The 72,089-nt window shown below is 37.6% G+C and overlaps 3 protein-coding genes across 3 annotated transcripts; 2 read left to right on the top strand and 1 right to left on the bottom strand.

The window, feature by feature from the left end:
• The first annotated feature begins 28,444 nt into the window (after positions 1 to 28,444).
• LOC107777972 (uncharacterized) lies at positions 28,445 to 30,445 on the top strand. Its single transcript, XM_016598151.2, has 3 exons — positions 28,445 to 28,530; positions 28,677 to 29,160; positions 29,252 to 30,445. The coding sequence occupies exons 1-3, from the start codon at positions 28,445 to 28,447 to the stop codon at positions 30,443 to 30,445; spliced, it is 1,764 nt and encodes a 587-aa protein (XP_016453637.2).
• A 15,515-nt stretch (positions 30,446 to 45,960) lies between these two features.
• Positions 45,961 to 52,422, top strand: LOC107777999 (non-structural maintenance of chromosomes element 4 homolog A-like). Its single transcript, XM_016598176.2, has 7 exons — positions 45,961 to 46,386; positions 49,385 to 49,465; positions 50,099 to 50,348; positions 50,430 to 50,520; positions 50,913 to 51,129; positions 51,221 to 51,312; positions 51,804 to 52,422. The coding sequence occupies exons 1-7, from the start codon at positions 46,218 to 46,220 to the stop codon at positions 52,053 to 52,055; spliced, it is 1,152 nt and encodes a 383-aa protein (XP_016453662.1). The 5' UTR covers positions 45,961 to 46,217; the 3' UTR covers positions 52,056 to 52,422.
• A 37-nt stretch (positions 52,423 to 52,459) lies between these two features.
• LOC107777990 (enoyl-[acyl-carrier-protein] reductase [NADH] 2, chloroplastic) lies at positions 52,460 to 56,806 on the bottom strand. Its single transcript, XM_016598169.2, has 13 exons — positions 56,656 to 56,806; positions 55,520 to 55,832; positions 55,309 to 55,418; positions 55,164 to 55,219; positions 54,996 to 55,080; positions 54,874 to 54,921; positions 54,188 to 54,262; positions 54,000 to 54,111; positions 53,826 to 53,877; positions 53,691 to 53,742; positions 53,536 to 53,593; positions 53,133 to 53,231; positions 52,460 to 52,910 (listed from the first exon to the last, which is right to left on the bottom strand). The coding sequence occupies exons 2-13, from the start codon at positions 55,791 to 55,793 to the stop codon at positions 52,762 to 52,764; spliced, it is 1,170 nt and encodes a 389-aa protein (XP_016453655.1). The 5' UTR covers positions 55,794 to 55,832; positions 56,656 to 56,806; the 3' UTR covers positions 52,460 to 52,761.
• Between the last annotated feature and the right edge of the window lie 15,283 nt (positions 56,807 to 72,089).

The following is a 72,089-nucleotide window of genomic DNA, read 5'->3' as shown; positions in this document are numbered from 1 at the left end:
TGCTTTATATTATGTTCCTAGCAGGGTTGCATTTCTAAAGGCTCGGCGGATGGTTGAGAAGGGGTGTGATGCGTATCTGGTAAATGTGAGAGATGTTAGTGTTGATACTCCTACCATCGAGTCAGTTCCGATAGTGAGGGATTATCCAGATGTGTTCCCGACAGATCTTCCGGGCATGCCGCCTGACAGGGATATCGACTTTGGTATTGATCTGTTACCGGGCACTCATCCCATTTCTATTTCACCCTATCGTATGGCCCTAGAAGAGTTGAAAGAGTTAAAGGAACAGTTGCAAGAATTGCTTGATAAGGGCTTTATTAGGCCCAGTGTGTCACCTTAGGGTGCTCTTGTCTTGTTTGTAAAGAAGAAGGATGGTTTTATGCGAATGTGTATTAATTATCGCCAGTTGAACAAGATTACAGTGAAGAACATGTATCCATTGCCACGTATTGATGACCTATTTGATCAGCTTCAGGGTGCCAGAGCATTCTCTAAGATCGACTTGCGTTCAGGCTATCATCAGGTGAGGATTCAAGAGCCATATATCCTGAAGACTACTTTCAGGATTCGGTATGGTCATTACGAGTTCCTTATGATGTCTTTTGGGCTGACCAATGCCCTAGCAGCATTCATGCACTTGATGAACAGTGTATTTCAGCCCTATCTTAACTCCTTCATCATTGTATTTATTGACGACATTCTGGTGTACTCCCGGAGTCGGGAGGATCATGAGCAGCACATAAGGACTGTGCTTCAGACCTTGAGAGAAAAGAAGTTATATGCGAAATTTTTGAAGTGTGAGTTCTGGCTAGATTCACTGGCATTTTTAGGTTATGCAGTATCGAGTGAGGGGATCAAGGTAGATTCGAAGAATATTGAAGCAGTGCAAAGTTGGCCCAGACCGTCCTCAGCTGCGGAGATCAGGAGCTTTCTTTGCTTAGAGGGGTATTACCGTCGATTTGTAGAGGGTTTCTCGTCTATTGCAGCACCTATGACCAGATTGACCCAGAAGGGTGCTCCATTCAGGTGGACCGAGGAGTATGAGGAGAGCTTTCAAAAGCTCAAGACTACTTTGACTAGAACCCCAGTGTTGGTATCGCCTACTGGTTCGGGGTCCTATACGGTGTATTATGATGTGTCACGTATTGGTCTCGGCACGGTATTGAAGCAGGACGGTAGGGTGATTGCCTACGCGTCTAGACAACTGAAGGTGCATAAGAAGAACTATCCTGTCCATGATCTCGAGTTAGCAACTATTACTCATGCCTTGAAAATCTGGCGACACTATTTGTATGATGTCCCTTGTGAGGTCTACATCGATCACTGGAGTCTACATCATTTGTTTAAAGAGAAGGATCTTAACTTGTGGCAACGCAAATAGTTGGAGTTGCTTAAGGATTATGATATCACCATTCTATATCATCCCGGGAAGGCAATTGTGGCGGCCGATGCCTTGAGTCGCAAGATGGAGAGTTTGTGCAGTTTAGCGTATCTACCAATAGCAGAGAGGCCTTTAGACTTGGATGTTTAGGCCTTGGCCAACTAGTTTGTCAGACTGGATGTTTCTAAGCCGAGCCGGGTTTTGGCTTATGTGGTTTCTCAGTCTTCTCTTTATGATTGTATCATAGAGCGTCAGTATGATGACCCCCATCTTCTTGTTCTCAAGGACACGGTTCAGCACAGTGATGCCAAGAAAGTTACTATTGGAGATGACGTTGTGTTACGGATGCATGGCAGGCTATGTGTGCCCAATGTAGATGGCTTGCATGAGTTGATTCTCCAGGAGGCTCACAGTTCGCGGTACTCCATTCATTCAGGTGCTGCGAAGATGTATCAGGACTTGGGGCAGCAATATTGTTAGAGGAGAATGAAGAAGGAGATAGTGGAGTACGTATTCTGTGCCTAAATTGTCAGCAGGTGAAGTATGAGCATCAACGGCCGAGTGGATTGTTTCAGAAGTTAGAGATTCCAGAGTGGAAATTGGAGCAAATCACTATGGATTTTGTTGTTGGGTTTCCACGGACTCAGAGGAAGTTCGATGCAATTTGGGCGATTATGGATAGATTAACCAAGTTAGCTCATTTCATTCATATGCTTTACTACTTATTCTTCAAAGCAGCTGGCTCAGGTTTACATTCGCGAGATTATCAGGCTTCATGGCATGCCAGTATCTATCATCTCTGACCAGGGTACACATTTTACATCGCGATTCTGGAGAGCCGTACAACATGAGTTGGGTACTCGGGTGGAGTTGATTACAATATTTCACCCTCAGACGGACGGACAGTCCGAGCGCACTATTAAGATATTGGAGGATATTTTTCGTGCATGTGTGATGGATTTTGGGGGTGCTTGGGATTGGTTCTTTCCATTTGCGAAGTTTTCCTACAACAACAGTTATGCGGATCAGAAAGTTCGTGATGTTGGATTCATGGTTGGGGAGTGGGTCTTGCTAAGGGTTTCGCCCATGAAGGGCATTATGAGGTTCGGGAGGAAGGACAAGTTGAGCCCTAGGTATATCGGGCCTTTTGAGATCCTTGAGAGGGTTGGAGAGGTGGCCTACAGACTTGCACTACCACCTAGTATCTCTTTAGTTCATCCAGTGTTCCATGTGTCCATGCTCCGGAAGTATCACGTCGGTCCATCTCATGTGTTAGACTTCAGCTCAGTCCAGTTGGACAAGGATCTATCTTATGTTGAGGAGCCGATGGCCATTTTGGACAGGCAGGTTCGGAAGTTGAGGTCGAAGAGCATCGCTTCAGTGAAGGTTCAATGGAGGGGTCATCCAATTTAAGAGGCAACTTGGGAGACCGAGCATGATATGTATAGTCGTTATCCTCATCTTCTCACCACTTTAGGTATGTCTCTATACTCGTTCGAGGACGAACGTTTATTTTAATAGGGGGAGGATGTAACGACCTAGTCGTTTGTTTTGAGTGTATTAGCCTCGATCCCCTATTTGTTGCCTTCTTGGTGTTGTACTGTGGTTACGTGACTTGCCGGGAGGTTTGTTTTTTGGTTTCGGAGAGAAATGGGACACATAGTCCCTAAATTGGAAGTTTGAGTCATAGGGGTCGACCATAGTTTGAACTATCTGAAGATCACTCCGGAATGGAGTTTTGACGGTTCTAATAGCTCTGTAAGGTGATTTTGGTCTTAGGAGCGCGTCCGGATATTGATTTGGAGATCTGTAGGTCATTTTAGCGTTAATTGGCGAAAGTTGAAAAGTTGGAAGATTTTGGAAGGTTTGTCCAGGAGTGGACCTTTTGATATCGGGGTCAGATTTCGATTCCGGAAGTTGGAACATGTTCGTAATGTCAATTATGAATTGTATACAAAATTTGAGGTCAATCGGACTTGATTTGATAGGTTTCGACGTCGAATGTAGAAGTTAGAAGTTCTAAAGTTTATTAGACTTGAATCGATGCGCAATTCATATTTTTAGCATTGTTTGATGTAATTTGAAGGCTTGACTAAGTTCGTATGATATTTTAGAACTTGTTGGTATTTTCGTACGGGGTCCCGGAAGCCCCGGGTGTGATTCAAATTGAAACTCGAACAAATTGAGACTTGTGGCATTGCTGATGTTGGGCTGGTTCTGGTGTGTCGCACCTGCTCATTTTGGAGCGCAGGTGCAGAACCACTTCTACGAAGGTATAGTTGCTTCTGCGATGTTGGGCTTGGGTTAGAGTTCTGCTCCTGCGGATTTAAGAACGCAGGTGCGTGACCGCATCTGCGGTGGGCCTATCGCAGGTGCGAGTTTAAGGCTACAGAGGAAGTTCGCTTCTGCGGTCCATGTGGCGCTTCTGCGGCATCGCAGATGTGATGGGAAACTTGCAGGTGCGAAGGTTGGGCTACTAAGCGAGGGCCGCAGATGCGATATTTTACTCGCAAAAGCGAGATCGTAGGTGCGAGTTATTTCTCCGCAAATGCAGAAAGTGTTAGAGAGAGAGGTTATATTCGAGGGTTTGCCATTTTTTCATATTTTGAGATATAGAGCTCAGATTAAGACAATTTTTTGAGGTATTTTCAGATAAATTATTTGGGTAAGAATTCCTAATTCATTTTTGATTAAATTCCACTAATTTATCTCCAATTGCTTCATTTAATTAAGAATTTTGGTTGAAAAATTGGGGGGGGGTGGGGGGAGTGTAAAAGTTCTTAGACCGAATTCTTGAGTTTTGAAAAGCTAAAAGATCGGATTTGAATAATTCTTATATGGTTAGACTCGATATCGAATGGGTGTTTGATTTTTGTAATTTTGGTCGGGTTCCAAGACGTGGGCTCGGGTCGACTTTTTGGAGCGATTTTTTAATTCTTTGCTAAAGTCGTAGTTTCATTATTTAAATTAGTTTCTTATAGTTATATTTATAGCATGTAATTATTTTGTCTAGATTCGAGTTGATCGGAGTTGGAAAATCGAGGAAAAGGTCTTCTTATTGATTGATTGAGCAAGATTTGAGGTAAGTGACTTGTCTAACCTTGTGTGGAGGGAAATTTCCCTTAGGATTTGGTACTGTTATGGTAAATTGCATTACGTAAAGGACGTGTACGCGAGGTGACGAGAGCGTACTCGGGCTAAATGTTAAAAAACCCCGATTTTTGCTAAGCAGTTCCTTTTATTTCCTTAATTGAGTTACTCTAGCACGTGTAGTCATCATGTTTAGCCTAATATCACATGTCTACGTGTCTTATCTCTTACTTAAAATTTGTGCAACATGCTTAGTTGAATTACCTACTTTCTTTGATTCCGTATTTATTCATTAACTGTAGGATTCTTTGCTTGTAATCTCATTGTTTCATTTGTTATGTGTTGTTTTCGTGATTTTTGTTGAGATAATTGTTTGGTTGTGGCAAAAGGTTTCTGCCGTGCGGAGTGTTGCTGTGGAACGAAGTTTCTGTCGTGCAGAGTGTTATTGTAGCACGAGATTTCTGTCGTGCGGAGCGTTATTATGGCACGATGTTTCTGTCGTGCGGAGTGTTATTATGGCACGAGGTTTCTGTCGTGTTATTGTGAGATATTTACTTTGGGACTACGAGGCGGTATCTCGGGAGTGCCCTTTTTGTTTTCCTCTATTTGTTACATTGTTGTTATTGTTGTTGTTCCTTAACTTGTAAGATTCGTGTTTCTTTATGTGTTGTAATTGTCTTCTTGATTCCTTGTTGTTATCTTCTGTGAATTTCTATTGTTACACTTCTATGTCATTTTATTACGTCATTATATTTTCGGCCTTGTTTTTCCTATTATTTCCAGTAGGGTTCTGACCTCATCACTACACTATCGAGGTTAGGCTTGGCACTTACTGAGTACCGTTGTGTGTACTCATACTATACTTCTGCACATGTTTTTGTGCAGATCTAGGGTGCATCCAATTAACCTCGATATTAGTGCGTTGTGTTGTTGTTTTGGAGACTTCAAGGTACACATGCCCGCGTCCGCAGGCCTCAGAGTCTCCTTTTATCCCGTTCTTTCCTTATTTCTTTATATTTTGATAGACGGTGATGTATAGGATTATTCGGTACTATATCTAGAGTTTGTGACTTATATCTAACCGGGTGTTGGGTCTTACGTATTGAGTTTTGGTAGATTCTTTTTATGAAATTGTTGGGATGTTCAAGTTTTAAATCTCTTATTTAATAATTTCGCATCTTGATTAGGCTTACCTAGTCTTAGAGACTAGGTACCGTCACGATATCCTACGGAGGGAATTTGGGATCGTGACAAAGAGATGAGAGATTTTTATTTCTTCCATATATTCAAGTGTGTAGAATATTACTTCTAATCCTCTATTTATAATATTACATTGACGTATACAAAAGAATATCATAAACATGACATTAAACATTTGAGATCATGGAGGAATATCATGGGGAGATTATGGAAGTATGGGAGTTACAACCATAACTCCATAAGTATTGGAGTAGTGTGAGATATGGTGATAATGGAGAAGAGTAATGAGTATTACTCCTTTATGAGTTATGGATTATCCACCATTAGATAATTATTTATAATATATTCTTGAAATTTTGTCGTCGTTTGGAAAAGAAATTCATTTTTTGAAATGTTGAAACATAGAGAGAGCTGAAACAATAAATTTATTTTTCATTGCCATTTGAACACAGATTGAGTAAATAATTTACCTCAATGAGAGTCAAATCCACTACTTCAGAGTTCAGAATTAGAAACGATTACAAATTTATTTTTATCAGTCACGTAATTAAGATTATAGAGCCTCTAATTTTAGGAGAACAAAAACTCAAGGTTATGAAGTCTCTCAACTTTATCACTATAATCAAATGACTTTTGGATAAGAATGTTGAATGCAATATCATAATATCACTTCGAATCATCTCTATTTCATAGCTGTCTTATAAGGATATTTGATGTTTTATATGAATCTTATCATCTTCAATTTACATTGCCGAGCTTGCCGAAAAAAGGAAGAAGAAAAGGAACTTGAAAAATTTGTAAGCAGTTACTTGTTATATCACAAAAGCCCCTCATCTATTTGTTTTTTTAAAATAACAAAAATAGAATGGTGAACATATATTTAACCTTAATAACCAAAAATGGAAAATGTGGTGTTTAATACACATGGAATCTTCTTCTTCTTCTCAACCGTTATATTAATAAAGATTGTAATGATAAGTGGAGATTAGATAGTCAATAATTATATAATCCGGACTAGGGACAACAACAACAACAACCCAGTATAATCCCACTAGTGGAGTTTTGGGAGGGTAGTGTGTACGCAGACCTTACCCCTACCTAGGGTAGAGAGGCTATTTCCGATAGACCCTCGGCTCCCTCCCTCCAAGAATTCCTCACCTTGCTCTTGGGGTGACTCGAACTAGAAAGAAAGGGGGAAATGTCCGCTTTATTTTAAAATTCAGATTCCATCAAGCTGCATTTTTCTGTTTTCCCTAGTTAATTACAAAATAATGATGCCCGAACGTATACTTTTATATTTATAAAGAGAGGGGGAAAAAAAATGATAGAGACGAATATGTACAATGTAATCTATGGGTTCATGTGAACCCTAAAAATCTATAAATGTCTTAAGAAATTTATTAAATATGTAAAATAAAATTACCGTGAATCGAATTATTATTATATATTAACTTGAAATCAATATATAAACTCATATGCTTCAAATCTTGAATCCGCTTTAAAAGAGTTTTTTGAAAAATAAATTCAGGAAAATGGTCTTTTCATTTTTTATTCAGATTCCTTCAAGCTGAAATTTTTCTGTTCTCACATGTTACAAAATAACTAGTGAATTCATCGCGCGGTAACAGAAGAACTAATTATCTTTTTCTAACATACGAATTAAAAAATTAGTTTCTAAATTCAAATATGTAGTTTAGCTTCAAGTTTTAGTGTATTTTATTATTACTATTATCATTTATTTTTCATCACTTGACCATTGTTAGTCTTTTAAAGTTTAAAGGAAATTGATCTCTTTATTTGAACATTTTGTTGTATATTTGGTATTTTAATATATGTATATAAATATTTATCTCTTTTCCTTTTATTATTGAGTTCAATTTTAATACTTTCATAATTGTTCAGGTGTTTACATCAAATAAACTAATTTAACTTTAGCAGTTAAAAAACTAAAGAGCCGATACACATTATTTAGCTATAGTTAAGTGGTAAATGTGTATAGAAAAAACATGTTTTGTTTATTATTTGATATAAACACTGATTCTGTGTATGTTTCTACCAAAATTACATACCCCTCAACTTGTATTATATATTGTCAAGAAATGATTAAAAATGATTCATATATAGCTTTTAATTAGGACAACAAAAAACTTTTAAACTACTCGTATTGAGAAACAGAAGCCATAAGTTGGTAGATAGGTAGCAACGTACAAGGAAAAAAAATACTATTTGAAAAAACAATCAATAAAAGTCGAAAAAGAATGCTGAAAATAGTAACCTATATACTATTAAAGCCTGGATAGTGAAACTCAATGTCCGCGAAAAGCCATGTCTCTAACCATAAGCCTGGATGTTGAAACTCTTCGTCCGTGAAAGCCATATATGATATATGATACAACAAATTACAAACAGAACAAACCATAACAAAAATGAAATAGTACAATATTCCAAATCATACTTCTTTTTAAAGTTAGAAGCTAAATCACTCACCCACACCTTTTACACTTGCCAACAGAAATTAGCTAAACACTATATAAAATATTCATGAAATTCAATCTAAAGCTGAATGTATTAGTAAGTGTTTTTGTACGGGAAAACTGAAGAATCCATAGTCTTTTAGGGAGCAAAGTCTAACTTCTCTGAGTTTTTCGTTTGTAGGAAATTGTATTGACTTAGAACCCTTCCAAACTCTACCTAAAATGATATCCAAAGGACTACTCCATGTTATATACTTTCATATCATTCTTCTTCACGGAGGGATTATGAAAGGTTGGGTAGTAAATATTTTTAGAATTCAAATTTTTTACAATAAAGAATAAGAATGAGTGGAGTAGTTGAGATTGTAACGTTTTTTTTACAATAAAGAATAGGGATGACTGGGGTAGTAAATGTTGAGATTGTAACGTTTTTTTACAATAAAGAATAGGAATGAGCGGAGTAGTAAATATTACCACATTTACTCTTACAATATGATAAGTAGAAAATTAGGAGGAAAAGTCAAAAATTTGAGAAAAAGGATAAATAGGATCCTTGGCCAAAGAGACTATCAAGTCAGCTTGTCTATGCTGGAAAGAAATAAGAAATTAAATTTTAAAATAAATATATAATGTAAGACATTCACAGGAAAAAAACAAAAAAAAAACAAAAACAAATGTATAAGGAAAAAAATACATGTTAATAGATAACAGAAAATAAATCCAAGATTTAAAAAAAATCATATACCTTTTTGTCGAATTACAACAATAAAGTTCTTGAGGTAAAGTCCTCTCAATTGAGAAAGATAAGCCAACGCTTAATTTGGAGAGAAAACAAATATCTTACATAAGTACTCTAACGTTTTGGTTGTTCATAATAAAACATTGTAAATAATTATTTATTAGTGATTTTATTTAGATGTAAATAATATTTATAATTAAAGAGTTATGATCTTCTCTCTTATATAATTATTATACATATATGTACACGTAATTTATAATTATTATACATACATAATTTTGTATGTGGTATTTATTTGTAACTATATTTGAAACATTTGGAAAATATTTCTTAAAGAAAAAGTAAATGAAAAATGAAAAGAGAGAGAGAGAGAGAGAGAGAGAGAGAGAGAGAGAGAGAGAGAGAGAGAGAGAGAGAGAGAGAGAGAGAGAGAGAGAGAGAGAAATCAAGTTCAGCTATTGTCTTCGAGGGATTTCAGAATTAAAATGTGGGTAGAGTGCAATGAGTCATTTAAAAAATAAAAACCTAAGCATGTCAACATAAAATAAAAATATAGAAGATAAATATATAATTTTGTAAGTGGTATTTATTTGTAACTATATTTTGAGACATTTGGAAAATATTTCTTAAAGAAAAGCAAATGAGAAATGAAAAACAAAGGAGAGAAATTAGTTAGATTAAAATTGTAGAGGGATTTCAAGAATTAAGATGTTGGTAGAGTGCAATGAGTCATGTCAAAAACAAAAAAAAAAACCTAAACATGTCAACATAAAATAAAAATATAGAAGATAAATACTATTGATGATCAAAGAGATAGGTGTACTTCTAATTGATTTTTTTTTTTTTTGTAATTACTCTACTTTTAGAACTGCCCAAATGAATAAATATTGTCCTCAATTTAAATAATATGTTTATCAATAGGAGTTATAGACATATTACATCAAAAAATAGAAAAAAGAGATGTAAATATTCTGATAACTTTTAACTAATGATGAAGAAATTAGCTATTGCTAAATCTTAATTATATCGATTATTTTGGCAATCCATTATATATGTATATCGTGTTAAACGTGATTTCAGAACAAATATTGTATTAACACTACAATATGGAATTTATGCCTTATGGGAAGGATGGTTTCAGAATAAATATTGTATTAACACTACAATATGGAATTTATGCCTTATGGGAAGAAAACCATGACAAAATGATCAACTGCTTGTGTCCAACGAAAGAACCAGACAAACATACCCGGTAAAATAAATCAAGCCGCCATCTTATTCTCTTCTCCGCCGCTCCTTTCCACCACATGAATCCACCTAATTTCACCTCCATCTATCAACTAAGGGTGGATTGTCACTAACCATTTTCACATAGAAGGTTATATATAGAGTGATAATAGAGTTCCTAAGTTAAAAACATATTGTAACTCATATGTTACAACCTCTTGGTGTGGCAAAAACAATGAGGAAAGAAATTAATGAAACACATTTAAGGAAGACATAAGTAGGGTATTTTTATTTTTCTGGCATTTTTTTAAGGGAAAACTAAGAGAAAAAGGCCAAAAAAAATGAGAAAATAGATGAATAGGAATCCTAGCATTAGAGAGTGCCACATCACTTTTTCTATTCCCAACTTTATATATATATATATATATAGAGAGAGAGAGAGTGTGAGATGATGCCTGAAAGTATACTTTTATATTTACACACAAAATCAAATTAATATACAGATTCTATCTCCACGTTACCCAAAAGCTCAAGCGTTTCCATTGTAATTCGCAGAAAGAAGAAGGTATCCAAAGACACCGTCAAATTCTTGAAAGAATGAATAAAATCTGACACACACAATATCCCTTAAAATAGATCCAACCGAAAAAGAAAAAAAAAACATTCATCTTCTTTGATTTCTTTATAAAGTTTGGCATCAAAACATAAACAATATGACAACAAGAAAACTACAGTAGCGTTAGATTCTGTCTTTGAATTCTCAAAACTCTCTAAACATTAGTTTAGTTCTTAAGCAAAAAATAATTCTTCTACTATGAAGCATAAAAACTAATTTAATGGCACAAGAAATTTGAACACGGGTCACTGATCACTATCATAAAATTCATTTAACACTTATTAGTGTAAGCCACGTCTATTGACTAATCTTAATCTCCCTTCACTAGGACCATACTTGTCGTCATTGAAAAGAACATCAATTGGTGCCCACTATTTTTAATTATTCTCGTCATGTTCTAAGATCAAATCATAACTTGCCTAACCCAATAAGAGATACTTGTGTACGGTCAAAACCGATTCTCAGACATAAAGACCAATCGAGACAATGACGTTTCAATCGAAGGGTATCCACATGACAAGTTCGGACGAATTCCGAAGTAGGAACGTCGAGCTTCGAGCTATAAACGGCAAAACTCGATATCATTATCGAGCCCGTGTCCGAATCGGACTACGGGGCAACACCGATCGATACAGGCCCCGAATATCGATGCCCCAAGGCAGAACCGAACTCGAACCAAGATTGGGGGTTCGATCTAACACCGAGCTCGAGCCAGTACCAAGCTTGCAGACAAGAGTCGTTACAACCGCACCGAGGGAGAGAATCTTGGCGAGAATCAAGGAAAAGACAAACCATCATGGGTCCTCCACTATATGTATTATTTTATTATGTTGTTATAGATAAAGCAGTGATCCTTTACTATAAAAAGGGGGATAGACTGCAATAGAGGCAGGTCCTCCAAGATACATTAAGATTTTATTGTGCTTGTTTTTCTAACTCATTTCAGTCTTCCCGTCCATCATTCCCATTTTATAGCAAAAATACATGTATTGTAATTTTGTATCAAAGGAATTCACATACCCTTAGAACCATATCTAAATTAAACGTTATCCGATTTTTTCGGATAAACAGTTTGGCATCCACCGTGGGGCTAAGGGTAACGGTGATTGTTTGATATAAATCTACAGTACACTCCAGCTTACAACTTCAAAATGGCTCTACCTATCGACCTCGAAGCCGGCCTTTAAGATGAAACCAACAACTTGGCGCCCGGGGCCGGAAGGCTACCTGACGACGGCAACGAGGCTCGAATCGAAGAACCCGAAATTCGAGCCGAAGTACCGTTGGATATCAATTCACAAATAGCTCTAGAAGCGAATCAGCATTCTGAACCGGAAAGAAGCGTTCAGGGCGGTGCTCGACCCATAGCCCGAGACACCTATAGCACGGGGGAAATCGGGGTCAGCTTGCGTATGATTTTTGAAATGTTACAACCCAACAAACAGCGATAGCTCAGTTGCAGAGCCGAACTCATATGCAAAGCGGGCCGAACTCCAATCCGCTTCTTCGAGAAGTCACCCCCAGAACGGAGCCCGCCGTAGTGAAATCAAACGAGCAGGAATCGGGGACCGCTCTTGAAATTGCTAAATTGCTCGAGGAACTCACAAAACGAGTCGAAGCCAACGACAAAAAAGTGGAAACGTATAACGCTAGGGTCGATCAAATCCCGGGGGCTCCGCCAATGATAAAAGGGCTCGATTCGAAAAAATTCATACAAAAGCCTTTTCCCTCGAGCGCGGTCCCAAAACCAATCCCCAAAAAATTCCGTATGCCCGAAATTTCCAAATATAACGGTACGACCAATCCTAACGAACATGTTACCTCCTACACATGTGCCATCAAAGGCAACGATTTGGAGGATGATGAGATCGAATCCGTGTTGTTGAAAAAGTTTGGAGAGACCCTCGCAAAGGGAGCAATGATCTGGTATCACACTTACGACCAAACTCCATTGATTCTTTTGCCATGTTAGCAGATTCGTTCGTAAAAGCACATGCTGGTGCCATAAAGGTTGCAACAAGGAAATCAGATCTCTGCAAAGTAAAACAAAGGGGTAACGAAATGCTGAGGGAATTCGTATCCCGATTTCAAATGGAACGTATGGACTTGCCACCGATCACAGACGATTGGACCGTACAAGCTTTCACCCAAGGACTAAACGAGCTAAGTTGGATAGCATCACGTCGGCTGAAACAAAATTTGATCGAGTACCCAGCAATAACTTGGGCAGATGTACACAACCGGTACCAATCAAAAATCAGGGTTGAAGATGATCAATTGGGAGCTCTGTATGGGTCCGTACGTCAGAACCACACAGCCACTAAAAATCAGAGGGAAATCAACAGAGAACAAAGGTCGAACAGAGACCGATACCAACCGTACGACACAGATCGAATGAACAACGGTTCAGCACGTGATGCGGTTCGAAACAACCGAAGGACTGATTGGGGACAAAATTCTCGGTGACTTATGAGCAAGAGCGGCTTTTATAAATATGCCGATCCTATAGAAGTCCCTCGATTATCGGAGTATAACTTCAACATTGGTACATCCGCCATCGTATCGGCCATCGGACGCATCAAAGACACCAGATGGCCTCGACCCATGCAGACCAATCCTGCCCAAAGGAATCCTAATCAAATGTGCGAATATCATGGCACTCATGGCCACAGAACGGAAGATTGCAGGCAACTAAGAGAGGAAGTGGCCCGCTTATTTAACAAAGGACACCTTCGGGAATTTCTGAGTGATAGGGCGAAGAACCATTTTAGGAACAAGGAATTCGGCAAGCAAAATGAGCCAGAAGAACCGCAACACGTCATTCACATGATCATCGACAGCGTCGATGCCCCTCAGGGACCGATGCTTAAACGCACTAAAACATCGATTGTGAGAGAAAAGCGATCTCGAACTCAAGATTATACACCCATAGGGACTTTGTCCTTCAGTGATGAAGATACAGAGGGAATCATCCAACCTTATAACGATGCACTGGTAATATCCGTACTCATGAATAAAACTAAGATTAAGCGTGTGTTAATTGATCCAGGTATCTCGGCCAATATCATCAGATCGAGGGTCGTAGAACAGCTCGGCCTACAAGATCAGGTCGTACCCGCAACTCTGGTTCTAAACGGATTCAATATGGCATGTGAAACCACCAAAGGCTAGATTACCCTACCAATAAACGTGGCCGGAACCATCCAGGAAATAAAGTTTCACGTGATCGAAGGTGATATGAGATATAATACCCTTTTCGGAAGGCCGTGGATCCACAGCATGAGAGCCGTACCCTCGACCCTACACTAGGTCCTCAAATTCCCAACATCGGGAGGTGTTAAAATAGTGTACGGAGAACAACCGACCACAAAGGAAATGTTCTCCGTCGAAGAAGAAAAATCAATATCCTCGTCTTCGCCGATAAAAGGATCAGGTTCAGAAGGAGACACAATCGGAGAGCAGAGTGCCAAATAGCAATCACAGACATCGGCTTCGACCCAGCCAGGTAAGCAGAACATTGAAGAAGATGATGATGACCGATGGATCCCTCGATCCTTCGTAACCCCCGATGATTTCGATGCCACCAAATCAACAATTGAGGAACTGGAACAAATCATACTGATCGAACACTGGCCCGAACGAAAGGTATACCTGGGAACGGGTTTGAGCCCCGAACTCAGGAAGAAACTCATTCAATTTTTTATCAATAACATCGATTGTTTTGCCTGGTCCCATTTAGATATAACAGGGATCCCGCTGGACATAACGGCGCACCAGCTAAGCTTGAACCCTAGGTTCAGACCGGTGAAGCAAAAAAGAAGGCCCCAGTCCGAGGGAAAGCACGCATTCATAAAGGACGAGGTAACCAAACTTCTCAAGATAGGGTCCATTCGGGAGGTAAAATACCCCGAATGGTTAGCCAATGTGGTTGTAGTACCTAAAAAAGGAAACAAACTTAGAATGTGTGTGGACTATAAGGATTTGAACAAAGCATGCCCCAAAGATTCCTTTCCACTTCCCAACATCGATCGCATGATCGATGCCACTGCCGGCCACGAGATCCTCACCTTTCTCGACGCCTATTCCGGGTATAATCAAATTTAGATTAACTCGGACGACCGGGAAAAGACTTCATTTGTGACCCGACATGGAACATATTGTTATAACGTAATGCCCTTCGGGCTAAAAAATGCAGGAGCTACTTATCAACGCCTAGTAAACAGAATGTTCGAAGAACAAATAGGTAAAACAATGAAAGTCTATATTGATGACATGCTAGTTAAGTCCCTGCGTGCAGAGGACCATTTGGCCCATTTGCAGGAAACGTTCGAGATTCTGAGGAAATACAACATGAAGCTCAACCCCGAAAAATGTGCTTTCGGGGTCGGTTTGGGCAAGTTTCTCGGCTTCATGGTGTCAAATCGGGGAATTGAGATCAACCCCGACAAAATCAAGGCCATCGAAGACATCACCATCGTGGACAGCGTGAAAGCTGTACAAAGGTTAACGGGAAGAATTGCAGCCTTAGGCCGGTTCATTTCAAGATCATCAGATCGAAGTCACAAATTTTTCTCCCTACTCAAAAAGAAGAACGACTTTGCCTGGACACCAGAATGCCAACAAGCATTACAGGATTTGAAACGATATCTATCGAGCCCACCACTGCTTCACACTCCAAAAACCGACGAAAAACTATACTTGTACTTGGCGGTATCGAAAGTCGCCGTAAGCGGTGTCCTAGTTCGAGAAGATCAAAGTACGCAATTTCCCGTTCATTACGTAAGTCGGACCTTAGGAGAAGCGGAAACTAGGTATCCGCACTTAGAAAAATTGGCACTTGCGCTGGTAAGCACATCTAGAAAGTTAAGGCCGTACTTTCAATTTCACCCCATAAGCGTATTAACCACCTGCCCACTCCGTAATATTTTACATAGGCCCGAACTATCAGGCCGATTGGCCAAATGGGCCATCGAACTCAGTGGGTACGATATCGAATATCAACCCCGTACGGCCATCAAGTCTCAAATTTTGGCAGACTCCGTGGCCGACTTCACGCCAACCCTCATACCCGAAGTCGAAAAGGAACTCCTTTTGAAATCGGGTATATCGTCCGGGGTATGGATCCTTTTTATGGACGGTGCTTCGATAAAGGGGTTCAGGTTAGGCATAGTTTTAAAACCACCTACGGGTAATATTATTAGGCAAGCTATTAAAACTATCAGATTAACTAACAACGAGGCCGAGTATGAAGCCATGATTGCAGGTCTCGAACTAGCTAGAAACTTGGGAGCAGAAGTCATTGAGGCACATTATGACTCTTTGCTGGTAGTGAGTCAAGTAAACAAAACCTTTGAAGTCCGAGAAGGTAGGATGCAAAGGTATTTGGACAAACTGCTTATCACTTTACACCATTTCAAACAATGGACCCTACAGCATGTTTCACGAGAACAGAATAATGAGGCCGATGCTCTTGCAAATTTGGGATTGTCGGTCGAGGTAGATGATTTGAGCTTGGGGACTTTCGTTCAACTTTCAAGATCGATAATCGAAGATGGGCACGCCGAAATAAACTCTACTAGCTTAACCTGGGATTGGAGAAACAAGTATATTGAATACTTAAGAAACAAAAAGCTCACTTCAGACCCTAAAGATTCCAGGGCCCTACGGACTAAACCTGCTCGATTCACGTTGGCTGCGGACGGAACACTATATCGAAGAACATTCGATGGACCGATGGCGGTATGCGTGGGTCCGGGAGATACCAATTACATCCTCCGGGAAGTACACGAGGGCACTTGTGGCAATCACTCCGGTGCCGACACATTAGTTCGAAAAGTGATCAGAGCGGGGTATTATTGGATCGATATGGGCAAGGATGCGAAAGAATTTGTTCGTAAATATGACAAATGTCAAAGGTTTGCGCCAATGATCCATCAACCCAGATAGCAACTTCACTCGGTCCTATTCCCATGGCCATTCATGAAATGGGGAATGGACATCATCGGCCCTCTGCCATCGACCCCAGGTAAAGCCAAATTTATTTTATTTATGACTGACTATTTTTCTAAATGGGTTGAAGCGCAGGCGTTCGAGAAAATAAGAGAGAAAGAAGTTATAGACTTTATTTGGGATCATATCATATGCCGGTTCGGGATACCCGCCGAAATAGTGTGCGATAATGGGAAGCAATTTGTTGGCAGCAAAATCACAAAATTCTTCGAAGATCACAAAATAAGGAGGATATTATCAACACCATGCCACCCCAGTGGGAACGGTCAGGCCGAATCAACGAACAAGACTATTCTTCAAAACCTGAAGAAGAGATAGTACGACGCGAAGGGAAAATGGAGAGAAATCCTGCCTGAAGTCCTTTGGGCATACCGAACAACGTCAAAATCCAGTACGGGTTCGACCCCATTCTCCTTAGTATATGGTTCTGAATCATTAATATCAGTCGAAGTCGGTGAACCTAGTCCCAGATTTCGATTCATGACGGAAGAATCAAATAACGAGACTATGAACACCAGCCTTGAATTATCGGACGAAGGACGAGAAGCTGCCCTCATCCGAATGGCCGCCCAAAAGCAACGAAACGAAAGGTATTATAATCGAAGAACTAAAATTCGCCATTTCAAGCCCGGGGACTTAGTGTTAAGAAAAGTCACCATCAATACTCGGAATCCAAACAAAGGAAAATTAGGACCAAATTGGGAAGGACCATACCGGGTGCTCGAGAATGTTGGAAAAGGATCATACAGGCTCGACATCATAAACGGCAAACAGCTATCAAGCAGTTTGAATGTATCACATCTAAAACGGTACTACTGATAAGGTACGACCTTTCCATATTCATCTAACTGACCCATGCAGAAGTCCGAACAAGAGCTGAAGAAGATCTTTCGCTTAAAAGCACGCGTTGCACTCTTTTTCCCTTAGACCGGTTTTCTCCCAAATGGGTTTTTCGGCAAGGTTTTTAATAAGGAACCATCAATCGTGTTGCACTTTTGACAATATCCGAGGCCTCTTTCCAACCAACCTCGAATACCGGGGGGCATCAGGGCCCTCAAATACATCGAGTTCAGATGCAAGAAAGTCATCTCACAACAATAGGGTTCCAACAGGAAAAATTGTAAGAGCCAAATGGTCAAAATGAACCATGCTCATATAGATTGGCCCAAACATAAACACATGTGCAATGACTTGAGATTTATTGTGCAACCAGAATTAAGCCTACGGGCTACTTTCATTAAAAGTTCGAAATAATCACTCGAAAATTAAGCCTACGGGCTACTTACATTACTTCGAGTTCGAATCATTCACTCGACTAAGCCTACGGGCTTCCTTTATTTCGAGTTCGATCAAATATTCACTCGATCATTGCGCCTACGGGCCACATTATCTCGAGTTCGAAATATTCACTCGACTATTAAGCCTACAGGCTACTGTTATTTTGAGTTCGAGCAAACACTCACTCGACCATTGAGCCTACGGGCCACATTATCTCGAGTTCGAAATATTCACTCGACCATTACACCTACGGGCTACGACATTCCGAGTTCGAAACATTCACTCGACTATTAAGCCTACGGGCTACTGTTATTCCGAGTTCGAGCAAGCGCTCACTCGACCATTAAGCCTACGGGCTACTGTTATTCCTAGTTCGAGCAAGCACTCACTCGACCATTAAGCCTACGGGCTACATTATCTCGAGTTCTTTATTCGACTATTAAGCCTACGGGCTTCCTTTATTTCGAGTTTGAGCAAACATTCACTCGACCATTGCGCCTATGGGCCACATTATCTCGAGTTCAAAACATTCACTCGACTATTAAGCCTACGGGCTACTGTTATTCCGAGTTCGAACAAGCACTCACTCGACCATTACGCCTACGAGCTACAATATTTCAAGTTCAAAACATTCACTCAACGGCTAATAAGCTACTTTTACTCTGAGTTTACATTAAATCAACCAGTACATTACACCTACGGATTATGTTCCTTCAAAGTTTGAATCATCGACTCAACAAGCAAACCCAGGGGCTACAAATCTGATCGATCAGAGAGACTACAAGGTCAATATTCGATCAAAAGTCTTCACAAAACAAAAACAAGTCGACCTCGTTATACATATATATACAAAAATTGCTTACGTGATTAAATTGCAAACATGAAGAATTAGAAATTAAGCTTCCTGGTCGAGCTCTTCCCCGTCCTCGGATCCGCTTTTGCTACCATTATCATCATCATCATCAGAAGCCAAGGCTTCAGCTTCCGCTTCGAGCTCTTTTGCCTTTTTTACATCTTCGGTAAGGTCGAAACCTCGAGCGTGTATCTCCTCGAGGGTCTCCCTCCGAGACCTACACTGGGCAAGTTCGGCAACCCAATGAGCTTGAGCAGCCTCAGCATCAGCCCGATATACAGCAATGGACTTATCCGCCAAGACTTTCGATGACTCAACCTCCGCATTAGCCTCAGAAAGTCATATTTCAAGCTCCTCGATCTTCTTAGCTTGAACCGACCCTTTTTGCTTGGCACTTCGAAGTTGAACATCGGCCGATAATAATTTTGTTAAGATGGTTTCTTTTTCCGCTGCCAGGCGGTCGAGGGTCTCCTTCCACCGATTGCATTCAACTCGGATTTGATCGACTTCTTCTCGAAGTAACCCGATCTTTTCGATCTTTTGCTGCAACTGAGACAATGAAGGGTTAACTTCCACGGTTGAGTCAAACCCATACTTTAACAGAACGAGGCTCACCTACTTATCGAGCTCGACCCCTTCTTCACGGACCTTAGCCAAATCTGCTTGGAGGTCCTTTATAGCCTCGTCCTTTTGGCTGAAAAGAAGCCGCAGGGCATCTCTCTCACCTGAGACCTTCCGAAGCTCAGCCTCACACTGGCTAAGATCGACTCGAAACCTACTAATGGCCTGCACAGTAAGAAACACGAGTCAAGTATGGAAAAGAACAAAGAAACCAAATATGGAAGAATCATTACCCGAGTAATGAAACGCTGAGCCTCTTCTAATAAAAGAGAAGCGTCACCAATATCGGAACCATCGTCGACTCCAGTAAAACAATCCCTAAAAGGATCCCCTGCACCAGAGCCTTCGCCGATATCGGGAGCCTTCAACTCTCGAGCTTCCTTCAACGCATCCTCAGAAAAAGATAGAAGAGAAGGCGAATGACCCATTGTCATAGCCCCGAGCAAATCACTCGGAGTACTCCGGTCGAGACTCAGGTCTTTGAAAACAACCCCTGCAGTCACAGCTGCCATCGGCTCGGGAGCTCTGGCAACCTCGATAGCCTCCGTAGATCGGACTACCAAAGCCGAGGAGCTATTTTCTTCTTCTTCTTCTCTCAGTCGTTGGACCGAGTCAATCGAATGGGCAATCACTTTTCTCCTCACCCTTCGAGTTTTGGGCTTTGGGTCCTCTAACCGAGAGGAAGCTCTTCGCCTCTTATCTTCCCCCTGTTTAGGAATTGGGACTTGTTTCCTTCTTCACCGCTCGAAGGCCTCAAAGCGGCATCCCTGGTTACGCCTGCACAAAAGGAAATCGGTAACGAATAGAACGCAAAGAATACTTCGAAGGAAACAAGAAGCAAACCTCACCATGGTTCTTGGCCTCCCATCTGCCTTTTGCCAAATCACGCCAAGCGCGCTCGGTGTAAGAGGAGGTCGAGGCTAACTTCCGAACCCAGTCCTCGAGGTCAGGCACCGCTTGTGGCATCCAAGGGGCAGCAGAACATCAGGGAAGGACATCAGAAAAAATCGGAAAAGGACATGAGAAGTGAACAAAAATCACTTACGGTCAAAATTCCATTCTTCAGGAAACGACATCTTCTCCTCCGGAATGAGATCACGGGTTCTCACTCGAATATAACGACCCATCCAACCCCGATCCTTGTCTTCATCGATGCTCGACATTAAAGCCTTCGATGCCCGACGATGGAGACTGATTAGTCCTTGAAAGATCTGAGGCCAATACAGTCATATGAGGTAGTTCAGAGAAAAATCCAACCCCCCGGCTTTGATAGAGAAGAAACGTAACAAGATCACTATACGCCATAGAGAGGGATGAATTTGGCCAAGGGTGACTTGATACCTTTTGCATAAATCAATAATCACCGGGTCGACGGGTCCCAGTGTGAAGGGATAAGTATAAACACTTAAAAACCCCTCCACGTAAGTGGTAACACTCTCATCGGAAGATGGAATTTGCAACACGACCTCGGAACCCAGTTGCAGTCTTTTCGGACGGCCTCGAGGTGATCCTCCGTTATAGAGCACATATACATCGATACGTGTTCACATCGACCCGGAACGGAGGAAGGATTCTCCACCTTAAAATCGGTCTTCAAAGTGCACGGACCAGGAACATAGTCATGAACTGACGGCTCTACCGGTGCCATATCATCAGACGGCCGTGAGGAAGAAGCTTTCTCCTTCTGAGGTACGGTTTTGGAAGTTTTCGCCATTGTTATGAAAGGAAAGCGTGCAAAGGAAGGTGAAGAAATAGACAGCACCAAAATTCTGGTATGGGCGGCCCCGTAGCAGCGAAATAGAGAGGATAAATAAGAAAGTTTGGAAGAAGAGAAGGCGCAAAAGTGGTAAAGGTTATATGGAAAGACTATTTATAGACTATGGTATGACGGTTCGGTATCAGCGGTGGCCGACCACCGTCTGACACACATTAAATGCTTCGGTAAAACCGAGTCGATGGGACAGCTATCACAAACGTCAAGATCGGGTTTGATAGAAACGTCAACATAAATTTGATCGAGCCGTAGGGAAATCATATCGTTTCTCGCCATATCCTTTCCGAGAAACGAGGGGACTATCTATGTACGGTCAAAACCGATTCTCAATCATAAAGATCGGTCGAGACAATGACGTTTCAATCGAAGGGTATCCACATGACAAGCTCGGACGAATTCCGAAGTAGGGACGTCGAGCTTCGAGCTATAAACGACAAAACTCAATATCATTATCGAGCCCGTGTCCGAATCGGACTACGGGGTAGCACCGATCGATACAGGCCCCAAATATCGATGCCCCAAGGTAGAACCAAACTCGAACCAAGACTGGGGGTTCGATCTAATACCGAGCTCGAGCCAGTACCAAGCTCGCAGACAAGAGTCGTTACAACCGCACCGAGGGAGAGAATCTTGGCGAGAATCAAGGAAGAGACAAACCATCATGGGTCCTCCACTATATGTATTATTTTATTATATTATTATAGATAAAGCAATGATCCTCTACTATAAAAAGGGGGATAGACTGCAATAGAGGCAGGTCCTCCAAGATACATTAAGATTTCATTGTGCTTGTTTTTCTAACTCATTTCAATCTTCCCGTCCATCATTCCCATTTTATAGCAAAAATATCTGTATTGTCATTTTGTATCAAAGGAATTCGCATACCCTTAGAACCATATCTAAATTTAACGTTATCTGATTTTTTCGGGTAAAAAATAATACTACTTAATAAACTGGGCAAAAAAAGTGAGCAAAAAGTTAGAAACATATTCTTTTAGGGTGTTCTTTTAGAATAGGATTTCCACAGTTTACGAATGATAGAAATCTCTTGAAAATGGTCTGTGTCACACGCGTCAACAATCTGTATGCACCCCTGATCAGTTTATAGTATTTACTTTATACGTCACTATTGTAAGTGTTGATGTGACTTAAAATTTTGAATATTCTTTGCTGGGACAGTGGGTATGATTTAGGCTATGAGATAGTGATATAATCACTATCTTTTAGGTATTAATTGCCCCACTAGTTCTGCTGGTTTATGACAATATACCCTCACAACAAAGCCTAGAGATTCAATTTCTGAAAATCTTTCTTTAGGAGTTTCAAGAGAACTTTGAGAGAAAATAGGAGTTAGAAAAATTCTGCAGTGAATGAATCACTTATGAAGTAATTTATAGGCAATGCAATTGCAGTTACAACATGTACACCTCTTCAAATAATAGACACGCCTAATCATATTGAACCTGCATTATTCATCAACGGTAGTATTAACTGCAACGTTAATATTGTAACTGCAATTAAGGTTCAAAAATGTAACTGAAACTTGAGGTTTACCTTCTCTTCTCTATAATCAACTAAGCTCTCTTCTCCATCTAACTTTTCAAGCTACTTCAACAATTCTTTACGGGCTCGAGTTATGACTTCATCCCTGTAAAGCTAACGGTGAAACTTGAGCTCATAAGCACGAGCCCATCTCTCCTTAATTAGTTCGATCAGATTTCTAGCACTCCCACACAAGTCTAAATTCCTACTTTTTGATACATAAAGATTCTTTTAATTTGTTTAGGTTAGAAACCTAGATTGATAGTGGAATTGCATGTGTCCATTTTCCCTCTTATTTCACTTTACAATTCATCTTATAAGATTACCGTGACAAGTTCACCAGCATGCATGTAATTAGGAGTCACGATCTAAGTATTGTTTTTTTTAGAAGGGAAAGTAGCACTTAATTCGTTGATTGGCGTAGAATTAATAAGAGAATCCAGTGCAATGGAATATTAATATAGCCAGTGATGGCATGGTTTCAGTTGTTATTCTCTACTATGCTTTCTCTATTCTATTTTGCGTTCTCTCCATGATTTAGATTTTAGACCATTATATTATATGATCCTCCTACCTTTATGTTTATGATCCTTAATCTCCTCTCATCTTTTTAAATTGGTAATTTCAATTAATGGAAATAACTATCAAGTGCTATTTCGACTACTATAATTTGATACTATTCCATTAATTCATGTCCTGATTTGATTATAATACCATCTTTGTTTCTACTTAATCAAGACTTGAATCTAAATAATTCAAATATGATCAATACATTAAGTGTGTTTGTTTTTCTTCTTTTACAATAATTTTACTTATTGTTTTGAATATGTCTGATTCCTTAATTAAGATTTTGTATATAGTTTTAAAATTGTTAAGACTTTCACACACTGAATAAAATTACAATCCATCTCATGTTATATGTTTCACTACTACAACCACCTCTAATCCTCCACCATACAAGACTACAAGAAAATGAAGGTACGACGACATTTATTAAATGTCATATTAAGGTTCTTAAATGTCGCATATTCATTTATCGATATTTATTTTACATATGCATCAAATGTTAGGTAAATGTCGGTAAGAATTTTACGACATGTATTTTAAGACATTTAAGTAAATGTCGATAAGAAATTTACGACATTTATTTTACGATGTTTAGGTTAAATGTCAATAAGAAATTTACGATATTTACTTTTAATGTTAGTAAGAAAATTTATGACATATACGAAAATGTCGTATTTACATTTACATGAGTGTCAAATACGATTAGTGACTTTTTCACAACTTTTAAAAATGTCGTATTAAGAATTCCAACATTCAAATTAATGTCGGTACCAAAATTTTTAAAATATTAATAATAATCCTCCATTTAGTTTTATCATAACACTTTACATTCAATTAGTACATCCACAAATGTCAGCCTTCAACTAACATGAAATATACGTAAAACAAATGCCTTTTAATACTATAACTAAATAACAAAGTAGCAATCTAAAAAGTACTCTATACAAATAGATGATGCCAAATCAAATGATTTGTTCTCAAGTAAAACTCAAATCCGACTAAATCATAAAAGATCAACATGTAACTATAGTATTATTACTTTCAAATGAATTCCCTATAACTTCTAGACTAAATCCTGCAACAAAGCTTTTTGAAATCTGCTCTACAAGAGTCAAGCTTTTCATTGCCAGTAATTCGCCTTCAAAAATGCTGCACAAGAAGTCATACAGAAAAAAAATATAACTATATAATAAAAGGAATCCTTTCCTCTTCGATTATAACAAATTGGGATACCAAAACAACATATTGGGATTCTAAAAAACAAACATATTGTATAATGAGTATAATAGCAGCAACTGAAAAGAGGAAAGAAAGAAAATAAGGCAAAGAAAAGAGAGGAAAAAGTATCACGGCCTAATTGAGAAATCCCTGTATCTTAGGGTCTTGAGGTGCTTCTAACAAAGGAGCCCTAGGAGTATCACGGCTAATCTTTGGGCCTTTAGTTGGCAATTGTGGTCAATTATAAATTTAGGTGCCTTGCTCCTACTATAATTTAATTTTGTATTTTTATCTTTTAAATTCAACATCTAGTAAGTAATAGCAAAAATATTTTTTTATGGAACATTGAAATTTTAGTCAAAATTTTTTAAATCGGCAACATTTTTTAGAAAGGATTAACGTATCACTTAATACGGGAATCTTTAAACTTTTTTAATAAATTATAAAAATAACATAATAAAACAATATCGAAAGTACATTAAAAATTTAATAAAATTAAAAAAGATTAAAGAAACTCATAGAAAAATAAAATATCTGGAATTCTTTTATTAGTATAAATAACACAATAGTGTTAAGTTTATTATTATAAATCAGCTATAACGTTTGAACTTTCAAATAATTAAAATATTAGCAAACTACAAATTTAATTACCTCTCAAAAAGTAAATAATCAATAAACTTTATAAGTACTATAATTTAAAATATTACTCCTTCATAAATAAGTACAATTGTAGTAAAAGAATAGGTCTCATAATTTTGGAAGACATAAAGCTAGGAAATAAAGAGCAATAGCAAGTGAAGATATAAATTTCTGCTATTCATTTTCAAAAGAAATATTCAAATGATATTCACCTTCACGATGTTCTCACTCAAATAGTAAATATGCAATATTATGACTCGATATCTTAGTTAATCTCAATCTTCATATTTATATATATGAATTGAACTTTTATCATTCATTTGTTAAATTATTTTGAGGGTCAATATTACAAATTAGAAAATTTAACATATGATTTATGTAGTAACTCCCGAACACTGAGGATATGCGTGTTCAGGATGCACAATTAGACATTTGGGGCGTAAACCTCACACATGAGCCATCGCAACATGTGCCTCGCCCAGGAGTGAGTCATAGACGAGTCCCAGAAAAACTTTTAAGACATTAATCGACATCTTATATCAATTGTTACTTTTTTGCAACATTTAGTATCAATCGATGTAGCTTTCACGACATTTCTTCATAAATGTTATTGTTTTTACGATATTTCTTCATAAATATTGTTGTTTTTACGATATTTAGTATCAAATGTCATTTTTTTAACAACATTTAGTATCAAAAGTCATTGTTTTTATAACATTTTGTATCAAATGTCGTAATTTTGACGACATTTCTTCATTAATGTCGTTGTTATTATGACATTTTGTATCAAATATCATATTTTGATGACACTTAGTGTCAAATGTCGTTGCAACCATCACCTCCACGGGCGGATCCACCCTATTATACGTGGGTTCCCGTGAACCCAGTAGCTTTTGCATATACCCTGTATATGTATTAAAAAGTTAACTAAATATTCATAAATATTTGATTGTGAACCCAATTACTTATTGTATATTTACTTAAGATCGATATATGAACTCATAAATTTTAAATCCTGGATCCGCCTCTGAATTCACCTCTGGTCACTACCACATTCAACTTTAATGTTAAATATCGTTTTCAGCTCAAACCAAATATTGTCCAAGCGCCTACTAGATCTACTATTACTAGATTTCAAATTTTTGTGATCACTCGCATAATATAGCTCCTCGCTTATAAACGCAATAAAGTTATTGGAAAAACTAATTTTAAGAAGACCTAAAAAGAAAGTTGTTGATATGAATGCGGAGAATGAAAGGAAATTTTTTTAAAGCAAGTTGCAATTTTATATGCAACCTACTATTCAAAAAATTCTGGGATTTTTAAATAAAAAAGAAAAGACATAAAGAAGATCGGACCAAAACCCACTCTGTTTTTACTTTTTAGTAAAGTCCTACAGAAATGATCCCACGCTTCACCTGGGAAGGATAGGATAGGGGTTATTCCTTTCTCTTTATCTTATTTTGTTTTATTTTGTTTAAGACTTTGATTGATTTATTTGAAACTCACACATGACGTCTGCTGGATTCAGATGAGGCGGACCTACCATAGGGTTAGGGGGTCACCGGAACCCGTTAGCCTCGGAAAAAATACTATAAATATATTTTATATATATTTATATATACACTGGGGACCCCTTAAATAATTTATCAGACCCCCTAAATAAATAAAAGCAAGTTAGACTCGTTAATTTTGTAGCATACTTATTGTATATTTACTTCTGCACTTCTTCTGTCTTTACTTTTTTTTTAATTCTTTAATACTTGTACTATTGCACACAAATACACAATAGTCACCTTAAAGTCTTAACTTTTATCTTTTTTCAAACTAAAGAACAAAACCCACCTTTCTTCTCCAAACAGACGGCTCCACCTAAAAAACAAAACCCTATTTTCAATTAATCCTATTACCTAAAGTCTTAACCTTTATGCTTTTTCAAACTAAAGAACAAAACCCACCTCTCTTCTCCAAACAAAACGCTACACCCTTCTGCTAAAAACCAAAACCCTTTTTTTAATTAACCCTATTTAGCTTCTGCTCGAGCAGTCGAGCTCGAATCCGGTGACCGGCAGTCCGAATCGACGACGACTAATGGGTTTGAGGCTCTTCTTCAACTGAAATAATAAGTTTATTTGAGTAAAATCTTGAATTTATTTAAGTAAAATCTTGATTTTATTGAGTAAGTTTTGTTTTCTTTAGAAAATATTAACTTAGCAAAATAATTTGGTATCAAAAATTTGCTTTCTACAAAGAGTCTTAGAGCCAAAAAGTAAATGCCAAATTAATTTTGTAGGCATTTGAATATTGTGTGCTACTGTTATTTTGAAATATTCTTTGAGTGAAGTGTTTCTTTTCAAACAAAAACTTTGAATTAGGGCATTTTTTTATAGACTAGAGTGAAATTTCGAACTTGTTTAATTTAATTAATACTTGTTGTCATAGTAGCTATACTAAGCAGTAAGCCTTTATTATAACTTGAATATGGAAAATTTTTTATTCACAAAGTGTCGTAGTATAACTTTAATATTTTTGCAGGGTTTGCCGTTTGCATATTACAAGACAAGATCAATTATATTATGTTTTGCTGAACTAAAAGCCTCTTCACTTCAAGGATAAAAAATTTCACAAATTGGTAAGTGTTCCTATTTTAAAGGGTGTAATTTATCTATTTTAAATGTTATGTTTTCTTTTTTCTTGATAGAAGGGGTGTGATTGAGTGATTCCCCTGTTATATTTTCTTAGTGTTGTTCTTGATAGAAGGGGTGTGATTTCACTATTAAAAGTTTACTTTTATTCTTGATGGACATTTAAATTGAATTGAATCATTGTTTTGTAGGAAGTTCTTATTCTTGTAACTTGAGATGGACGTATTTTTGACGAGGTTTAATTCTTTTCAACCAAGTTCTAGTTTTAGAGAGAATTCCTCCCGTCTAGTCAATGAATTTGATGTGGAATCACTAAATCCCGACCCCGGAGAGAGAATACCCATTGATAAATATAGCCTTAGAATACGAGATGAAGTGAGAAAATACTACATTAAACAAGGGCCTTGCCAACCGGTTGATTACACATTCCCTAAAACTTTATTCGGAAAAAAAATACGTCAATTTAGTCCGGATTGGTTTAAAGATTCAAACTCTAGATAGTTGGAGTATAGTGTGAAGAAAGATGCGGCATTTTATTTATGTTGCTATTTATTCAAGAATGATTATGTCCATGGAAGCACGGGTGACTCTTTCACAAAAACTGGCTTTAGGGCTTAGAATAAAGCTTCGGAAAGACTTGCTTTACATGTTGGTGAAGTAAATAATCTCTACCATAAGTGTTTCAATAAGATGCTAGACTTGTCTAAGCAATCTCAGTCAATTCAAGTTGATTTTAACAAGCAATCCGAGAAATAAAGAAGTGATCACCGAATTCGTTTAAATACCTCAATTGATGTTGCAAGGTTCCTCTTGGAATTTGGATTGTCTTTTCGAGGTCACGATGAAAGTGAATCTTTCAAAAATAAAGGCCTTTTTCTAGGGCTATTGGAATGGCTTGCAAAGAGGCTTCCGGATGTGGATAGAGTTATATTAAAACATGCTCCAAAAAATGATATGATGACTTCACCAAAAATTCAAAAGGATATTGTTAGTGCTTGTGCACAAGAAACTGTGAAAGCTATAATTGATGACTTGGGAGGGGATTATTTTGGGATATTAGTTGATGAGTCCAAGAATATTTCACACCATGAACAAATAGCCCTTGCTTTGCGGTATGTTGACAAAAAAGACCAAGTGAATGAGCCATTTATTGGTCTTATTCGTGTTGGTGATACATCTACAAAGTCATTGAATGAAGCAATATATTCTTTACTATTGAAACACTCATTAAGTCCATCCAAAATACGTGGACAAGGATATGATGGAGCTAGTAACATGCAAGGAAAGGTGAATGGTCTTAAAGCTTTAATTTTAGAACAAACTCCATCAGCATATTGCATTTATTATTTTGCGCATCAATTACAATTGACACTTGTAGTTGTGGCTAAAAAAATATAAGGAGGTGAAAACTTTCTTTGCTATAATTGCTAACGTGTTGAATATAGTTGGAGCATCTTTTAAGCGTAGAGATCAACTTCGTGATCATCAAGCAAAATTGTTGGAGAAATTGCTAGAGAGTGGTGAACTTCAAAGTGGGAAAGGATTAAATCAAGAGCGAGGGCTTCAAAGGCTAGGTGACACTCGTTGGGGATCACATTGTAGAACGTCGGATAACTTTGTTATTTTATTTTCATCTATTGTTCATGTGCTTGAGGTGGTTGAATGTGAAGGTTCTGAGGCTGATGATAGATTACAAGCAGAAGCGTTTTTGAGTAAAATCAATGCATTTAACTTTGTTTTCTTGCTTCACTTGATATTGAAAGTGTTGATGATGTCGAATGTGTTGAGTAAAGCTTTGCAGAAAAAAGAGCAAGATATTGTTAATGCCATGGTATTTCTTGACCTCACAAAGGAAAGGTTGCAAGTAATGAGAGAAGATGGATGGGTGTCATTGATGGATGAAGTCTCTTCATTTTGTGCTAAACATGATATTGTGGTACCCAATATGGAAGAATTCTATATTCCTGGAAAGTCAAAGCGTAGACCTTCTACTGTTACGTATTCACATCACTTACGTGTTGATCTTTTTTATTCTGTGATTGATTTGCAGCTTCAAGAGCTTAACAGTCATTTTGATGTTGTGAGTGGTAACTTGCTTCTTGGTATGGCTAGCTTGAATCCGGTTAATTCATTTACTAATTTTGATAAGGAAAAAATAATGACATTGGCCAAGTATTATCCAGATGAGTTTGGCGAATTGAAGCTTCGAGATCTTAGTCACCAACTTGACACTTTCATATTGCACATGCGACGTGGTGACCTTAGGTTTTCTGATTTGAAAGGAATTGGTGATTTGGCAAAAGCCTTGGTTGAGGTAAATCCTGCAGAGAGTTATTCACTTATTTATTTACTTGTAAAGTTAACTCTAATTTTACCTGTCGCGACTGCAACGGTGGAAAGAGCATTTTCATCCATGAAGTACATCAAAGATGAATTACGTAGTAGTATTAGTGATACATTTTTAAATAATTATTTAGTTTGTTACTTTGAGAAGGAAGTATTTACAAATGTAAGTAATGATGCTATTATTGACCGTTTTCAAAATATAAAAGCGCGTCGAGTTCAAGTATGAACAAATGATGTACTTTTGTTATATTAGTATCACATTGATGATATTCGATAATATTAAAGTTTGTATTTTGCTGATAAGTTATCATATATGTTTTCATAGAGTTGCGCCGAACTTTATCACTAGTAATTGACATGTTTAAGACAATGGTGCCCCTATCCTGCTCAAATCCTGGGTCCGCCTCTGGACACACGTATGCTAATAACAACAACAAATATAGTTGTTTACCCGAAAAATAGATAGAGTTAAATTTGTACGTAGTTCTAAGGATATGTGGTATAACTCAACACAAATCATATGGATAAATAAGAATATCTAATATTTGACTGTGAGGATGAAAGATATGAAGCTAGAAAAGATAGTTCTTCAATATGAAATGTGTGATATCTCAGTTACCAAGTATGCCAAAAAACTTGTCCTTACAGACATAATAACTATACCCTTTTATAGTGGAGGGATTCCACTTTAGATATAATTAAATATACATAGTGGATACCCATAATAAATCAAATTTTTCATAATTCCTGCCAGGATTCTCTCCTCTAGTAGGATTGCAACGACTCTTGTCTATAAACTCGATCTTGACTCGAGCTCTCGATCTTGACCTGAGCTCTCGATCTTGACTTCGAGCTCGATTCTGGCTCGGGTCCTTGTATTGATTCGGGGTCAGTGTTGGTCGGTCTCTGCCTCGTAAGCTCGATAACTTCACTTTGCATCATAGTTCAATTTGGACTTGAGCTCGATAATGATATCGAGCTCGACATTGATCGGTCCTTAGGGCTCGAAACTTGGTGACCTGACTCCGGATCTCAACCTGATTATGAAGATGCTTCTCCGATCCAATGCATTACCATCTCGACCAGTTCGTACGAAAGACTAATCAGTTTTTACCGTATACAGATAGTCCCCTCGTTTCTCGGGAACGATATAGCGAGAAACGACATGATTTAACGATGGCTCGATCAAAGATATATTAACGTGTGCATCGAATCTGATTGTGATGTACACGATATCTGTCCCATCGGTTCAGTTTTTCGAGATATTTAATGCATGTCAGACGTGGTCGGTCATTACCGTTATTGGACCGCCACTTCTCAGCCTATAAATATCCCCTTCTTTCACCATTAATCACTTTTACATCTTCTAATCTCAAATTTTCCTAAGCATTTTCTCATACCTTCTGAATTAAGTGCGAAATTTACCTTCTGTGATTTTTACCGCAAAATATTTCTCTGAAACACCACATCTTCTTTATTTCTTTCTTCTAAATTCAAAAATATGGTGAAAACATCAAAAGTCGTCCCTCAAAAAGAAGAGACTTCTTCTTCACATCCTGCCGCCGATAAAACATCGGTGGAGCCACGGCCTGAGGAGTTTGCTCCTGGAGCATGCCTTCTCACCTCCGATTTTAAGGTCGATAAGGGCTCGTTGGTTCCCGGTTGGGGTGAGCCGGTATCGAGGTATTTGTGCTCGATAACTAAAAAGCAACTTGCTCAGTTAAAGACAGATTACAATTGGGATAATAAAGAATTGGTAATTCCGGCTTCCGATGAAGATATTACCACCCACGTGAAAGGGTTCCTTAGTGTGTATACTTACCCTATTACGTTAGGACCTCTCGACCCGGTTATCATCGATTTTTGTCGTCAATACCGAATAACTCTAGGTCAGATTCATCCTTCATTTTAGCGGATCGTTATCCTCATCCGTTTATTTGCAAACAAGATCGAGGGGATGCCTTTCACCCTCGATTATCTTATTAGATTGTATAGTCCCCGCATCTTTTGGGATGGATTAATAAAACTTCAACGCTGGGCTACCAAGGTACTGTTCTCGAGCATAGACGAGGACAAAGATCGAGGTTGGATGGGCAGGTTCGTTCGAGTGAGGACTTCGGACCTAATCCCCGTTGAAAAGATGACATTCCCTGAATAATGGAATATGAAGCGTAAGTGTGATTCTGCTGCTTATTCCCTATCGCCTTGTCTCTTTGTTTCTTTCTTACTGATATCTCTTTTGTGATGCAGCGGTTCCTTGGATGCCCGGTGCCATTCCCGATCTTAAGATCTGGGTACAGGCCCTGGCTTCGACCTCTACATACGTCGAACATTCGTGGCGTGATTTGGAAAAGGGCCAATGGGAGGCCAAAAATCATGGTAAGCTTATTTCTTATGTCTTGAGAGTTCGAACGAAATATTTTTCGCATATTCAACGGATCTTCTTGTGTTTAGGCCTGGGCAGAGATTCGGTTTTGAGGTCCCTGCCCGGTGAGGAAGAAGCCTCGGACCCGGTTTCTAAACCTGGGGAGGGAAATAAGAGGAAAAGGGCCTCTACTTTCGAAAATCCAAAATAGAAGCCAAGGTCGACTCGTAAGTCGAGGAAGAATACCATCTCTTTGACCTTAGAATTAGTTCAGCGTCTAAGGGATGAAGATGAGGAAGAGGAAGACGACGGGTCCGTACTGGTGGCCCGATCGAAGAAGACCACCGACGCTTCACAGGCAGCTGGATCGATGGTGGTTTATAAGGCTCCGCTTCGAACTGAGGATATATCGGATAAAGATTCGGGTAGAGTCCCCGAGTTTTTGGAGATCGAGGATGCTTCCCATTGAAGCCACCGGATGGGGGATACGTCTGAAAGGGCTCTCCCCTAATCTCTTCGAACTGAAGAGAATGCCCCAAGTGACTCACTTGGGGCAGTAGCAATCGAAGACTCGCCCACCTTCCTTGCTTTTTCTGAAGGGGCAATTCGGGAAGCCCAAGCTTTGGGGGCCCTTGAACTAGACGGGCCTCATGATGGAGAGGATCCTTTTCGTGATCTGTTTACCAGTGTCGAGGATGCTGCCGGTACTAGTGATGCATCAGATCTTTTTCACGGAGTGCAGTAGGCTTTGAATCAGGTAATCCTTGAATTATTTTGTTGGTATTATCTCTTGTCTGTTTTTCCTTTCTTACTTTGTTTCTTCTTTCTTCGTAGGCCGTGGTAGCTCATCGAGAAGCATGTTTTCGATCTCGAGCTGAGCTGCGTCGATATGAGGCCGATCTCCAACGAGCCACAGAGGAGAGGAAGGCCCTTAAACTCTTCTTAGGGCAGGGGAAAAGAAATCAAGGACCTCCGAGCTGAGTTGGCCAAAGCTCACCAAGATCATACCGATCTGTCCGAGCAGGTAATGACACTATTAAGAGCCTATGGATTCGATACTGGAACGATGGCTAATCTTTCGGTCTCACAGCTGCAGTAGAAGCTTGAGATGATTGGGAAGCTCCGTGAGGAGGTCAATGTGATAAAGATGGAGTTCTTGAAATGGAAAGGAAATATGGACTGCTTTGCCGCAGAGAAAGAGGCTGCTCGAACCCAATTATCATTGGTCGAAAATCAACTTCAAAGTCTGAAGGAAAAAAGCTCGGTTCAAGCAAGGAAAATATAGGAGCTTGAGGCTCGGTTGGCTTCTGAACTTGCCAATGCTGAAAAGACAAAGGCCAATGCAGATGCATTTGTGGCTGTTTATCGAGCCGATGTTAAGGCTGCTCAGTCGCATATGAGAGAAGTAGCTGAGACCGCTCGAACTCGAGCACATTGGATAGTCGAATTTGCCAAGTGCCAATCTCGGAGGGAGACCCTCGAGGAGATCCATGCTCAAGGCTTCGATCTTACTGAAGAGATAATAAAGGCAAAAGAGCTTGAAGCTGATGCTGGGGCCTTGGCCTCCGATGATGATGATGACGATGATGATGATGACGATGACGATGACGGGAACAAGAGCGGGTCTCAGAGTGGGGAGGAGCCCGATGGAGAAGAGACTGTCCCGGAGATAACCAAAAAACTTAGCCCTCAGAGATAACCAAGAAACTTAGCCCTTAGTTTCCATTTTGTATGTTGTAACTAATCTTGTAAACAATCTTGTATGTATATATAAATATTTTTTCCTTTAAATACTTGCCTTTATTTTCTGCCTTATGAAGGTTTTCGTAAGGCTTTAGGAAATTTAGTCGAGTGAGTAATTCGAACTCGAAGTAATGTAGCATGTAGGCTTAATAGCCGAGTGAGTGATTCGAACTCGAAGTAATGTAGCCCGTAGGCTTAATAGTCGAGTGAGTGATTCGAACTCGAAGTAATGTATCCCGTAGGCTTAATAGTCAAGTGAGTGATTTTGAACTCGAAGTAATGTAGCCCGTAGGCTTAATAGTCGAATGAGTGATTTCGAACTCGAAGTAATGTAGCCCATAGGCTTAATAGTCGAGTGAGTGACTCGAACTCGAAGTAATGTAGCCCGTAAGCTTAATAGTCGAGTGAGTGATTCGAACTCGAAGTAAGTAGCCTGTAGGCTTAATAGTCGAGTGAGTGATTTGAATTCGAAGTAATGTAGCCCGTAGGCTTAATAGTCGAGAGAGTGATTCGAACTTGAAGTAATGTAGCCTGTAGGCTTAAAGTCAAGTGAGTGATTTCAAACTCGAAGTAATGTAGCCCGTAGGCTTAATAGTAGAGTGAGTGATTTCGAACTCGAAGTAATGTAGCCCGTAGGCTTAATAGTCGAGTGAGTGATTCGAACTCGAAGTAATGTAGCCCGTAGGCTTAATAGTCAAGTGAGTGATTTCGAACTCGAAGTAATGTAGCCTTTTGGCTTAATAGTTGAATGAGTGATTTCGAACTCGAAGTAATGTAGCCCGTAGGAGTAATGGTCGAGTGAGTGCTTGCTCGGACTCGGAGATTTATCTCAATCCTGTTTGCATAATAAATCTCTAAATAGAGGATTTTTTTCTTGGATATAAGATATCGGTAAAGAAGATAACTTTCTTTGCAAGTCATTATACATTTGTTCATGTTTTGCGTCAGGGCTCGGGCCAACTACATGAGCATGGTTCGTTTTGACCATTTGGCTCTTACAACTTTTCCTATTGGAACCCTGTTGTTACAAAATAACTGTCTTGCATCAGAACTTGATATATTTGAGGGCTAATGCCCCCCCAGTATTCGAGGTCGATTGTAAAGATGCCTCGGATACTGTCAAATTGTTTCTAAGTTTAGCACGATCATTGGTTACCTTATTAAAAACCTTGCCGAAAAATTCATTTGGAATAAAACCGGTCTAAGGGAAAAAGAGTGCAACGCATGCTTCCAAATCTAGGGCTTCGTATTGAAGGATCCATCCTAGCTCCTGATCAGACTCCTGTAGGGGTTAGTTTCGAAATTTAAATGAATATGGGAGGGTCGTACCTTAGCAGTAGTATCGTTTTAGGTGTGACACATTCCAATTGCTTGATGGTTGTTTGCCGTTTATAATACAGAGCTTGTATGATCCTTTTTCGACGTTTTCGAGAACCTGATACGGTCTTTCCCAGTTCGATCCTAGTTTTCCTTCGTTTGGATTTCGGGTACTGAGGGTGACTTTACTTAACACTAAGTCCCCGAGTTTAAAATGGCGAAGCTTGGTTCTTCGATTATAGTATCTTTTGATTCGCTTCTTTTGGGTGGCCAATTAGACGAGAGCAACTTCTCATTTTTCATCCGATAATTCGAGGCTAGTGTTCATAGCCTCATTATTTGACTCTTCCGTTGTATATCAAAACCTGGCACTGGGTTCCCCGACTTCGACTGGAATCAAGGCTTTGGAGCCATATACTAAGGAGAATGGGGTTGCCCCCGTACTAGATATTGATGTTGTTCGATATGCCCAAAGGACTTCGGGTAGAATTTCTCTCCATTTTCCTTTAGCGTCGTTCAGCCTCTTCTTTGGGTTTTGAATGATAGTTTTGTTCGTTGATTTGGCCTTGTCCGTTCCCACTAGGGTGATATGGTGTTGATAATATTCTTTTTATTTTGTGGTCTTCGAGGAATTTCATTACTTTGCTGCCGACAAACTGTTTCCCATTGTCATACACTATTTCGGTGGGTATCCCGAATCGACATAAGATATGATCCCAGATAAAGTCTATAGCCTTTTTCTCTCTTACTTTCACGTATGCCTGTGCTTCAACCCATTTAGAGAAAGAGTCAGTCATAAATAAAATGAACTTAGCTTTACCTGGGGCTGATGGCAGAGGACCGACGATATCCATTCCCCATTTCATGAATGGCCATGGGGATAGGACTGAGTGAAGTTACTCTCCGGGCTGATGGATCATTGGTGCAAACCTTTGATATTTGTCACATTTTCGAACAAACTCCTTTGCATCTTTGCCCATATCGATCCAATAATACCCTGCCCTGATTATTTTTCGAACTAATGAATTGGCACCGGAGTGATTCCCATAAGTGCCCTCGTGCACTTCCCGTAGGATGTAGTTGGTGTCTCTTGGACCTAAGCATACTGCCAATGGTCCATCGAATGTCCTTCGATATAGCGCCCCATCTGCAGTTAATGTGAATCGAGCAGCTTTGGTTCGTAGGGCCCTCGAATTTTTAGGGTCTGATGGGAGCTTTCCATTCTTTAAGTATTCAATATACTTATTCCTCCAATCCCAGGTTAGGCTCGTAGAATTTATTTCGGCATGACCTTCTTCGATCACGGATCTCGAGAGTTTAACGATAGTCCCCGAGCTTATTTCGCCTTCATCGACCGATGATCCTAAATTTACAAGTGCATCAGCCTCACTATTCTGCTCTCGTGGAACATGCTGTAAAGTCCATTCTTTGAAATGGTGCAAAGTGACCTGCAGTTTGTCCAAATACTTTTGCATTCTATCTTCTCGAACTTCGAAGGTGTTGTTTACTTGATTTACTACCAGCAAAGAGTCACACTTGGCTTCAATGACTTCTGCTCCCAAGCTTTTAGCTAGCTCGAGACCTGCAATCATGGCCTCATACTCGGCCTCGTTGTTAGTCAACCTAGTAGTTTTGATAGATTGCCTAATAGTGTTACCCATGGGTGGCTTTAAAATGATGCCTAGCCCGGACCCCTTCACGTTCGAAGCCCAGTCTGTAAAAAGGGTCCATACCCCCGATGACGTACCCGACTTTAATAAGAATTCTTTTTCGACTTCGGGTACGAGGGTCGGCATGAAATCGTCCACGAAGTCTGCTAAAATTTGAGACTTGATGGCCGCACGGGATTGATACTCGATGTCGTACCTGCTGAGTTCGACTGCCCATTTGGCCAATCGGCCTGATAGTTCGGGCTTGTGCAAAATATTACAAAGCGGGTAAGTGGTTAATACGCATATGGGATGACATTGAAAGTAAGGTCTTAACTTTCTAGAGGCGCTTATCAGTGCAAGTGCTAATTTTTTTAGGTGTGGATATCTAGTTTCTGCTTCTCTAAGGTTCGGCTTATATAATAAATGGGAAATTGCGTACCTTGCTCTTCTCGAACTAGGACACCGCTTACCGCAATTTCCGATACTGTCAAGTATAAGCAAAGATTTTCGTCTGTTTTTGGAGTATGAAGCAGTGGCTTGCTCGATAGATATCGTTTTAATTCCTCTAATGGCTGTTAGCATTCCAGGGTCCAAGCGAAATCGTTCTTCTTTTTGAGTAGAGAGAAAAAATGGTGACTTCGATCTGACGACCTTGAAATGAATCGGCCTAAGGCTGCAATCCATCCCGTTAGCCTCTGTACGGCTTTTACGTTGTCCACGATGGTGATGTCTTCGATGGCCTTGATTTTATCGGGGTTAATCTCGATCCCCCGATTTGACATCATGAAACCGAGGAACTTGCCCGAACCGACCCCGAAAGCACACTTCTCGGGGTTGAGCTTCATGTTGTATTTCCTTAAAATCTTGAATGTTTCCTGCAAATGGATCAAATGGTCCTCTGCGCGCAGGGACTTAACTAGCATGTCATCAATATAAACTTCCATTGACTTACCTATTTATTCCTCGAACATTTTATTTACTAGGCGTTGGTAAGTAGCTCCTGTATTTTTTATCCCAAAGGACATCACATTATAACAATATGTTCCATACTTGGTGACAAATGAAGTCTTTTCCTGGTTTTTCGGGTTCATTTGGATTTGATTATACCCGGAATAGGCATTGAGAAAAGTAAGGATCTCGTAGTCGGCCGTAGCATCGATCATGCGATCGATGTTGGGCAGCGGAAAAGAATCTTTGGGGCATGATTTGTTCAAATCCTTATAATCTACACACATTCTAAGTTTGTTCCTTTTTTAGGCACTGCAACTACATTGGCTAACCATTCAGGATATTTCACCTCCCGAATGGACCCTATTTTGAGAAGTTTGGTCACCTCGTCCTTTATGAATGCGTGCTTTACCTCAGACTGAGGTCTTCTCTTTTGCTTCACCGGCCTGAACCTAGGGTCCAAGCTTAATCGATGTGTCGTTATATCCGGTGGGATTCCTATTATATCTAAATGGGACCAAGCAAAATAATCCATGTTATCGATAAGAAATTGAATAAGTCGGTTCCTGAGTTCGGGGGTTAATCCCGTTCCAAGGTATACCTTTCGTTCGGGCAAACGCTCGATTAATATGACTTGCTCCAATTCTTCAATCGTTGATTGTGTAGCGTCGGAATCATCGAGAAGCACGAAGGATCGGGGAATCCTATGATCATCATCTTCATCGATCTTCTGATTTTCTGGTTGGGTTAAATCTGGTGTCTGTGATTGCTATTTGGCATCTTGTTCCCATTTTGAGCTCGATCCCTTTATTGGCGAAGGTGAGGATATCGGATTCGCTTCCTCAACGACAAACATTTCTCTTGCGGCCGGTTACTCTCTGTACACTGTTATAACCCCCTCGATGTTGGGAATTTAAGAACCTGGTGTAGGGTCGAAGGTACAACTCTCATGTTGTGGATCCATGGCCTTCCAAAAAGGGCATTGTACCTCATATCGCCTTCGATTATGTGGAACTTCCTTTCCTGGATGGTCCCGGCCACGTTTATTGGCAGAATTATCTCGTCTTTGGTGGTTTCACATGCCATATTGAATCCGTTTAGGACCGGGGTCGCGGGTACGATCTGGTCCTGTAAACCGAGTTGTTGTACGACCTTCAATCTAATGATGTTGGCCGAGCTACCTGGATCAATTAACACACACTTAACTTTAGTTTTATTCATAAGTACGGATATTACCAGTGCATCGTTATGAGGTTGTATGACTCCTTCTGCATCTTCATCATTGAACGACAAAGTTTCTATGTGTGCGTAATCTTGAGTTCGAGATCGCTTTTCTTTCACAATCGATGTCTTAGTGCTTTTAAGCACCGGCCCTTGAGGGGTATCGACGTAGCCGATGATCATGTGAATGACGTGTTGTGGTTCTTCTTGTTCGTTTTGCTTGCCGAAATCCCTGTTTTTGAAATGGTTCTTCGCCATCGCTTAAAAATTCTCGAAGGTGCCCTTTATTGAATAACCGGGCTACCTCCTCTCTTAGTTGCCTGCAATCTTCCGTTCTGTGGCCATGTGTGCCATGATATTCACACATTTGATTGTGATTTCTCTGGGCAGGATCGGTCTGCATGGGTCGAGGCCATTTAATGTCTTTGATGCATCCGATAGCCGACATGATGGCGAATGCATCAATGATGAAGTTATACTCCGATAACCAAGGCGCTTCCTTAGATCCGGTAGGCCTGTCGAACCCACTTCTGTTCATTAGCCCCCGAGACCCTTGACCTCGATCACTTCTTTTGTTTATTTGTCCGGGGTTGCGTCTCGATTCATTGATTCTGTGGTTTCCGTCATACGGTCGATATCGATCCCTGATCGGACCTTGTTCTCGATTGATATCCCTTCGAGCAGCGAGTTCAGCCCCCAACTGATCATCTTCGACTCTAATTTTTGATTGGTACCGAATGTGTACGTCGGCCTAAGTGATAGCTGGGTACTCGATCAGGTTATGCTTCAGTCGTCATGATGCCGTCGAACTTCGTTCGTTCAAACCTTGAGTGAAAGCCTGAACAGCCCAATCGTCTATGACCGGTGGTAGATCCATTCGTTCTATTTGAAAAAGAGATACGAACTCCCTTAGCATCTCGTTATCCCTTTGTCTTACCTTGAAAAGGTCTGATTTCCTCGTTGCGACCTTTATGGCCGTGGCGTATGCCTTTACGAAAGAATCTGCTAACATGGCAAATGAGTCGATCGAATACGGTGGTAGGTTGTGATACCAAATCATTGCTCCCTTCGAGAGGGTCTTTCCGAATGTTTTCAACAACATAGATTCGATTTCATCGTCCTCCAAATCATTACCCTTGATGGCGTACGTGTAAGAGGTGACGTGTTCGTTGGGATCGGTCGTTCCATTATATTTGGGAATTTCGGACATACGAAATTTTTTGGGGATTGGTTTTGGGGTTGCGCTTGAGGAAAAAGGCTTTTGCAAGAATTTTTTGGAATCCAACCCTTTTATCATTGGTGGATCCCCCGGGATCTGATCGACCCTGAAATTATATGTTTCTACTTTTTTATCGTTGGCTTCGACTCGCTTTGTGAGCTCATCGAGTATTTTAGCAATTTCGGGAGTAGTCCCCGATTCTTGCTCATTTGACCTCACTATGGCTGGCTCCGTTCTGCTGGCAATTTCTCGAGGTGGACTGGGCTCCGGCCTGCTCGGTAGCTGGGTTTGGCTCTACAACTGAGCTATTGCTGCCTGTTAAGCTTGCAAAATTTCGAAAATCATACGCAAGCTGACGTCGTTTTCCTCGACGTTATGGGTATCTCGAGCTGCAGACCGAGTGCCACCGTGAATGCTATTTTCAGGTTCAGAATGTAAGTTCGCCTCAATGGCCACATGCGAATTGATATTTATCGGCACTTCGATTCGAGATCCAACGGCGTTGACAAGTGGTCTTTTGGCACCGGGTGTCAAGTTGTTGTTCTCATCTTGAAGACCGGCTTCGTTGTCGATAGGTGAGGCCATTTGATTGGTAGTTAGTCGTTGCTAATCCGAAATCCACGATACTTTCGGAAATAAGCGCAAAACGGTGTATTTTTGCAGATTCGTATCAAATAACCACTGTTATCCTTAGCCCAACGGTAGGCGCCAAACTGTTTAGCCGAAAAATGGATAGATTTAAATTTGTACATAGTTCTAAGGATATGTGGTATAACTCAACACAAATCGTATGGATAAATAAGAATATCTAATATTTGACTGTGAGGATGAAAGATATGAAGCTAGAAAAGATAGTTCTTCAATATGAAATGTATGATATCTCAGTTACCAAGTATGCCAAAAAATTTGTCCTTACAGACATAATAACCATACCCTTTATAGTGGAGGGATTCCACTTTAGATATAATTAAATTTACATAGTGGATACCCATGATAAATCAGCTTTTTCATAATTCCTGTCAGGATTCTCTCCTCTAGTGGGATTGCAATGGCTCTTGTCTATAAGCTCGATCTTGACTCGAGCTCTCGATCTTGACCCGAGCTCTCGATCTTGACTTCGAGCTCTCGATCTTGACTCGAGCTCGACTCTGGCCCGGGTCCTTGTATTGATTCGGGGTCAGTGTTGGTCGGTCTCTGCCTCGTAAGCTCGATAACTTCACTTTGCATCATAGTTCGATTTGGACTCGAGCTCGATAATGATATCGATCTCGACATTGATCGATCCTTAGGGCTCGAAACTTGGTGACCTGACTCCGGATCTCAACCTGATTATGAAGATGCTTCTCCGATCCAATGCATTACCATCTCGACCAGTTCGTACGAAAGACTAACCGGTTTTTACCATATACAATAGTAATATATTCGGTGTAATTTCATAAGTGAGGTCTGTGGAGAATAGTGTGTACGCAAATCTATCTTGTGCAGGTAGAGAGGTTGCTTCCGATAGACCCTCGGTTCAAGAAAAGCAAAAATCACAGCAGTTTAAAAGAAATACGATAGCAAAAAAGACATGAAAAAAAGCATTAATAACAACAGGATAATAAGAGAGCGAAAGCATAAGAAACATTAAGTAGTAGTAATAGAAATCTAATACAAGAGAAATAAGAGAATTTATATTATATTAAAAGCACGAAGGCCCTTAGCGAAATGTCGTTCGCCTTTTTTACCCTTTAAAAACTAATTTCACTTTAGATAAAATAGTAATTTAAGTTATTTTTCTAATATGTAGGTACAGTCCTTTAATTATTTTCTAATATTTAGGAATAGTCATTTAATTATTTTTAAATATTTAAGAGTTTAAAATACACTAAAACTTTGTATTTTGAATCTTTCCTTATTGAACAACTATGTAAAGTCCTATTAGTTAGTACGTTAAAATCAACAAATAAATTTACCTTATATAAATTAAACAATTCACTTATAATATTATTATTTTTTTGTGCGTAGACATACAAATAAGGAACGTATTTTATACATGTTAATGTTGTCTCCAAACCAACCTCTAACATGTAAACTACTATATGTACTTTAAACATAAGTTAAAGTTGGTAGCCTCCAACCAATGATTTTTTTTCCAGCAAACCAATGAATAGTCTTGTGGGTTTTTCCCTTTTATTTTTTTCTTGACTATGAATTTTTCTAATTTTACGTGTCATGTCTATTTTGACCACGTAACATGAGGAAAGGTCTTGTCATAAGACAAGCTCAATTAAAAACTTTCATTCCTAAATTTGCTATCTCAAACTAAATTGATAAGGAAATAGTAATTGATTGTAAAATATTTAATGAACTTGAAGATTCTCCTAGCAATTTAAGTTTTATCCATCTATAACATCAAATTATGGAAGCACGGATGAAAGGACATTTTACAATTGCATGTCAAGTTCAATAAATATAATTTTAGAAAATCTGAATAGATTGTATTATAATATTATCATTAATTTTTGTATGTCAAGTATATCTTACTAATTAATCTTTCAAAAAAGAAGACAAACAAATAACTTCAGTAATTGAAGGCAAAGCCTGGAGTCCCACTAAGGCATTAGGTAGGAAAAGATCTATTCCTTCGTTAAGCTAACTTAATCGGATCAATATTCATCATTTTCAGGAATTTTTATTTTTTTATATTTATTAAATAACTCTAATATATTCTTTAATGGAGTAATATTTATGTAATTTTTATAGTTGTGTATTCAATGTATAGGGTACAACCAACAACAGATTTTTTATATTTTTTTTGTTGATTGACGCGTTATGCACGTGCAACGCATGTACACTAAAACTAGTAATACTAATAGTACTACTCGTAAGGGAAGAAAATGCGCTCGACTACCTATTAATTTTATATTCTAATTCTCGATTTTCACACCCTGCGATCAAGGGTCATGTCCTCGGTAAGCTAAAGATGCATCATATATTGTCTAATCACCTCATTAATACTTCTTTAGCCTAACTCTACATCTCCTCAAAACCATCATGGTCAACCTCTCTCCTCACTGGGGCATTCATGCTTAAACCATCTCAATCTTTGCTTTTCATATTTTTGTCCACCACGGAGGTCACTCCCATCTTATCCCGAATCTCTTCATTCCTAATCTTATCCTTTTTAGTATATCCGCACATCCATATCAACATCTTCATTTTCACTACTTTAATCTTATGGACATGAGAGTTTTTGACTGACCAACCCATACATATATTAATAAAAGGTATTTACTTGATCACAATAATAATTAAAATAACTATTTATCTGACATTTAATACTAACTTTATTACTTTAAGTATTTATCTATGAATTGAATTCTGTTGGGCTCGATTCGAGTTAAGATTAGATAGGACAATATTATGCTATCATGGACCAGAGGCGGCCAAAGGGTCAAGCAACTAAAGCAATAGCTTTAGGTCCCAAATATTTTTTTTTTGTTTTCTATTCGTATTCGGTATTTATATTGAGGTCCCGACTAATTTAAATTTTCACCGCTTAAGGCTTAATAAAAGTGAAAGCATGCTCTAACAAGATATCATTCATAGGGCTCGAATCCCAATATATTTGATTAAGGTAGGTTAGATCATATCCATCCCATTACAATCCTTGGAGCTGGAGCCCAATTTTTGCCAATAATGAATTTATAAGTTAAGCTTTTAAAATATTGATTATTTCAAAGTAGAAAAGTGAAATATTTTATAAAAAGTTAAAATAACTTTTAATTTTTTTAAAATTAATTTGTTATTGATATAACCGTTTGAGTAAAAATTCGAGAAAGAGAATCACTCTCGACCCTTACCTTAAATATAAATTTTTGGGTTATTTACATTTACGATTGACATCATCAGTGAAGTACCTAAATTATTCTTCTCCTTTTCACATTTGTTACTAGAAAACCTATAATAAACTTCTAGAGACCCTTTTTTTAATATCTCTAATAGTTCAAATGCCTCATTTTTTTTACATATCTCATCAGAAAACGTGTATTATACTCTTATACCCTCTTTCTTGGTTTCTGCAAAGTTTAAATTTTTCATAAATTATATTGTTTCTTAAAAAAAGACTACTTTATTCTAGTGATCATAAGAGCTGAAGAGTACTACCGAATAAGTTATATTGTGCATTCTTAACTTTTTCCCCTTGTTTCAAACATTGCAACAATTATATTGGAAAATTAAATAATTATTTCGATATCAAATTATCAACTTTTTGAATTTGGTCCTATTTTTTAAGATCAACAATATCTTAGGAGAGATTAAATGATTTATAAACGAAATTATTAATAATTTTACATCTCAAAAAATTAGAAAAAATAGACTTCAAAAAAATATATATATGAAGATTTTATTTCAAAAAAAGCATTCGATTAAATTTTGGATTTAGACCTCCAGTCTTGTTGAGCCGCGTCTATTATGAACTAGCATTTTTCTACTGCCTTTTGGTCCTTAACCCAACAAATTCACATTTCAGTCGTGGAACACTTGGGCCTGCTCCTCATGAAACTTCTTGTTAAAATAAGTAGTAGTTAACTCTTTTCTTTAGGAAATTAAAAAATAATTAGCTCTATTTTATTTTTATACAATTTCTAATTTTTAATAGATTCACTAAACTATTCAACTTAAAAATTAGATGATGCTTTCCCTGACTTTTTACCATTAATCTAATATTATAATTTATCCACTATCACTAATATAATCCTTAAATAAATTAAATATTTTAAAATTTGCATAAAATCAAATACAATAACATGTCTCTCACACAATCAAGTTGAATTACAATCGGGTCTTCTTTCCCAATATTATTTTTCCTTTATTACGGTTTATTTTTTGTTACTAATAGACTTGTTAAAAAAATTGTAGTGATTGTTTTGTCTAAAGTTTTGTGTTTCTAATATGATTAGTGTTGAAATTGGAGAAGAAGATCTTTATCGGGTCGTCTTCTATTCTACTTTGAGAAGCACGTGAAATTTTCATTAGCTATAATGATCCATTTGGATATTCCAATTGGATCAGAATTGCTCAATTATTTCAAACTTAAGGGACTTTATGCGCTCAAGATAATATCATTAGGACTAAACTATACATATTATCATACTTAAGAGACCATATGAGTTAAAACTCCAGTACTTGCCAATCAAGTTAAGCTCACCTTTAATCCTCTGCACACACCCGCAGGTGATCTTCTCTCTACAACCCACAATATATATATATATATATATATATATATATATAAATCGTTAAAGACAGAAAATTTAGAGAGAGAGAGAGAGAAAGGGGGTGACTCACAGCGCGCCTCAATGGAGTTACAACTCTTTTTCAAAATTCATAGGGTTTTTACATCTTCTTCAGGATTTCAATTTTAGCAATTCTTTTCTGCTCCGAATTTAAATTTTACGCATAATTCTTCTTAATCTCTTCGCATATTCTTCCTCAATTTTTGTGCTCATTTTCACCCTAATTCTGTCATAAGAAGCTTCCTGAATTAGCTATGTTTCGAACCGCAAAACGTGAACCAGTCAATATTCAAAGTAGTAATGGCGCTGCAGCTGCAGCAGGCGCTAGAAATAACAACAATAACAGTTCGGTGGATGAGGATCACACTATTGGGCGCAGAGTTCTTCGCTCTCATTATCTCAATTTTAAGTCTCGGATTTCCGGTAACTCATTATTTACCTACATTTTGCTCCTTTTTCTGTTGAGATTCAGATTTCCTACAACTCACAGTTATTTATAGTTACGAATAACTAACATTCATTTGAATGAATGTAATCAAAGTAAAACAGTGTGCCTCTTCAAATAGTAATACTCCCAAAAAATTTGTGAACAAATTGAGTAGCTTGTTTCTCACTGAATTCATATTATCTGTAGAGAAAATTTCCTTTTCAACTGCTTTATATTTGACTGGATTTAAGTTATATACACTAACATTATAAGTAATTTTTATATTACCAGTGCATTTTAACCTCTGCTAGCATGTTATTACACTACTGGATTTAAGTTATGTGCACTGACTGTAAATAATTTTTATCCTGAGTGCAATATAACCTCCTATAACAGGTTATTACCCCTACTGGATTTAAGTTATAGACACTGATAACAACAACAACAACAACAAAAAACCCAGTGAGTTCCCACAAGTAGGGTCTGGGGAGGGTAGTTTATACGCATGCCTTACCTCTACCCCTTGGAGGGCAAAAATGCTGTTTCCGATAGACCCTCGGCTAAAGACAAGATGGAAAGAAGCAGCGGAAACAAGTGATAATAACAACAAGATATTAAGAAAAGCGAAGCAAAAGAATGCAATCGAACAGTAGGTAGTATCAGCAATCCAAGAATAAAGAGTTACCATGCTAATACTAATGCTATTGGTCTGGGAAAGAAAGGGGAATGCTCGACTGCCTACTAACCTTTCACCCTAATTCTTGACCTCCATACCCTCCTATCAGGGGTTATGTTCTCAGTAAGCTCCAGTTGTTCCATGTCCTGCCTAATCACCTCTCCCCCACCCACCACGGCAAACCTCTCATACCTTCTAATTGGGGAATCTGTGCTTCTTCCCTTCACATGTCCGAACCATCTTAGCCTTGCCTCCCACATCGTATTCTCCACGGGAGCCACTCCCACCTTTTGCCGAATAACTTCATTTCTAATCTTATCCAACCTAGTATGCCCGTACATCCATCTTAACATCCTCATTTAAGCTACTTTCATCTTTTAAACATGAGAGTTTTTGACTGGCCAACACTCTGTCCCATACAACATAGTCAGTCTAACTACCACTTTGTATAACTTACCTTTAAGTTTTAATGGCACATTCTTATCACACAAGACACCATAAGCGAGTCTCTATTTCATCCACCCTGCTCCAATACGATATGTGATATCTTCATCAATCTCCCCATTTTCCTGTATTACTGACCCAAGGTACTTGAAACTATCTCTCTTGGGGATGACCTGTGCATCAAGCCTCACATCCATGTTCGCTTCTTGGGTTATGTCGCTGAACTTACACTCCAAATATTCCGTCTTGGTTCTGCTCAACCTGAAATCTTTAGATTTTAGGGTCTGTCGCCGAACGTCCAGCCTCTCGTTAACACCAACTCGCGTCTCGTCAATCAGAACTATGCCATCTGCAAATAACATACATCATGACACATCCCCTTGAATAGGACACGTCAGTTCATCCATCGCCAAGGAAAACAAGAACGGCCTAAGGGCTGATCCCTGGTGCAATCCCATCACAACCGGAAAGTGTTCTAAATCTCCTCTCACCATCCTGACCCGGGTCTTAGCTCCATCATATATGTCCTTAATCACCCTAATGTATGCTACATGCACACCTTTAGCCTCCAAACATCTCCATAGAACCTTTCTCGGGACTTTGACGTATGCTTTCTCTAGGTTAATGAACACTATATTCAAGTCCTTCTTCAATTCCCTATACTGCTCCACCAATCTCCTCACAAGGTGAATGGCTTCCGTAGTTTAACGACCCGGCATGCTTGGTTCTTGGAAATAGACAAACTACTCCTCACCCTTACTTCTACCACCCTCTTCCAAGCCTTCATCGTATGGCTTAACAACTTGATACCCCTACCGTTGTTGCAATTTTAGATATCACTCTTGTATTTGTACAATCGAATTATCATACTCCACCTCCATTCTTCGAGCATTTTTTTCGTCTTAAAATGATGCTAAATAACCCAGTGAGCCACTTCACGCCTGTCCTACCCGCGTTCTTTCAAAATTTCAAAGGGATTTCATCTGGCCAGTCGCTTTACCCCTGCTCATCCTACGCATAGCCCCCTTGACCTCTTCAACTCTTATGCGCCTACAAAATCCAACAACAACAACAACAACAACCCAGTATAATCCTACTAGTGGGGTCAGGGGAGGGTAGTGTGTACGCAGACCTTACCCCTACCCTGGGATAGATAGGCTGTTTCCGATAGACCCTCGGCTCCCTCCCTCCAAGAACTCCCCACCTTGCTCTTGGGGTGACTCGAACTCACAACCTCTTAAATCACCTACAAAATCCATTAATCCAAAATCACGATAACTCTCGGAGTGCTCCAAATCACCTAGCACAATGTTCCTATCCCCCTCTTCATTTAAGAGTTTATAGAAGTACGATTGTCATTTTCGCCTAATTTGTGCCTCTTCCATCAAAACTCTGCCCTCATCTTTGATGCACTTCACTTGATCCAGATCACGGGCCTTCCTTTCTCTCACCTTAGCTAGTCTGTACAACTTCTAGCCTGTACTTCACTTGGATTGTGTAAATAACTTTTACACTATCGATGCAATTTAACCTCTTATAGCAGGTTACTGCCCTATTTTCCAAGTCACCAATTAGTGTTCACTACGATGAGTTACCTATTGTTATATGTAAACTTAACCTAATGATGTAAAAAACTTATATGCTGTCAGCACTCAGAACTTAAACCTTATTGGCCTTCTATTAGATTGATGTTATTTGTTAGCAGTCAATTCTGATGTTATGTTTTTTTTTTCTTTTTGGAGTTCTAAGATTAGTTCCCCATCTGAGATATAACACGCCAACTTTGATTTTATGGTGAATATTTTGTATTACTAACAGTAATCATGATGCCATTTTAGCATGATTAGGCGTTAATAATTGTGCCTTTGTTGCAGATGAGAGAGATAATATATCACAAGTTGATTCAGATAAATTTAAGACGATAATTGAGGAAGTTGAAAGGCTACATCAGCAAGGTATTGGTTCAAGTTTTATGTTTCTGGTGCATTGATACTATGTGTAATATTATTTTGTTTCTGAATGTGGCTTACCTGCTTGGGTAATTTGTACTTTGCATGTGCAAAATTACTCTTACTTTTTTAGTTCAATTCATTTTTGCTTGGTTATGTTTTCGTTGAAGTACTGCTGCAGAACTTGAAATGTTTTGCAGAGTGCAGGTGCTAAATCTCTTGTTTATTTGTGAAAGAGAGAATCCATTTGAAAATAGGTGGTTTCTTGAGTAGTTGGATTGATTGCCTTATTACTTGTTTACATAAGTATGATTGGTTCATTGTATTATTCTGTCTATCCAAACTCATATGATTTGAGCGTAAGCTGAAAATATGTTTTTCTTTTCTTTAAAAAGCTGACGGACTGTCTGGTGACTTCCTTTAAAGTTGGAGGGTGAGAAATCTGCATTTAATTGTTTTCCCTTAGGCTTTTGGGATTTAATTAATTGTCGAGAAATGAAATAGTAGGCCTTCTTATTTCATAGAAAAAGTAGATGTTATTCTTTTAGCTTTTATAGGTTCACAACCCCGATGATTCAGTTATACAATCATGTTCGAATTTTCTGGATTCACTTTAGAAGTTTTATTTTTTATATATAGTACAAAAACCTAGGGAACAGGTTGCCGATGCTGAGGCCTTGCTGGACATCACAAACTCGTTGGTGACGACTGTAAAGGCACATAGTAATGGAGGAGTGACCCCTTCAGATTTTGTTAGTTGTTTACTTGGGGACTTTGGCCAAGAAGGTGGATCTAGCAGTAGGACAGAAGAGGATGGAAATATACACTGGAAAGATGTTGGTCTTGCTGTCTCTCATGTTTTCAAGGGTGCTCCTGGATGCTGCACTATGTAAATTTTCCATCATCCATCTTCTTTCTTGTTATGTACCACTTTGTGTATTGAACCAGATGTAATCTATATTTTTCACAGGATTGGGCCTATGAATACTGAAGTTAAGCAACGTAATCCTGTTGTTCGTAGAAAGCGTGTCATGCCAACAGAAAGTGAACGCCCTGAGGAGGTATGACATTCTATTTACAAGCCTCTACGCATCCTTGCTTATTATTTGGAGAACTTGGATAAAGAAATTGCTCCCACCTTATCAGAAGAATATAGTTTAAGCTAAGATATTTAGAAATGATTTAGTCAGTTGTTTACTGCTGGAAGAACATTTAAAGAAATCTTAAGTCTCTAAGAGAATTGAGTCTATCTCTATAATAGTTTACGCATTTTACTTGAATATTATCTTGTAGATCTCTCTTTGCATTAGAGTTTCCTCATTCTGTTTGAAATGCCGAGTTGCTGACTGTAGTCACTTTTCTTTAGTTTCTTTGAACCGCATAAGCACTACTTAATTTTTCCTTTACTTTGGTAATATTTATTGTATCCTAAGATATCTTGATATATTTTCAGCTAAATGAAACAGTTGGTGAAGAGAAGACAGAAACTGACAAGAATATGGCTACGATGTTCCAAATTTTAAGGAGGCATAAGAGTGTTAAGCTCGAAAACATAATCCTGAATAGAAGATCATTTGCACAAACAGTTGAAAATTTATTTGCCTTATCGTTTCTAATTAAAGATGGGCGGGCTGACATAACTGTTGATGACAAAGGCTGTCATAGAGTTTGTAAGTTTCTTATGCCCATAGTTGTTTGGAGTTTCAGTTTCTTCTTCTGCCCCTGCATATTTCATGACTAGACTAACTAATGATTATGCAGCACCAAGGAATGCTCCTGCTTCTAATGCAGTCCTTTCTGGGGAGGTTTCTTATACGCACTTCGTCTTTAGATTCGACTTCCTGGATTGGAAGGTATCTATCTTAAATCCATCATTCTTCTCTCTCTCTCTCTCTCTCTCCATCATTTCTCTCTCTCTCTGTATATATATATATATATAGAGGATTATGGATGGTTTTTATTTTTGTTTCTGTTGATATTGAACTATTAGCACACTGAAATGACTTTCTATCTTATACTAGAAATATGCTTCTCACATAAGCTATAATGGCCAAGGATTTGTGCTTTAACAAGCTTGTGGATGAGATCAACTTTCATTTTTGTATTATTCTGCAGAATAAATGTATGGTCAGTTTTACCACATCATTAGCCTGTTCTTTTCATTTCTGATGCATAACAGATTTGCTGATTTTCATTTAGCAGCTGTCTTGTCTACGCTACTCAGCATGTTTCCTGCTGTTTTGCGCTCATTCTTGAATCTTTTAAATGCTCATTTTAGTTCCATTACATGTGATGTGCCTAGGAGTTCTATTACTAGTCACTGAATTAGTTTCTTCTTATGCAGCTTATGTTGGCTTCTGTTGGTGAGGGAGAAGAATTAATGCCACACAGAAATGAAGCTGAAACGCCAGCCAATTCTCAGCCGGCATCAAACAATGTAGAAAATGAACGAGCTGTGTCAACAACACCAATAAGGAAGTTATCCAGAAATCGTGGTCTGGTTTTGCAGGAGCAGACTGTAGTTGAAGATTCCCCAGAAAGTGATAATTCTGCAAGAGCTGCTGCTATTAGGAAAGGAAAGCGAAAGCTCACATAAGACTGGCTGAAGCTTATGGAACTTTGAGATGATTCAGGAAGTTCCACGGTTGGTTATTGGTTAAGTATTAGGAAATTGTTAACTTTGATATGTTTTTTGGGCCAATAGCTCTTTGGTTAATATATTCAGACATAGAGGTAACAAGCGGACATTCTTTTCCCATCTTATTTTGTTCCTTCTTGTTGAGGTAACAAGAGGAAACAAGCGATCTTGAAGATGTCCTTATTACGCACTGGTTGAGCGTATGATACTAGTGGCAAATAGTCTGCCCTATCTGTAGTTCATGCGTAGGGTGAAAGCTACTGGATAACTTATGTATATATTTAGACGCTAAGATTTGAGCAATGGCAGTATTAAATCAAATAAATATCCTGCACTCCGTAAGATAATGGGCAACGGAAAACCAGAAAGAAAGTTTTACTCATCGAATGCATAAGTTAATAAGCGAAAAAACTGTCAACTCCAATTGCAAGTCTTTCCGCTAGCGAGCAGTTAAATTTAGATGCATATCCAATGCTGAGATTGCCTCCTACAAATGCAATGTCACATCAATTGCTATCCACTCATCGAAATGAAATGACCTATCTGCGGAATCTATAACAGATAACAAAACCAAGAGGCAAGAGGCTGACTTTTGTTTCCGATTATCGAAAGAATAACTTATTTCTCTGAAATAACGAAAGCCATACTAGCATTGCCTCCAGCTCTAACTCTTTGGGATATCGAGACCCGAAAAAGCTGGGCTGTCAACTCCAACTCCCATTGCGTTCAGACCATTGTCAACATACACGGTGGCACCAGTAATTGCTGAAGCCAAAGGAGATGCCAGAAAAGCAGCAGTGTTACCGACCTCCTCTGTTAGGTCCACTTTAAGGTTAGACACTCGGAAGCAATAGAAGTGCAGCATATAGTAAGATGAGAGTCGATTTAAATTCTATTCGAAGCCTCCAACCCGACACATTCACCAGTATGATTTTGAAAATCAATTCAGAAGAGCACACATTTGACCCCCCACTAGCAACATGGTGATTCTTCTGAGCATTCAGTGGCAAATAAATATTTAAGCAACTGACTTACCGGCATATAACTCCTTTTGCAAAGGAGCATTCTCCAATGAGTAATTTATCATCATGTCAATAAATCCAATAGCTTTTGCTGCACGACTTCCCAGTGGACCTGTAAAGCATCTACTTATTTAATTTCTGGTGATGGAATTTTAGATTTATGAGCACTGAGCAGATTAGGAGACGAAAATAGGAACGTTTGATGTGTGTTGAACACGCAATAAATGATTTAAGAAGTTATCCACCAAATTTATTTCTATACAGCTTTAGTTTGTAACATGGAAAACATGTTCTCCCTGAAACGACAATAATCTACAAGCTTTGGCAATGCAGCATATCTTTGAAGTGGTTTGTGCAGCAAATTTCCGGAGTTCAAAGATCAGCAAGTTATGAAGAAACTGAGTGTTGATGCATACCTGCAGATATCGTGTTCACTCTGACTTTGTGCTTTCTTCCAGCTTCAAACGCCAGGACCTTCAGCAAGCATACACTACTCTTAAGCGATGCTCACAGTTGAAGCTAAAGGAAATGAGAGATGGATTATCGAAAATAAACCTAGGTACAAACTTACTCTTGTGTCACTCTCCAAAGCAGCTTTTGCCGAACTCATACCGCCTCCATATCTGTAAATCCAAGAAGAATATTAATTTAAACCTAAACTGAGAAATTAAGAAAGCTCAACCTACGTAATTAAGGAGAGTCATACCCAGGGATAATCCTTTCAGAAGCAATGTACGTTAGAGAGATTGTGGCACCGCCTACAAGGTAAGGACATAGCTGAAAGTTTCAGAGAAAGATTTGTTTGATGGAACAGCACTTGTTGCACTAATATTGTTTTACTAAAGTAACCAAAAATAACAGAAGGCTAGCAAGAGTTTACCTGGATTTATTATGGGAAGAAAATGCCTCAGTAGAGATATAAAGGAATAACTGGAGGCAGATACAGCTGCAAGGTATCCTTTTCTTGATGTCTCTGACAGAGGTTTGCTAACCTATAATAAATATTTAAAAATAGTAGGCCTCAAATAGATTGTAAAGGGAAATTAAACAATGAAAGGAATAGTGTACCTCTGGACCATTTGCAAGCGAATGTACAAGGATGTCAATAGTGCCAAAATCTTGTTTAACACATTCAGCAACTTCCTACAATATTAGCAATAAAAAGGTTATTTAACAAGTTTATCAGCTGTGTTGACATAACTCTGGATTCCCTAAATATACAATACTTATTTACTACTTTATGAGCAAGATAGATAATTCAACTAAAAAGATGGAGGAGAAAACACTGGAGATATCACATGCCAGAGGAGCGGAATATGGTACTTCAATTAATTGATAACCAAACAGAAGTTTCAGTATCAATGATGCATATAGCATATTACAAAGTCCTTACTGATAACCAAACAAACATTTCAGTCAATGACACATTTAAGATATAATGAAGTCTTTCGCAACCAAATTTCAGCATCAACTATAACTGAAACTTTTCTGGCCAAATAAATTTAGGGAGCCAGGGTTGAAGAAGATTTGACATAATATATGGATGTCAACTATAAGCAATGTGCACAGGCATGGTGGAGAATACTAAAACGAGTCAAACAACATCCGATATATATATGTTTGAATGCCCTTCAACATTCACAAATAAAAGTTTCCTTTAATATAAGCACCAACAAATACAGATGATTGCATGTAGGCATATATCCAGATGAAAAATATGAGAAACAGCAAGAAATATGTAAAGCATGATATACCTTGACAGTCCATTTTGAGGATCCAGCATAACGTTTGTTTGTTTTGACCTGCACCAATCTCACCAAGTATGATTAGACTTGTATAAGTTGTTGAGAAGGGAACTGAGAATAGTTTATCTTACATCCTCAGGAACATCTTCTGGACTGTCAAAAACTGCATCCAGAGGGTAAACCTTTGTAATTTCCATCAATGATCCATCTGGCAACCTAAAACATCAAATTACATTATCTATCAGAAAAATGTGGGAAAGAAGACAGTACATGGAAAGATAGAATATTTTCATGCTTACACTCGTGAATCATCAAACTTCCCCCGCCGCAGACTGGTTTCGAAAATGTTCAGTGCCTGTAATATAAAGTAATTAGAAAGACTACCTCTTTGCCACGTTATAAGTAATGGTAGTAACTTTATAAACATGTCAAAGATATACGTACAGGGACCCATGTACCAACAAGAATTTCAGCCCCTGCAGCTGCAAGAGACTTTGCTATTGCCCATCCATACCCATTATCATCTGCTATGCCAGCAATAAATGCCCTCTTACCTGCATAATAAGAAATAACAATCACTAATTGCAAGCAAAAACTCTATACTTCTGCACAAAACCTCAAATCAAAGGAGAATTTACAGACACTTTAGAGCAACCTCTCAAATCGATAGGTAATCCTGAAACTGGCACTTGTTCACTTGCTCCAGACATTGCTTTTGTAACCATCTTTTCAAATTTTATAGGAGCCAGTTTGGAGCTATCGATTGGCTTGCTGAGCGAGATGTAAGATGAACCTCTAAAATCTGTAAAAGATTTTCGTTTACTTTCAAAACTGAAACTTATACTGCTCAAATTTGAAATATTGCGAGATGTGGAAATGCATTGTTCGGTTGCTCGGATTTGCAAGCCAGGAGTTGTGTTTGCAGCCATTTCCAGCAAGTCAGTGGACCAGAATAAAAAAAGAGGAATCTGAAGGAATCATAGATGGTCAGTACAACAAAATATTTTTGACCCAACAAAATATATACAATACATTAATGATCCAGGCAATATGAGAAAATAAATCAGTCAAATTTACATGTGTAAGTAAGTAATGTCAAACTTAAAATTTGTAGTTGTATCTTGTGCATTTCTTAAATATTGATTCCATATAACACAAGTTGTTAAATTCAATGTATACGCCTCGACAATGAAGTTGAAAGCATGACGCAAGGGCGGATGTATAAGGTAAGGTCTGGGTTCATTCGAACCCAACAGCTTAGCGCAGACCTTATATATCTGTTAAAAAATCTACTGAACATGTACAAATATTAAATTTCGAACCCAGTAACTCAAATGGTTAGTAGTTAAGTGGCATCCCGAACCCATAAAGTTCAAATCTTGGATCAGCCTATAGCATGAACAACCTCTCAAAAATAATAATGATCAAGCACCATAAGCTTAAAAATGTGTGCTTGGTATAAACTGATAAAAATGTCTAAATACTGGTTGGACCATTAATCTGAAGTTAAAAGTTGAGTTTCATGAAAATTTTAATACACCAGACTCAACTTAAATTCTTTTTTAAAAAAAGAATAAAGAAACATAGCTCAAGTAGCACGCGAGTGATTTATCAGAATCCATACACGCAAATGCAATTCTAATTTAACTCGATAGATTCATCAAATAGAGGATGAAACCAAATTTCAAACAAAAAAACTAAAAAACCGAAAGATGATGAGATAACATGTGATCAATGTAGGATCTAACCGCATTTGAATCATAGATGTTTATGCAAAGAAAAAAAACTTACCTCAGATTCAGACAACACGAAGAAGGAACTAATAATGCTTGAGCGAGAAAATAAATTGATTTACATATAGTGCTCTGTCGATGAAAACGAAGCTATGGCCGTTGGGGAGCTTTGAAAGTGCAGTAATGGAGAGAGTGTGAACAAGTGGGATGTTATGTATTAAATGACAATTTTACCCTGTTTAAGGCTTGGGCTTTCACTGCTCAAGAAGTTATGTAAGTGAGCCCACGTCCAGTTGGTCCATCAATAGCCCGTCGGAAGTGTTGAATTTTGATCTAAACACACTGAAAGGGCTTATAAATCATTTTGTTCCTATACCATATTTTAAACTTATTTACTAAATATCTTCAAAGTTTCAAATTTATCAGCTATAACTAAGTTTTTCTTACCGTTTATATTTAATTGTCTCAATAAGCGTCCTTCCAGCCTCCTTTCTGTCTTCTCTCCTCTTCTCCTGTTTTCTGTCGCCTCCCTCCTAATCGCCATCGTCGTTGGAAAACAACCAATTACATCTCTGACTCAAACCCCAGTACAAATCAAACGACCTCAGTCATCTTCTTTGCTTAATTTTGAAGTTTCTGACCTAAGTCATAGTAAATCATATTCAATCGCCTCCAAATTTCGGATTCAACTTTATATTAGTATTTCCAACAAAAATCTATGCTACCCAGTTGATTTCTCACCATTCAGGAAGATGCAAGAATAACATGTGCCCGAGATTTTTGGCTATTACCAATGAAGGTAATACAAATATATTTTCGAAGAATTGATTGATTTATTAACGTGTAACCTCTTATTATTTGCGCAAAAGAACTTCTGTTCTTCTTGGCATCTTTTATTTTGGCTCAAATCTTTTTGGTTCTTAAAAAGAAACAGTTCGAGAAAGTTCAATTGGCCGAAATGAATTTCTAGATTCACATATTTGTTGACATCAAGTTCAGCACAAAATTCAAATCTCAGATGAAACTAGTTTCTCCGAAGTGCGACTATAGCACTTTTACTCGAAATTTCTCCACCCAAATAATTCAGTTCCCATTAATATTCAAGTTTTTTTAGTTAAAAAAAATCAATGCATATGATTCGATTTGGAATTCATTCTCTACTTTTCTTTCTTTAACAAATCGAGTAAGAAAAGAAAAATGTATGGTACAACAACATAAAATTTAAAAATAAATTTCATACAAATTTAATATAAAATTGATACATCTACAATAATATACAAACTAAAAATAAATTTCATACAACTAATTATACAGTATATAACTTATTTACAACTTATCTATAAATTTTATATATCATTTTTACACAGTTAAAATATAACTACAATATCATGTATATATATATATATATATATATATATATATATATATATATATATATATATATATATATATATATATATATATATATATATATATATATATATATATATATATATATATATATATATATATATATATATATATATATATATATATATATATATATATATATATATATATATATATATATATATATATATATATATATTTATATTTTGTTATGTGTTCTGTTCTTCTTCCTCTCTGAAATTCCAATCAAAATGTCCTCTTTTAATTGATACATATCAACAACTTTATGTAAAATAAAAAAAATTATAACTTAAATATAAATTTTATACAACAATTCATACAGTACACAACTTATTTCCAACTTCCATACATTCAAATAAAGAAAATTAACTACAACTGTCACGACCCAAAATCTCTCTAAAGGAGTCGTGATGACACCTAGCCTCTAAAACTAGGTAAGTCTAACGTTGACTGAAATAAAAACAATATTTAACTAACATCGAACAATTTCGAAATAGAAATCTTTATATAAATTTACAATCCCAAAATCGGTAGTACAAGTCATAAGCCTTTTCAGGAGTAATTATACATAATGAATACATCACTATTCCGGAATAAAAGGAAACAATGGAAATAAATACAATAAAAGGTGACTTCAGAGCCTGCGAATGCCCAACATGTGTACCTTGAAGTCTCCAGCCACACTAAGCATAAGTTTCAAAACCAACTCAATCTGAAGTACCTGGTTCTGCACAAAAAAAAATGTGCAGAAGCATAGCATGAGTACACCATGGTGGTACCTAGTAAGTATCAAACCTAACCTCGGTAGAGTAGTGACGAGGCCAGGTCAAGATACCTACGGAAAATATAAACTTCTGCAAGATATGACATAAAGTTAACAAGGAAGGAATATAAGAGTAATGCCAATAGCAGAAAGAAATCAAATTACAATCAATAATAACGATAAGGGGAACACGAATGGCAACGAGAAATAACCAAGTAATTAAACAACAATATAATTGGGGTACGAATAAAGTATAAATGTGCTCATGTAGGGAAAACGATGTCAACTCAACCAATCAAATCGTTTCTAATATACAATTCCAATGCTCGTAATCTCATATCATAAATTACAACTTCCAACCCTTTAACACACATGGCACCTTGTGCCCACATCTTTCCATCTCACTTTGCACGGAAAAACCCACGTGCTACTCGGTACATAATATCTGTGTCAAATGCTAATTAAGATGTTCCAGAGATTTTATTTATACATCACAAGGTAAAATTTCAGTTTCTAGACCAGGTAGGAAATCCGCGAGAAAGATGATTTTATTTTAGAAATTATTTGAGTGAAGAAAAATAATATTTTTCAAATAAAATTACAACATCGAGCAAGCTATTGAATTTAATATAGAATTTATTAAATTAAATCATAATAACAATTCCTTTTGAAGTAAGATAAAAACCTCAGACATGTTAAGGAGATTAAGTTGAGAAATCAATTGAAATAAAATATAACAACTATTAGAAATAGTAAATACCGAAATATATAGCGAGTTTTAACTTATAAGTCACGCAAGGTAGCATGATATTAATTCTTTTATTTTAAATTACCATATTACTAACAACTCAGCAGGGCAGGCGGTAATGATTCACGTAGTAAATTCACCTTGAAAATCAATTTACCAAAATAATAGTACTAGGAAAAAGAGTTCAGAAAATGACGGCAAGACAGTAAGTCAATAATAATAACTCAATCCTCAGAAGACAGTGAAAACCGAAAATACAAATTCTCAGAATATCGTACGAAGGAACTGAAGCCAATACAATAAAATAAGGGATACAAAATACACAAATATGTTACGGCGTGCAACCCGATCCCACCATATAATATCAATATCATAATTCACCCTTATTCCACCATATCAATTCACCCTTATTTCAACTGTTGCGGCGTCCAACCCGATCCCACCGTACAACATCAATATCATAACAATAAATATAATATGTTGCGTCGCGCAACCTGATCCCACCATATAATAGCAATATCATAATTCACCCTTGTTTCACCATAACAATTCACCCTTATTTCGCTTGTTGCGGCGTGCAACCAGATCCCACCGTACAATCATAATGTCATAATATAAATATCCTCCCTTATTTCACCTGTTGCGGCGTGCAACCCGATCCCCCGTACAATAATTTAAATCAACAACAACATTCAATAACTCAATTTACAAGAGTTTTCTACAACCGAGGGTATGAGTACACGGCAACAAAGGAACCACGTAAAAATCAAAGGAATACAACAACCTTTACAAAAATGACAAGACATGTAAGGCACGTGATAATTAAGCATGCAATTATAACAATTTGGACATGTAGCAGATATGCACAGATTCATAGAGGAGCTCAATAATTAAGAGGTAACAAGACAATAAGGAAGGCAATAACTTCAACCAAGGCATATAAGGGACAAATAACGAGCAAGAGGTAAATAAGTGCTAACAACATCATATAGATCATGTAAGAGTAGCCTAACAACGAGATACCATATGTTATGACAATTTAATCAAAGGAATGGGAAGAGACTAGACAATCTAAACTAGTCAATGCCACATATAGACTGTGTACTCACTCGTTACCTTGCGTACACGGCTTCCACATAGTAAGATAGCACAATCGACTCAATTCCTAAGGGGTAGGTTCCCCCATGCAAAGTTAGACAAGACACTTACCTCAATTCGGCAACTCAATACTCAATTTAGCTTTTCCTTTACCAATTCACCACCGCTCGGCTCAGTCTAGCCAAAGATGATTTAAATACATCAAACAATGCAAGAGAAAATAATTTCAATTAACAAAGCTATGATCTTTATACAATTTGCAAAAAGTCAACAAAAGTCACCCCCTGGGCCCGCACCTCTGAACCTCATAAAATTTAAAAAACCCGAACACCCATTCCGATACGAGTTCAACCATACCAAAATTATCAAGTTCCGATACAAATTCGTCTTTCAATTCATCATTTTTCATTTTTGAAAGATTTTACAATATTTCCCAAATTTTTCTTTAGATTCTCATGAATTTGATGTTAAATCTGAGGTATAATCACAAAACATAATTGAAAATTGATTAGAAGCACTTACCCAAATGATTTGATATGAAAATCCTCTCTCAAAATCACCCACTCTCGGACCTACAACAACAACAATCTAGTATAATCCCACTAGTGGGGTCTGGGGAGGGTAATGTGTACGCAGACCTTACCCCTACCCTAGAGTAGAGAGCCTGTTTCCGATAGACCCTCAGCTTCCTCCCTCCAAGAACTCTCCACCTTGTTCTTGGGGTGACTCGAACTCACAACCTCTTGGTTGGAAGTGGAGGGTGCTTACCACTAGAGCAACCCACTCTCGGACCTAGTGTTCAAAATATGATAAAATGAAGCTAAGTCCCCAAATGGAAGTACCCTGATTTAGGTGAAAAAATAGAGGTACCATCTCGTAGTCCCTAATCATAAATAAATTTACAATATCTCATTTCCGTATATCACCGCGGGAGCCTTCACATTTAATTTTAAAGAAATCATTTTTTTCGAAATAGCATCCCGCGTTTTAGCCACCCTTATCACACCGCATGACTTCTAGTAGTTCCCCTAGTAGCCACGCGTTTCAAGCCACCCTTATCTCACTGCATGCGTTTCAACACCCTGACCTTATATCACCGTATGACTTCTAGTAGTTCCTCTACTAGCCACGCGTTTCAAGCCACCCTTATCTCACCGCATGCGTATAAATATCACAATATTTCACAAATCGCACCTCAAGTGCCCAAATATCACAGCATGATACAACTTGTACCTCAAGTGCCCAAATATTACAACATATCACAAATTGCACATCAAGTGCTCAAATATTTCAACATATCACAAATTGCACATCAAGTGCTCAAATCTTACAACATATCACAAATTGCACATCAAGTGCTCAAATATTACAACATATCACAAATTACACATCAAGTGCTCAAATATTATAACTTTCCGCAGAAATCAACAATACATTATTTTTTCACACTAAGGAGCCCACGACTCAATCATAATGTGTACAACATCTTAACAAAATGTTCGGGAGTGAACAACTCAACCGAATAATATTTCACAATTTGGCACTTTGCCTCAATATGATTCACGGCCTTTTAATTCAATACCAAATTTTCAACAACGTGAATTGAAAAATAATTAATCAAGGAACAACACCTCTTTTAAATCACAACTTCAAAAAATAAATAGATTTATTCATCTTATTAACTAAATTTTCTATTTAAATTATCTATAGGTAAAATCAATAATTAAAGGGTTTTTCATAAAAATGGCAACTCAAACAAACACATAGTTCACGTAAAGGTCAAGTGACAATCACACCAAATTATCATATAAAAACAACTTCGGCAAACAAGGAATGAGGCATGACAAATAAGGGATTTAATAAGTTACAACAATTTTCTAATTTAATACTTAAGGGCGTCTATGAATTTAAACCGATATAATATGCACATATAAACCAAGTACGCACTCGTCACCTAGCATACATGATTTTCAATTACACAATTTTCACATAAGATTCAATGCCTAAGGGGTAATTTCCCTCACTCAAGGTTAGGCAAGATACTTATCTTTTTGAAGTTAGGCTCATATTCCAAAATCACCTTCTTACTTGAATTGACCTCCGGACAACTCAAATCTAACCAAATTATTTCAATTCAGTAAATACTAATTATAAGAATTAATTCCATATGTAAAATACTAATTTTCCAACAAAATCCGAAATTTAACTCAAAAATTGCACGCCTCAGAATCTGACGAAACTCACAAAATCCGACAACCCATTCAATTACGAGTCCACCCATACTAATTTTAGCAAATTCCGATAACAACTCACCCTCCAAATCTAAATTTTTCGTTCTTGAAACGTTTTGCAAAAATCTTGATTTCTTCCATTTAAAACTGAAATAAATGATGAATATGACTATGGATTTATGAAATATAATCACTTTTGGATATAGGACACTTACCCAAGTTGCAGTCTTGAAGAAATCCTCAAAATCTCCCAAGAACCGTGTTATAAAAATCCAAAATGAAATGAAGGAAATGACCATTTTTTGTCCTTAAGTTTCTGCCCAAAAAAACTACTCTGGTCGCTAAAAGTCCGATCCCGTCGCTAATATGGTCAAATCTGGTCGCAAAAGGTGCGCACCAGGACTGTTTACACTAGCAGTTTTGTTTCACTAAAAAGGCTCTAACTTCATCATACGAACTGGGAATTCGACGATTCTTGTTCCTATAAGTCACAAATAAAAATACGAACCTATCGTTCAATTGAAACTCAATTCGGAGCCCATTTGCTCAATGAGATACCAATTTTGCTCGTTAAACAATTAACTCATGTTTTGCGCTAAAAACTCAATCGCGACTTGATGAAATTAGACAAAACTTTTCAGATCACTCCTATAATTCATTATCAAAATCTCGAAAGTCTCGAAATCGAATTTGGATCTCTAGAACTAAAAATGAACCTTTGGATTATTATATGCTTATGTTGAAAACATCAAACTCTTCCTCGACAGCTTGTAGTGTATCAACCATAACTTCTTGTACTTAACTCTAACTGCCAAACGGTTTAAAGTTCTGCAAACTAGATACAAAGGGATACAATTTTCATGTTTTACTTATCTCCCGAATCCTTATAGATTGCCCGATATAAGCTCCCAAAGTCTGCCCTGTGCAACAGAAATGTTTGGTGATGCACACTGCTGTAGCCAAAATCTGCAGTACCAGCTTCAGTCAATTGATCGTAACCTTTTGTAAAAATATCCGAATGATGAATGGCTTATCATTATCTAAACTAGTATCAAAGGGCTACAACTTTCATGTTTTGATAATTTTCAGATTCCTTATAGATTTCGAGATATAAGCTTCCAAAGTCACCTCTGCGATTGCACCAATTGCTGTCCAGAAACAGCTTCTGCAGCAGAAAAATTCTAGCAGCTCCTTTTGTCCGAAATCCATTCTGTTAACCTTCTGAAATCCATCCGAGGACCTCAGGACCTTAACCAATTATACCAACATGTCTCAAAATACAATACGAACTTAGTTGAGGCTTCAAACAACATCAAAACGACGAATCACACCTCAAATCAAAATCTATGAACTTTGAACTTTCAAATTCTATATCTTGTGCCGAAAAATATCAAATCAATTCGGAATGACTTCAAATTTTGCACACAATTCATAAATGACATAACGGCCATATTCCGATTTCCAGAATCGAATTCCGACCTCGATTTCAAAAAGTCAACCCCCGATCAAAGTTTTCAAAAATTCAGCTTTTGGCATTTCAAGCCTAATTCCACTACGGACCTCCAAATAATTTTTCGGACACCCTCCTAAGTCCAAAATTACCATACGGAGCTATTGACATCATCAAAATTCCATTTCGGAGTCATTTTCTCAAAAGTCAACTCTCTGATCAACTCTTTCCATTTAAGATTCTAATTAAGGATTGTTTATTTTAATAATTCCTAATTTTTCGTAAAATCAAACTCGACCACACCCGCGGGTCATAATACTTATTACGAAATTTCTCGAGACTTTAAATCGTTGAACGAGGCGTTAATTCTTAAAAAGACAAGTCGGGTCGATTTTTTTTCACAACACTGATAATAGAATGTGAGGCATGAAGACCTCATGATTACTTACTCGGATTAATGAGTCACATTTAACGCCACCTGGGCACTCATCTCATAGGCTAAAACTCAATGTTTACAGCACGAAAATGGCTGAATATGCACATAAAATATACAAGAATTATCAAATAAGCCTAACAGGCATGGCTCCCTATTTATACTATTGTACAATTAAATTTCACAAAGGGAGAATTTAAACTCATAAATATTTTACCACAAGGATCTCGTCCTTATATAACTTCCACCGCAGCTTGTAGCCCGGTTTAAATATTTCACATCATATAAAAATGCAAGGATCTCGTCCTCAACTCTAAAGCACAAATATTGTACACATTATGCCAACTGACTTTTTGTTTCTTCTCATAAATTACGATAAAAACAAAATTTCACATCACATAATGAACCCCATACCGGTAGGGCATAAAATTCATAAATTTTAACCAAACTATCCCGGATTTATATCAAAACTCACTATAGTGAGTAACAGAAAATCACTTTTTGACTCTTAGCCCTCAATAGTGTACAAAACAAAATGTTAGACACGGGTTAACACCATTAAAATCTCCCAACAGGGATAAACACGGGAGTGGAGTACGAATTCACTAATCTACCATATAAGGAGCATGAAAGGAGTTCTCACCTCGATAATTGTAATCGAATCAAAATAAGAATAGTTTTATTGTAAATTGATTCATACTTGTAACGACACTATCTGGTGTATCGGCCTTAGCCAAATCATAGCAATTATATCAACGGGTCAGGCCTCCACCTCTTAGACGCCCTCTACCTGCCTGTCCTCCACCCCTAACTGGCTGTGCACGTGGAGTATTAACTGGAATAAAGCTTGTAGATTGAGTGCTCTGATGAAATCTACCTCTCCCAAGTTTGGGACAATTTCTTTTGATATGTCTAGTATCATCACACTCATAACAACCCCTCTGCGGGTTCGGCTGCTCATTCCGAGTCTGTGCCGGATAACTAGAATAACCATTATAGGAACCCCGTACCGATGGTGCATTAAAAGAACTTATTGGAACACCCCGAGTATTCTGAAATTGTTTCCATAACCCCGTTGATACTGAAATGTAGAATTATTAAGGACGCAGGAATACCGCAAGTCCCAGCATCATCCCATACAAATCTTAGCTCTTAATCATATACAAGTTTCGGAGAACCTTTCAATACCACATATATACATCTCAGGCCAAAAATCATATAACACATAACCCCGCAATCTGATCGTTGATAGTGGACTCCCTTCACTTGGCGTGCAGCCATAGGACACAGTCTGATGATCCACAATACTAACCTTCACCACTCGTACGACACCAGTCATAAGACACCTCAAGCCATTTATTTGGCGCATGTCATCCTCGATCTGAACGACATGTGGTAACAATGGTTGAGCAACCCTGGCTCCCTTATAACCCTTATGTAGTATCACGAACCGTTGGCGAATAGTTGATACTGTGTGCGCAATTTCATACACGAGTGGATGCAAAAGAACATAAGATATATACTTCAAGCTGAATAAATGCTGCACGATAAGGAATGAAAGAAGTGGAAATTTTCCTACTAGCTCTGTAGCCTCTCGAAGTTAAGTACAGACGTATCCGTACCGATCCGCAAGACTCTACTAAATTTTTTCATGACTCATAGAACCTATGAACCTAGAGCTCTGATACCAACTTGTGACGACCCAAAATCCTACCACATGCGTCGTGATGCACCTAGTCTCTAAGACTAGGTAAGCCGATTTCCATTACATTTCAAAGCCATTTATTTAAAACATATAATTTAATACACGTGTCGAAACTAAAAACGGAACAAATATGAATATAGCATCCTCCCAAGACTGGTAGTACTGAGTCTCGAACTCTAACTGAATACATAAAATGATCTCAATGATCGAATAATCAATACTGTTTGATTAATAATTAATAGTACAATAAAATAAAAAGATTTCAAGGGACTGCGATGACCAAATAACTCTACCTTGAATCCTTGCGATCACAATTTAACTCTGTCCGAGTCTGATAGCTTCAATACCTGGCTCTACACAAAAATGTACAGAAGTGTAGTTTGAGTACACCACGGTCGGTACCCAGTAAGTATCAAGACTAACATCGGTGGAGTAGTGATGAGGTACAGTCAAGACACTCACTAATCAATTAACATGTGCAGTGTAGCAGTAAATAATAATAATAATAATAATAATAATAATAATAATAATAATAATAATAATAATAATAATAATAATAATAATAATAATAGAAACAAATGGCAATGATGACAACAAAAATAAATAAATGATGTAAACAACAAGGCAACAAGAACACTATAAATATTTCTCAAACGAATAAGGAAAACAAATAAAACCAATCAATCAAGTCCCTCAAATATACGTCTTTCCAATGTAAGTGCTTCAAGTATAAATCTTTCAAATATAAGTTTTTCAATAAAAATCCTTAGAATATAACCTTGTCAAATAAATATATATTTCGAATATACTCCCTTCAAATAGATCTCTTTCAACTATAATTCTTTCAAATAATATTTTAGGAATATAATTCCTTCAAATAGAAGTCACTGTGTGACACCTCATTTCACAATCATAAAAAATACGGGTCTCAACCCACTTTCATATTTCTACGGCACCTCATGCCCATATTTCTATCACAATTGCATGGATAACTCACGCGCCAATAATATCAATGTATATAAGATCCACATGATAAATTTATTTCCACTAAAGTGAATTTATAATTTTTAAATCAAGTAAGAAATCAACAAAGAAATGAATTTATTTTAGAAATCATTTGTGTGATGAAAATAACATTGTACCTAAATTAAAGTATCAGATAAACTACTAATTTGGATGTAACACTAATTAATGTAAAACATAATAATAATTTCTTTTATTTAAATCAACTCAATCATCGAAAATTAGTAAGAAAAATCAGAAATATACTTCTTCAGAGTCTTGTGCTAAAACGCCAAAGTCAACACAATACAACTAGGAGCACAAAACACATAATAATAAAGTCAACTAGTACATCACGGAAGTAGACAAGAATTTACATATTAAATGAAACAAAATCACCCAAGACAAGAACATAAATAAAGAAATATCAACAGGGCACTCCCGAAATACCGTCTCGTAGTCCCAAACCATAAATAAATTTACAATATCTCATTTCTGTATATCACTGCGGGAGCCTTCACATTTAATTTTAAAAAAATTATTTTTCTCAAAATAGCATCCCGCGTTTTAGCCACCCTTATCACACCGCTTGACTTCTAGTAGTTTCTCTACTAGCCACGCGTTTCAAGCCACCCTTATCTCACCGCATGCGTTTCAACAACCTAACCTTATATCACAGCATGACTTCTAGTAGTTTCTCTACTAGCCACGCATTTCAAGCCACCCTTATCTCACCGCATGCGTATCAATATCACAATATTTCACAAATCGCACCTCAAGTGCCCAAATATCACAGCATGATACAACTTGCACCTCAAGTGCCCAAATATTACAACATATCACAAATTGCACATCAAGTTCTCAAATATTACAACATATCACAAATTACACATCAAGTGCTCAAATATTATAACTTTCCACAGAAATCAACAATACATTATTTTTTCACAATAAGGAGCCCATGACTCGATCATAATGTGTACAACATCTTAACAAAATGTTCGGGAGTGAACAACTCAACCGAATAATATTTCACAATTTGGCACTTTGCCTCAATATGATTCACGGCCTTTTTAATTCAATACCAAATTTTCAACAACGTGAATTGAAAAGTAATTAATCAAGGAACAACACCTCTTTTAAATCACAACTTCAAGAAATAAATAGATTTATTCATCTTATTAACTAAATTTTCCATTTAAATTATCTTTAGGTAAAATCAATAATGAAAGTGTTTTCCATAAAAATGGCAACTCAAACAAATACATAGTTCACATAAAGGTCAAGTGACAATTACACCAAATTATCATATAAAAACAACCTCGACAAACAAGGAATGAGGCATGACAAATAAGGTATTTAATAAGTTACAACAATTTTCTAATTTAATACTTAAGGGCGTCTATGAATTTAAACCGATATAATATGCACATATAAACCAAGTACGTACTCGTCACCTCACATACATGGTTTTCAATTACACAATTTTCACATAAGACTCAATGCCTAAGGGGTAATTTCCCTCACTCAAGGTTAGACAAGATATTTACCTTTTTGAAGTTAGGCCGATATTCCAAAATCGCCTTCTTGCTTGAATTGACCTCCGGGCAACTCAAATCTAACCAAATTAATTTAATTTAGTGAATACTAATTATATAAATTAATTCTATATGAAAATACTAATTTTCCAACAAAATCCAAAATTTAACTCAAAAATTGCCCGTGGGGCCCACTTCTCAGAATCTGACGAAACTCATAAAATCTGACAACCCATTTAATTACGAGTCCACCCATACCAATTTTAGCAAATTCCGATAAAAAATCGACCTCCAAATCTAAACTTTTCGTTCTTGAAACGTTTTGCAAAAATCTTGATTTCTTCCATTTAAATCTGAAATAAATGATGAATATGACCATAGATTTATGAAATATAATCACTTTTGGATATAGGACACTTACCCAAGTTGAGGTATAGAAGAAATCCTCAAATTCTCCCAAGAAACGTGCTCTAAAAATCCAAAATGAAATGAAGGAAATGACCATTTTTTTGTCCTTAAGTTTCTGCCCAATAAACACTATTCTGGTCGCTAAAAGTCCGAACCCGTCGCTAACTGTGTCAAATCTGGTCGCTAAAGATGCGCACCAGAACTGTTTACACTAGTAGTTTTGTTTCACTAAAAAGGCTCTGACTTCATCATACGAACTCGAGATTCGACGATTCTTGTTCCTATGAGTCACAAATAAAAATACGAACCTATCGTTCAATCGAAACTCAATTCGGAGCTCATTTGCTCAATGAGATACCAATTTTGCTCGTTAAACAATTAACTCATGTTTCGCGCTAAAAAATCAACGCGACTTGATGAAATTAGACCAAACTTTTCATATCACTCCTATAATTCATTATCAAAATCTCGAAAGTATCGAAATCGAATTTGGATCTCTAGAACTAAAAATGGACCTTTGGATCATTATATGCTTATGTTGAAAACATCAAACTCTTCCTCGACAGCCTGTAGTGTATCATCCATAACTTCTTGTAGTTAACTCTAACTGCCAAACGGTTTAAAGTTCTGCAAACTAGATACAAAGGGATACAACTTTCATGTTTTACTTATCTCCCGAATCCTTATAGATTGCCCGATATAAGCTCCCAAAGTCTGCCCTGTGCAGCAGAAATGTCTGGTGATGCACACTGCTGTAGCCAAAATCTGCAGTACTAGCTTCAGTCAATTGATCGTAACCTTTTGTAAAAATATCTGAATGATGAATGGTTTATCATTATCTAAACTAGAATCAAAGGGCTACAACTTTCATGTTTTGATAATTTTCAGATTCCTTATAGATTTCGAGATATAAGCTTCCAAAATCAGCTCTGCGATTGCACCAATTGCTGTCCAAAAACAGCTTCTGCAGCAGAAAAATTCCAGCAGCTCCTTTTGTCCGAAATCCATTCCGTTAACCTTCTGAAATCCATCCGAGGACCTCAGGACCTTAACTAATTATACCAACATGTCTCAAAATACAATACGAACTTAGTTGAGGCTTCAAACAACATCAAAACGACGAATCACACCTCAAATCAAAATCTATGAACTTTGAACTTTCAAATTCTATATCTTGTGCCGAAAAATATCAAATCAATTCGGAATGACTTCAAATTTTGCACACAATTCATAAATGACATAACGGCCATATTTCGATTTCCAGAATCGGATTCCGACCTCGATTTCAAAAAGTCAACCCCCCGGTCAAAGTTTCCAAAAATTTAGCTTTTGGCGTTTCAAGCCTAATTCCACTACGGGCCTCCAAATAATTTTTCGGACACGGACATAAGTCCAAAATCACCATACGGAGCTATTGACATCATCAAAATTCTATTTCGGAGTCATTTTCTCAAAAGTCAACTCTCTGGTCAACTCTTTCCATTTAAGCTTCTAATTAAGGATTGTTTATTTTAATAATTCCTAATTTTCCGTAAAATCAAACTCGACCACACCCGCGGGTCATAATACTTATTACAAAGTTTCTCGAGACCTTAAGTCGTTGAACGAGGCATTAATTTTTAAAACGACAAGTCGGGTCGTTACATTCACCACCTCTTAAACAAACGTTCGTCCTCGAACGCTCTAAGAATTATTCTGAGGTTACCAAATTGATGATTTTACTTTTACACATATACTCACGGTTGATTCCATGCTACCTCATTTAAGATAAGCCTGACAACACCTTCTTATTTGAGATTATTTCTTTTATCCATATTTGTAAACTTTATGACTAATTTCTTACACTCTAAACCTTTTCAAAAGGCTTGATTTTCACAACAACGCACTGTTTTAGTCTCAACCGGCTATAGCAACTCGTGCCTACACACACATCAACTATCTTGATAGTATTGAAGTACTTCAAAATTTCTCTGGGATGTTATATTCTTCCCCGCTTAGGATCATTCGCCCTCAAACACATAACATAATTTAACTCTTGTGTCTATCTCCCAATTTTTTTTCTAACTCCCAATTTTTTCTGAAATTTAGGCAGAGTCTCTCCTGTAATTGGGCCTATCCACCTGCCAAAGTAACACCAAAACAACTCCAAACAATACATCCACAACCCAACATAACACCACAACGTATATATCAATAACACTAATCTCAGCATTACAAGCACTGCATTATCATAATGATATCAGGACATGAAGCACATCACATGTATGCTCATCACCACATCTCTGGTCTTAAAAGCTGTTCATAATTAATTCAGCATCAATAATTAATCTCATTTTAACCACCACCTCATTTCGATTTTTTTTCACAACACTGACAATAGAATGTGAGGCATGAAGACCTCATGATTACTTACTCGGATTAATGAGTCACATTTAACGCCACCTGGGTACTCATCTCATAGGCTAAAACTCAATATTTACAGCACAAAAATGGCTGAATATGCACATAAAATATACAAGAATTATCAAATAAGCCTAACAGGCATGGCTCCCTATTTATACTATTGTACAATTAAATTTCACAAAGGGAGAATTTAAACTCATAAATATTTTACCACAAGGACCTCGTCCTTATATAACTTCCACCGCGGCTTGTAGTCCGGTTTAAATATTTCACATCATATAAAAATGCAAGGATCTCGTCCTC

The sequence above is a fragment of the Nicotiana tabacum genome, chromosome 15, assembly GCF_000715075.1.
Source record: "Nicotiana tabacum cultivar K326 chromosome 15, ASM71507v2, whole genome shotgun sequence".
Lineage (NCBI taxonomy): Eukaryota > Viridiplantae > Streptophyta > Magnoliopsida > Solanales > Solanaceae > Nicotiana > Nicotiana tabacum.
The sequence above is the reverse complement of the archived record's forward strand: the minus strand, read 5'-3'. Positions and strand labels throughout refer to the sequence as shown.

Excerpts from the sequence above, each read along its gene's own strand:
- LOC107777999 (XM_016598176.2), top strand. The coding sequence starts at position 46,218 with ATGTTTCGAACCGCAAAACGTGAACCAGTCAATATTCAAAGTAGTAAT. Across the intron at positions 49,466-50,098 it reads TGAAAGGCTACATCAGCAAG|TACAAAAACCTAGGGAACAG; the intron begins GTATTGGTTCAA and ends TTTTATATATAG. Across the intron at positions 51,313-51,803 it reads TCGACTTCCTGGATTGGAAG|CTTATGTTGGCTTCTGTTGG; the intron begins GTATCTATCTTA and ends CTTCTTATGCAG.
- LOC107777990 (XM_016598169.2), bottom strand. The coding sequence starts at position 55,793 with ATGGCTGCAAACACAACTCCTGGCTTGCAAATCCGAGCAACCGAACAA. Across the intron at positions 55,419-55,519 it reads ATTACCTATCGATTTGAGAG|GTAAGAGGGCATTTATTGCT; the intron begins GTTGCTCTAAAG and ends CTTATTATGCAG. Across the intron at positions 54,112-54,187 it reads CGCTTGCAAATGGTCCAGAG|GTTAGCAAACCTCTGTCAGA; the intron begins GTACACTATTCC and ends TATTTATTATAG.
- LOC107777972 (XM_016598151.2), top strand. The coding sequence starts at position 28,445 with ATGGAAGCACGGGTGACTCTTTCACAAAAACTGGCTTTAGGGCTTAGA. Across the intron at positions 28,531-28,676 it reads TTGCTTTACATGTTGGTGAA|GTTCCTCTTGGAATTTGGAT; the intron begins GTAAATAATCTC and ends TGATGTTGCAAG. Across the intron at positions 29,161-29,251 it reads CTAGTAACATGCAAGGAAAG|TTGTGGCTAAAAAAATATAA; the intron begins GTGAATGGTCTT and ends TGACACTTGTAG.